The 72,089-nt window shown below is 37.4% G+C and overlaps 3 protein-coding genes and 1 pseudogene across 4 annotated transcripts; 3 read left to right on the forward strand and 1 right to left on the reverse strand.

Moving 5' to 3' along the window:
- Positions 1-7,617: 7,617 nt before the first annotated feature.
- On the forward strand, positions 7,618-10,917 carry LOC149163330 (WAT1-related protein At4g30420-like). 2 transcript variants are annotated; one of them, XM_089431676.1, is made up of 6 exons: positions 7,618-7,999; positions 8,867-9,111; positions 9,290-9,494; positions 9,602-9,760; positions 9,965-10,116; positions 10,203-10,917. In XM_089431676.1, the coding sequence occupies exons 2-6, from the start codon at positions 8,915-8,917 to the stop codon at positions 10,372-10,374; spliced, it is 885 nt and encodes a 294-aa protein (XP_089287802.1). In that variant the 5' UTR covers positions 7,618-7,999; positions 8,867-8,914; the 3' UTR covers positions 10,375-10,917. The 2 variants fall into 2 exon arrangements, with proteins under 2 accessions (XP_089287802.1, XP_089287803.1); XM_089431677.1 differs by having other exon boundaries at positions 7,620-7,999; positions 8,995-9,111.
- On the forward strand, positions 10,721-12,483 carry LOC149163331 (WAT1-related protein At1g21890-like). The gene is made up of 5 exons (XM_089431678.1): positions 10,721-10,917; positions 11,094-11,298; positions 11,406-11,564; positions 11,769-11,920; positions 12,007-12,483. The coding sequence occupies exons 1-5, from the start codon at positions 10,721-10,723 to the stop codon at positions 12,176-12,178; spliced, it is 885 nt and encodes a 294-aa protein (XP_089287804.1). The 3' UTR covers positions 12,179-12,483.
- A 260-nt stretch (positions 12,484-12,743) lies between these two features.
- On the reverse strand, positions 12,744-24,061 carry LOC149163332 (uncharacterized; annotated as a pseudogene).
- A 1,626-nt stretch (positions 24,062-25,687) lies between these two features.
- Positions 25,688-26,347, forward strand: LOC149163333 (uncharacterized). The gene has a single exon (XM_089429087.1). It carries the CDS (start codon positions 25,688-25,690, stop codon positions 26,345-26,347), a length of 660 nt encoding a protein of 219 aa, XP_089285213.1.
- The last annotated feature ends 45,742 nt before the right edge of the window (positions 26,348-72,089 follow it).

Here is a 72,089-nt window from a genome sequence, read left to right on the forward strand (position 1 = left end):
TTGTTGTTGCACATCATGATTCCACTGCCATTCTTCTTTCTCATCATGACTAATCATTAGTTTTTTAGTTTTTGTATTGTACAATCTATAGCCTTTGGTTTCTTCACAATATCCAATAAAAAGGCATTTCACACTTTTATCATCAAGCTTTCTTCTCTTTTCAGTAGGAACATCAGCATAGGCAATGCAACCAAAGACTCTTAAATGAGAAATATTGGGTTTTCTTCCACACCATGCTTCATAACGGGTAATATTTTTCACACTTCTTGTTGGGCATCTATTGAGAAAATAAACAGATGTAGCTACAGCTTCAGCCCAAAAAAAGTTTGGAAGGTTTTTACCTTTCATCATGCTCCTAGCCATCTCAACAATTGTTCTATTCTTACATTCAACAATGCCATTATGTTGGGGAGTATAACTAGCTATCAATTTCCTTTCAATGCCATTCATTTTACAATAAGAATCAAACTTATTAGAAGTGAATTATCCCCCTCTATCTGTGCGTAATGTTTTCATACAATAACCACTTTCCTTTTCCACAAGAGCTTTAAATTGTTGAAATATGACAAATGCATCAAATTTGTATTTAGTGAAATATACCCATGTTCTTCTACTAAAATCATCCACAAAAATAACGAAATAATTATTTTTGTTGAGAGACAAGGTTTGCATAGGACCGCATATATCTGCATGCACTATTTCCAATGGTTTACTTTCTCTCCATGATTTTCCTACTGGAAATGAATCTCTATGTTGCTTACCAAGAATAAACCCTTCACAGACTTTATTAGTAGAACCAATAAGTGGTAACCCTTTGACCATTTGTTTGTTATATAACAATTTCAAGCCTTTCATATTTAAATGTCCATACCTTATGTTCCATAGCTAGGAACTCTCATCATAAGAAACATTTAATGTTGTACTTGCTTCACAAGGGAGATTGAAAGCAACAATTCTGTTTTGCAGCCTATTAGTCTTAGCAATAAATTTACTGTGATCATCTTTATCATAGATTATGCATTGTTTGTCCTTGAAAATAATTAAATATCCCTTTTCCAAGAGCTTCCCCACACTCAACAAATTATGTGCTAGACCAGGAACATATAAAACATCATTAATGTGCTTTGGTTTTCCTTGTCTTGTCTTCACAGCAATTGTTCCCTTACCTTTAGCTTCAACTGGCTTCTCATCTCCCAATAGTACAACAGATTTTGTAGATTCATCTATCTCTACAAATCCATCATTCTTTTCTGTCATGTGATTACTGCAACCACTCTCCATAAGCCACACCTCCTTGGAAACATTATTAGTTGAATCAGAAGCCAAGAATAACATGCCAACCTATTCTTTTTCTTCAGAAATATTAACTTGTTGTTTTTGTTTTTTCCAACAATTTCTTTCATAATGGCCAAATATTTTACAATAAAAACACTGAACTTGGGATTTATTAAATATTTTACCTCCATCACTATCATCATTACCTCTTCCTTTGTTGTATGCATAAAAAAATCTTCCTCGACCTCTACCTCCTCTGTATGTTTTTCCTCTTCCTCTTCCTCTTTCAAAAGTGTTCTGGCTTTCCTCATGAGAGGAACCACTTTTGTCTTTGAAAATATTCCTCTTGCTTTTTAAGCTTGCTCAATAGATTTTTTAGAAGATCATTTGATTCTTTGCTCATGAGATTGAAGAGACCCCATTTACTCATTCACAAACAAGTTAGATCCTTAGACTCCCTAATAGCAACAACAACCCCATCAAATTTTGCAAGCAAACTTCTTGAAATCTTCTCAACATTTTTTTGATCTTTTAAATCTTCTCCATAAGACCTAATTTCATTCATTGTACCCATAACTCTAGTGAGAAAATCTTGAATAGATTCATAGTTTTGCATGCACAAGGTTTCAATTCTCTTCTTAATGACTGCAACTTAACAATTTTTACCTTATCACTTCCTTGATATGCTTGCTGCAAAGCATCCCATGCCTCCTTTGATTTTGTTGCTCCAACTAGTCTTGGAAAAATAGAATCATGCACTCCTTGTTGGATTAGGAAGAGAGCCTTTGAATATTTCTTGCGATTTTCCTTTACCTGCATTCTTTGGTCTTGAGTCCTGCAGGAAAGTGTTTGAGCATATGGTTCTGTATAGCCATTATCTATGAAATCCCACAAATCTTGTGAGAGAAATAATGTTTTCATCTTAATGCTCCAAAAACCAAAGTTCTCTGCTATTTGTGGCTGAGAAATATTCATATTGTTGGCCATTGCTACTAACCTCTAAGCACTCCCACCAATAACTTGAATCTGCACAAGCTTCAAAAAATTATGAAAACTCTTGCTAATGGATTTCAAAAACTTTTGAAACCTTCTGCCAACAACACACACATTATATATAAATCATTTTTCTTAACCTAGCTCTAATACCATGTTAAATCTAGTAAGAGCATACATATGAAAACATAAACAAAACTAATGAACAAAAATAAGAGAATTCTAATTCTCAATCCATGAGCTAAACTCTCATTGGAATCTCATATCAATATAGGAGCAATGAATACATTATTATATAGCTGACATATTTCTAATTTGGTTATCCATTATCTCACTAATCTATTGTCCATAATAATTTGTTGAATGATCACTGACTACATATATCAATTTGCTGTCCTAATTTTGATAGTTGAGAACACAAAATTTGCTGGCTAATTTGTCAGCAATTACATAACTCAATTTAAGTATTATCCTCAACACACCAAATTCTCCCTGCTATCTTCCGGTTGTTTTTTGGTTTTTCTTGTGTTTTAGGCGATATGGCTTTTTGTTTGTGGAGTTCATGTAAAAAATGACAATATCTTCTTAGCTTCAATACTACTCTCCTGGCTAACAAATCCGATCAGAGTAAAACTTGAGAATAGAGAACTTCCCCAATATAAAATGTAATTTTTTAATGAATTAATGAAAATCCTTTGATTGACAAACAAATTTGAAGATCTTCATCATCACAAGGAACCTTTGAAAAATGGAAATTAATTCACTATTTTGAGATGTCATTATGTTGACTAGATTACTTATCTTGTTTAAATGAAGCTTCAATAAATCTGAACCGTGACTAATGTTGGACAACTAATCCTCTAAGGGTGGTGTGGAAGTTGAATAGTCTAAGGAAGTCCAGGAGACCTTAGAATATGAAACCAAAGGTCATATGCACGTACTATAAATGTACACCATTTGTTAATAATACACACAAAATCATGCTTATCATTCATCTTTTGTTGCTGCCATGTATGTGTCTAACATGGTATCAGAGCTGCAGGCATATTCCCGCCCTGCTTAAATTTGAGCCACTGGTTTTTGTAGTCTTTCTTTACCTATCAATTTTGCTGCATTTCTAGTCATCTTTCTACCCCGCCTATTTTATTGCTACGTGACTCTGACATTATATCCATCAATTTTATGCTACTAGTGCTACACTTGTGAATGTCATCTCAACTAAACTCAAGTTGAGTTCTCTGCGCCACTCTGATTGATAACATAGCTGAATAGTTTTGGGGAGTTGCAGAGCGATTTGGTGGTTGCTACAAAAGAAGCTTTCATAATGCCTATACTCTGCCATACCATATAATGCCTCTGTTGTAACGTATTGCTTGATCATTGGATTTCTTGGGATGCGCACCAACATTCAGGCAACATCTCTGAAATAAATATTTTCCAAAAAAAGCCACACCGCCATTCATTAACATGTAGATGATCCGTGTGTATTGGCTCCATTTGCATCGCTCCTCCTCCTGGAAAGGAGCTTTGTAACTTCGCCCCTCATCTCTAATTTTATTGCCATTACAACTGCAATCTTTACACTCCAGGAATAGCCAGCGCATGAGGCATGAGGCTGTTCAATTGAAATCATAACATAAAAGTTTATGAAAAAGCAATGTGTGCACTCGTTGTATAGATATATGCTTCCCTCACTTCAATCTGTCTGCATATTGTTTCGGGTGTGAGACTACCATTTCAATACACCAGTTTTCTCGCTTGCACAAATGCTGCCCCAATTGCCATTGATTGGGTAAAAAATACAGAGTTCCCCAGAGACCTATTTCATGAAACTGGTTATGCCGAAGGTGTTATTTTAATGGGAGGTTCCTCTAGAGCCCTTTGTCATCTTTACAGAACCTATGAGTGAGTGAGTGCACATATCTGTGTTTCTTGGACTCCCTGTGGTTGTTATGATTGATGGATCCACCTGTTGCAACAACCACTGTATGGTCTCCCCATCGGATTTATGCTTGAGTTCTTTACTTAGCTGAAATATTCTAGCTGCATAAGCCGCTGGCATTCTAGGATTAGAACCTGGATTTCTAGGATTCAAACCGGCTAAAGGTGCAAAAGGCGACTCTGCAGGAGGAATGCCCATGCTTGTTGTCAGTGGATTTACTGTTGGATAAGGACCGAGAGATGGAAGAGCACCCGCAGGACTCGAATCTAGAGGAGCAGCGACGGGAGGGTTAACAGGAACATCCATGCTAGTTGGAGCTCCAACCCGTATCCCTCCAGCTGCACACTGGGTGAGTCTGTCAGTCTTTTAAGAAAGTCGGAGCACAGAGAAAGGTTGTTAATTGAATTCGTACAACCTGTGGAGTCGGTGGTGTCTGCGCCAACACATTGAGGCCCATTATGAGCTCCAAGACCAGGAAGAAAACAGAAATTAAAGGCCTTCCCACCATTGTAAAAGAACAAGTTACTCTATTACGATGAAGAAGATAAAGATAACTGTACTGCAATGTGGGTTTTCAGAAGGAGATTAAATAGATTTCAGAGGTAAGGATTTCTGAAACTCTTAAAATGATCTTTGAAAATGAAATTCTGAACAAAATTTCTCTAAATTGACGTTCACCAACCATGGATGTTTGTACACGTCTGTGACGTTTGTTAAAAGTGTGAAGTGGCTATGGAGATGATATCATTTTGGCAAAATCCATAACGATCAATCAGTGTGCCTCGCATCCTCAGTGCGCCTTGAATGCATTGACTTAACTTATATATTACTGGTAAAATAATCCTGTTGTTCAAGATTGATTAGGGATAGTTGAAGATCCTCTACGTAGTTTCCATAGTGTCTATTGTCATTGAAGAGGGAGATCCAATGGGATTGGAGACTGAAAGGCTCTTATTCACAACAAGGAAAACTATTTTAAGAACATTCAAATGAATTGAAGCTAGCTTATGACACATGCTTTAGCATGCACAGTAAGGGGTTGATTTCTCTCATAGGAATTGGTTAAAGGCATATGTTGTTTGGTATAATACAACCATCATGCAGAGATAGCTGATTTAAGGATTATATGGTAGATTTTTTGATAATTTAGTACTTGTATATTTGTAGAGGAGTCCAAAGATTATAGCATGAGAGTTATGTAATGCTGCTATAATGACCACAAGCATGGATGTGTGAATCAGTATAAAACGTTAAATCGTTCTTCGCCAGTTCCTATCGTTGTAATGTTGTGGGGACATGTCAATAAAAATGTAAAACTGGTGTCATGCTACAAGACACCTCTTTCCTAGTTCTTGTTGTCTGACACATTGATGTGCATAGATCCATCTTAATCCGAGGACAAACCTCTCACAGTTCCTATAGCAACTTGTTTGGAGTGCCAAGTTGGGTTCAAACAGCCCCAAATTAGCCCATTCAATCTTTGTCCATTGGGATAAATTACCAGGTGTATTCTCTGCATTAGTATTGTAAAAGTTTGGCATTGCTCTTTGTGCTGGTTTGAAACACTGAAGGTTGTGAACTGAGTTTTATTTATTTTAGATTATTGTTGATGAATTGATTTGACCTATTGAAGTTTAAAAATGACAAAAATTGGAAATTTATTAGAGCTAGTAAGAACACTAATTATGTCCACTACTGAAAGCACAATTAACATTAGCAAGGAAACTATTTTTGACATTCAAACTTGCTTGCAACATACACAAGAGAAGATTGATTTTTTGTAGCTTGAATCTTAGCTTCAGTAAGATGAGTTACAATAGCATAAGCATCATAACATCCATCAACAGTCAGCAAGTGGTCAAATCAGTAACATTGAGACAAACTCCCATTAGCAACAAATCAATAATGTTGATCTAGTACCATATGAAGCAGTCGTTGTACATTCAGATGCAGAAATTCATTTTGCACTTCCCAAGTCGGTCATCAGACCTTGGGAAAAGCTTGTCCACAACAAGCACAGAACAATTCTTGGATATGATAAGGAGGTTTCCTTTTATATTCCAGATTACTCAAAGCCCATTCAATTTCAGAGTGCTGGATTCCTTCATGATAGTTCACCTTTAGTTGTTCCAGATTCTGCTCCTCTTCCACAACAACAATAACAAATTGTGAAATTCCAACACTGTGACCGAGTTGGCCATTTGAAAGATCACTATTTTGATCTTCATCCATGTAAGCATTATTATAAAACTAGTCATTTTTCAAACAAATGATTCAGAAACAAACCTCCTACAAGCACAAAGGGTATCAACAGCCAAGAAAATATTTCAGTCATATGTCTGAACTTGTTCTAGAGTATTGAATAGTCTTGCAGTTGAGTTTTCTCCATCATCTCACCTTGTATCTGATAGGGGGGGAAATGATGGTCATATACAAGCTTCAAAGCCACATCAAGCTAGCCTAAGCCACAACCTACCATACCAGATTCAGACTTGTAGCCAGAGACAGATTCTCTTGAACATGCCTTCAATCAGTGATGCCTCTTCAAAGAATTGGGGACACTTCCTCTAGCAGAAGACTTCAGCTTCTTGCGAGTTTTGGAAGAGTTACAGGAATTGCATTAAGCATTCTAGAGTTGTTGGTCATCCTTAAACCATCACAGGTTGAGACCTCCCTTTTCAAGTTGAGGTTCTCCCTTTTATGCGAGGTGAGACCTCCCTTTCAAGGTTGAAGGTTTCCCTCTTCAAAACATTAGGAAAACTTCCTCTAGCAAAAGACCTCAGCTTCATGCCATGATTGGAAGATTTCTAGGAACTGCACTCAATATTGGTGGTCATCCTTAAACCACCACCCTTTATGCCAACGTTTCAGAGAGCACATTCAGCTTAGTTCTACCATGCATTTTTGCACATTTTATATTAAAGCTCTCTTCTTGGACTCATACATAACCCTTCGGATTAAGGGGGGAATGTTGGACACATAATCCTTTAAGGGTTGGTGTGGAAACTGAATAGTCTAAAAGAGTCAAAAGACTTTAGAATACGAAACCAAAAGTCATATGCATGTACTATAGATATACATCATTTTTTAATAATACACAAGCTCATGCTTATCATTCAACTTTTGCTACCATGTATGTGTCTAACAACTAAACCTGTGAAGCCATGTATGTGTCTAACAACTAAAACTATGAAGCCGTGCGATTACGATCAAAATACTCTCAACAAACATATTTTTACACCGTAAGGCGTTTCCATTTGAAATCAACTCTCCTCTTAACTTACGTGTACATTTATGAGCCCTTTGATTTAAGTGTTAGACGGTCAAAACAATCTTAGCCATCCAATTGATTCGAGCGGTATACGATGCGACCCCGCAGATAGCACATAGACGGTTGCCCTCGCTAGATGCTACTCGCTCGGCGATACTATATTCCACGACCCGATCTGTGAATATCGACTTCAGTAGGTAGAAGGAAAAGAATCAAGATGCCGAGGGGAACTCTGGAGGTGCTGCTCGTCAACGCCTAGGGGCTGCAAAACACTGCCGAGGGGCTGCAAAACACTGATTTCCTCTATCATCCGAGCCAATCTCTTGCGTTTTAGGTGATCTGATAAATCTTTGGATTCGGATATTGTTAAAGAGACCGCTGAATTATGTGTGCTGGTGTATGTTCAGTTGGATCTTTGATTTAATTTTTCTCTAATGTGGCTGTGGTTGCAGGTAACATGGATCCCTATGTCATTATCCAGTGCCGAACTCAGCAAGAGAAGAGCAGCGTTGCGTCCGGTGAGTATGCATATTGATTTGACATTTCAATTCATGGCTGATCGTCCGTCAACAACATGTCTCTCAAATCAGCCTCCACGGACAGCAATCTGGGCACAACCAAGGAGCTTAGGGATTTAACACTTGAAACATAATTCAGGTTAAAATTGGGGATTTAGTTTCAATAGTAAACAATACTGCAACCAGATCAGACCCAATTAGAACTGAATAATACAGCTAAACTGAATTATTCACAAATTTTCAAAATTTTTGGCCTGTATTGCAACCAGATCAGATCCAATTAGAACTGAATAATACAGCACTGAATTATTCACAAATTTTCAAATTTTTTGGCCTGTCTCAGCCAAAAATGTTAGCTATGCTTTAAAGTTTAACCCAAGCAGGATAACTATACCAGCAAACCTTGTTAAGCAATTACCCTTTTGATAAGCCTTCTCCATGGATACCTTTGACCACCCAGGCTTGTAGGGCACCTACCTTACCCGAGAAGAAACAATTAGGATGAGTAGGTTAATGATAACAGAAACCCTCATTAAGTGATCACCCTTTCAACTAGTTGATACAAATCTAATCGGGCCAAGCCTTATAGAAAGAGCAACATAACCGTTTATCTTCTGTGCTATTACACATGATCAGTTAATGATGTGGAAGTAAGTCATTGTAAAACATTTGGTTAACTGCAACTCCCATTCTGTACAGACTGTGTTTTTGATGGTTGATATAATAATATTTCTCTAGATTGTGTTGGTTGTTGATTTCAGACAGGAGTTGTTTATTTCCAGGGATGCAGTCTAGTCTTCCTTTCTTATTTCGTCATTAGGTTCTGTGAGTTGCATCTTTTATAGTTGGGGACTTTAATTAGTACAGGAAGGATAATGCTGCTCAGATGACAAGAAAATAAGCAAACAGCAAAATATGCTTACCAGGATGACCTGTGTAAAATGGCCACAATACAGATTCCATAGTGAATCCACATTGTCAAAATACTATTGCAGGACCACTCTATTTCAGAATTTGTACTTTGCAGGCCTGGAATACACTTCCGCCACATTTGCTACTGCAACGACAAATCTCATTCCTGTTGTCACATTTGTGATGGCCACAACATTTAGGTACTCATCTGTTTTTATATATCCCAATTCCATACAGAGAAACAAAATTGCAATTTGTCTCTCCAAGATTAGTTTTCTCAGATTCATGAAAGCAATCCAGACAATCAAAGTATAAAGATAATGATTCTTGGTAGTTACAGTGCAATGCTGTCTGGTTTGATTAACATGGGTTGTGCAGAATAGAGAAAGTTGATATTAGGAACAAATATGGCCAAGCAAAAGTTGTAGGCACCATTGTGTGTGTGGGTGGTGCAATGCTGATGACCTTCTACAAAGGCCCTGTTCTCGTGGGGCTTAGTGGGGTTCTTCATAACACATGGATACTGGGGGCCTTAATGCTGTTTGCCAGCTGTTTGTTTTGGTCTGGGTGGCTTACATTTCAGGTACTTATAATTTTCTTCATGCTTGCACACCGTAAGAGGCAATCATCTTTTCAGTATTGGAAACATCACATATGTGTATTTTTGTGTTGTTCTTGTTTTGAATATAGGCTCCAGTTGTTCAGAAATATCCAGCTGAATTTTCATTAACAGCTATAATGATGGTGCAAGGAACTGTACAATGTGCTTTGGTGGCTTTATGTTTTGAACCAAAGGCATCTGCTTGGAAGCTAAAGTGGGACTTACAGCTTTTTAGCATCGTCTACTCTGTTAGCATCTGATATATCTTTGTTTTGTTAAAATGTTTTCTTTCATGAATTAGTTTATGGATTTCTAGTTTGTTGAGCTTAACTAGATTGCAGATTGTAATTTTTATAAATATATTTAGTCTTATTCATTTAAATTTGAGATATTCTCAGAATTTACCATTCAAATAAAAATAACCCAGCTTTATGTTTCTAAACATGGTGCAGGGAATACTCTGTTTTGCATTTGCATTCTTTGTACAAACTTATTGTATCCGTCTAAAGGGACCTATCTTTGCTGCAATGTTCAATCCAACGTCAACAATATTGGTTGCAATATTAGAACCCCTGATCCTTCATGTCAAATATCGTCTGGGAAGGTCAGATCTCTCATATTACTGCAGCCATGTCTTTTCCAAGTTCTTGGGTTGAGCCGCTTTACTAATAACTTCTGCATATTTTGCAGTTTGTTGGGAACCATTTTTATCATCGCAGGATTGTATAGTGTACTATGGGGTAAGGCAAATGATGGTGACAACTTCGTGGGAAACACAGAAACGCGGAAGGCTGCAGATGGATCCAATAACAACATCAGTGATTGCAACATTGGCATTAAGGAACCACTATTAGAAAAATGAGGCGACAGAAATTTCTGATTAGTCTATTTTACAGAATCTGGTCACAAATCTCCAGGGTAACCTGACAAAGTTTCAAGACCGCCTACATGGGAATCCCAGTAGTGTAAACATGTTACCATTTGGATTCTTGTTGGTGATATTTTTATGATTTTTTCCGGTGAAGCATAGCCACTAATTGTTCATCAGTCACATTGTAGAATTGATGTGTAAAGTGGTTGTTTATTGTTCACATTGTAGAATCGAAGTGTAAAGGGTTGTTCACTGTTTGCATGGGAGAGTTTAAGTGTAAAATGGCTTTTAAGGATAATGCTGCTCAGATGACAAGAAAATAAGCAAACAGCAAAATATGCTTACCAGGATGACCTGTGTAAAATGGCCACAATACAGATTCCATAGTGAATCCACATTGTCAAAATACTATTGCAGGACCACTCTATTTCAGAATTTGTACTTTGCAGGCCTGGAATACACTTCCGCCACATTTGCTACTGCAACGACAAATCTCATTCCTGTTGTCACATTTGTGATGGCCACAACATTTAGGTACTCATCTGTTTTTATATATCCCAATTCCATACAGAAGCAAAATTGCAATTTGTCTCTCCAAGATTAGTTTTCTCAGATTCATGAAAGCAATCCAGACAATCAAAGTATAAAGATAATGATTCTTGGTAGTTACAGTGCAATGAAGTCTGGTTTGATTAACATGGGTTGTGCAGAATAGAGAAAGTTGATATTAGGAACAAATATGGCCAAGCAAAAGTTGTAGGCACCATTGTGTGTGTGGGTGGTGCAATGCTGATGACCTTCTACAAAGGCCCTGTTCTCGTGGGGCTTAGTGGGGTTCTTCATAACACATGGATACTGGGGGCCTTAATGCTGTTTGCCAACTGTTTGTTTTGGTCTGGGTGGCTTACATTTCAGGTACTTATAATTTTCTTCATGCTTGCACACCGTAAGAGGCAATCATCTTTTCAGTATTGGAAACATCACATATGTGTATTTTTGTGTTGTTCTTGTTTTGAATACAGGCTCCAGTTGTTCAGAAATATCCAGCTGAATTTTCATTAACAGCTATAATGATGGTGCAAGGAACTGTACAATGTGCTTTGGTGGCTTTATGTTTTGAACCAAAGGCATCTGCTTGGAAGCTAAAGTGGGACATACAACTTTTTAGCATCGTCTACTCTGTTAGCATCTGATCTATCTTTGTTTTGTTAAAATGTTTTCTTTCATGAATTAGTTTATGGATTTCTAGTTTGTTGAGCTTAACTAGATTGCAGATTGTAATTTTTATAAATATATTTAGTCTTATTCATTTAAATTTGAGATATTCTCAGAATTTACCATTCAAATAAAAATAACCCAGCTTTATGTTTCTAAACATGGTGCAGGGAATACTCTGTTTTGCATTTGCATTCTTTGTACAAACTTATTGTATCCGTCTAAAGGGACCTATCTTTGCTGCAATGTTCAATCCAACGTCAACAATATTGGTTGCAATATTAGAACCCCTGATCCTTCATGTCAAATATCGTCTGGGAAGGTCAGATCTCTCATATTACTGCAGCCATGTCTTTTCCAAGTTCTTGGGTTGAGCCGCTTTACTAATAACTTCTGCATATTTTGCAGTTTGTTGGGAACCATTTTTATCATCGCAGGATTGTATAGTGTACTATGGGGTAAGGCAAATGATGGTGACAACTTCATGGGAAACACAAAAACGCGGAAGGCTGCAGATGGATCCAATAACAACATCAGTGATTGCAACATTGGCATTAAGGAACCACTATTAGAAAAATGAGGCGACAGAAATTTCTGATTAGTCTATTTTACAGAATCTGGTCACAAATCTCCAGGGTAACCTAACAAAGTTTCAAGACCGCCTACATGGGAATCCCAGTAGTGTAAACATGTTACCATTTGGATTCTTGTTGGTGATATTTTTATGATTTTTTCCGGTGAAGCATAGCCACTAATTGTTCATCAGTCACATTGTAGAATTGATGTGTAAAGTGGTTGTTTATTGTTCACATTGTAGAATCGAAGTGTAAAGGGTTGTTCACTGTTTGCATGGGAGAGTTTAAGTGTAAAATGGCTTTTAAGGTATATATATTTTTTTTTTAATTGTGGTTAAAGTTTGTTGATTTTTAATTACTTTGGGACTTATGGTATTTTTAACTAATGTTTTAGGGAAAGTTTAAGTGTAAAGGTTGTTTAGTGTTTATGGTAGAGTTTAACTGTAAAGTGGGTTTTAACGCATCTTTTTTAATTGTGGTCAAACTTTGTTGACTCAAGTATTTGTGAGTCTTTGCAATTTTAATTAAAGTTTTCTAGAAACTGTTGAATATTCTAAGTTTTTTGTAAATTCAAAAATAATTTCCTAATTTTCTGGAAATTTTATTTCTAATTTTTTTTGGATGAGTGGGCTTTGATGTAACATAATTCCTTTGGTAGAGGGCATTTTAATTTCGATATTTGTGAGTGTTTGACAAATGATTTAAAAAAAAAGACAAATTTTGTGAGTGGTCTTGCGTCTCATAAGGCTTAATAAGTTCGTCAAGAATGTGACAGAGTTCTAATGAAGGCAAAACCTCCCAAGCCCAGTTTATCCAAAAATGAATTCCAAGCCATTATGTGTTTTAATGATAACCCTGACGTCCTTGTCCTTAAGGCTGATAAAGGTAATGCGACCTTCATCATGAACTCTTCTGACTATAAATCTAAGTTATTTGATCTTCTTCATTCTACTTCCTATAAAATCCTGCCCAAAAACCCCATCAATTCCATTACCCATCTTGTCACTAAAGTCCTTAAATTTTCTTCTATAGATCCCTCCATCCAACAACGCTTTTTCCTCATACACGCAAACTCAGAGAAATCTATGGGCTACCAAAGATCCACAAACAGGGGGTTCCCTTTAGGCCCATTTTTAGTGCCTTCAGAGCTCCTACCCATGATCTTGGCTAGTTCCTAGCCTCTAAGCTTCAACAATTCATTGGATTCTTGCATTTTTTTAAGCCATGAATGAGCTTCATCAACCATGGCTGCTCTTACCAGGCCAGACATTAATGCATTGTAGGAATACACATCATGGATACATCCCTGACTTTGCATTTCTTCAAACAGTATAATGGCTGCATCAATACGCCCTGCTTTACCAAGGTGTTTAATCATCACTGCATAGAGCCTTGAGCTGGAAGGAGTGCTGTTTTCTTTCATTTCCTTAAATAATTCCACTGCCGCATCATAACGGCGTGCCTTACCAAGTGCATAAATCAAACTACAATAGGCAGCAGGGCAAGGCAGAAAGCCCTTCTCGTCCATCTCTTCAAGAAGCATCAATGCCTTTTCCAATCTGTTCGCCTTGCATAAACCAGCAATTAGAATGGAATATGTAAATGAACTTGGAGCAATGCCTTTTCCTTTCATTCTCTCAAACCAATGCAACGCCTCCGATGGATTGTTAGATTTTAAAAGAGCTTCCATGACGCTGTTATATGTTGTTGGGATCACGATTGCCATTACACCAAAACCCGCAGGTGTTAGTAAACGGACGCATTGCCAGAGATAACGGATCCTCGAGAGGCGGTTAGTCCATGTCACGAAACACACGGGGAGTGCTGGATTATCCAATGCCCAACAATCTCCCCCCCAAGCGCGAGCCGGGCGTGATTCGAACTCGAGACCTTTGGCTCTGATACCATGTCAGGCCAGGGAAAACGCTTCTATGCGTTCAATACCAAAAAAAACGACTCCTCACCAAAAAAACGCAATCAATTATTCATGATCTGAGGGCGCAGTCTCAGAGGCGCTCAGAACAGAGTGCGCAGTCTCCAGAGGCGCTCAGGACAGAGGTTTCATGAGGCAGCAGAAACCTGGCAGAGGAGTTACAACTATTTTAGGGACTGGGACCTGGGCTCTGATACCATGTCAGGCCAGGGTAACTCCAGCAATTAATGAGCGCAAGACAGAACTAGTGATTTTATTCATTAGACAAATATTATTTATACATATACAAAACGGATCAGTTCATCTTCTAGATGACTGTCCAGCTTCACCTCATCCGTTTCGGATTAGGTGTCAAAACTGACGCATCGCCAGAGTTAACGGATCCTCGAGAGGCGATTAGTCCATGTCACAAAACACACTGGGAGTGCTGGATTATCCAATGCCCAACAATCTCCCCCCCAAGCGCGAGCCGGGCGTGATTCGAACTCGAGACCTTTGGCTCTGATACCACTTGTTGGGATCACGATTGCCATTAAACCAAAACCCGCAGGTGTTAGTAAACGGACGCATCGCCAGAGTTAACGGATCCTCGAGAGGTGGTTAGTCCATGTCACGAAACACACGGGGAGTGCTGGATTATCCAATGCCCAACATATGTTACCACAATAGGATTGCATCCTACAGTTTCCATCTGTCCAAATAGCTTCAGAGCATCATCAAGTAGGCCTGCATCACCCATGATATCGATCAGTTTGTTGAACATGACCACATCGGGAGAGCAACCATCTTTCTGCATATCTTGAAATATTCTGTATGCCTCTTGGACTCTCCCTGCTTTGCCTAGCCCATTTATTACTTCAGTGTATGTAAACACATTCGGTGTACAACGTGTATCCTTCATTTCCTGGAACAACTTCAAGGCCTCTATGCATCTGTTTGATTTAAACAAACTTCCAACCAGGATCGTATAGATCTTCGCACTAGGTTGCAGACCATTCTCCTTCATTTTTTCAAAAGGCTTAATCGCAGAGTCCACATCTCCAAGTTTCCCAAAGTTGGAGATGAGCATAGTATAAGTTACCGTATCGGGAAAACATTTCCCTTCATTGAACATTTCACTGTAAAGCTCTTGCACCTTATCATGACAATTTGCCTTCATCAGCACACTAAACATGCAATTATAAGCATAAACATTGGGTTTGCACTTCTCTGTCTTGATGAGATAAAATATGGAAAGGGCCTTTTCCACCATCTTTATCTTGCCTAGTATCCTAATAATTTCAGACAATATGCTAGGATTCATGCTACAGTCACTTTTCACCATCTTTTGCACTGTCTGCCACATTTCCCCCACTAGTCCCGCCTGCGCTAAGCAACGGATAAGGGGCATATATGTGGTGGAATCATGCTTGAAATTCTTTTTCTTGGCAGCCCACTTGAAAAACTGTAACTTTACACCAATTTCTACATCAAGCTCAAAACCTCCCTAACCAATCTGTGATCCACCTTCAGCAGTAGGACTTCTATGGCCTTTTCAGCATCAGGTCCCCACTTGAAAATCTTCAGGATTTTCAAAAACCTCTCATCTAGGTCCCTGGCTGAAGGGTTTTTTCTGTTCATTCTGGCCATTGCTGATTGGCGATCCCCAGACCTAGTTTTAAGAGATGGATCTCTAAACATCTCCACTATCTCATCTTGGCTAGGGGCATCATTGCTATTGTTGGATGCCCCATCTAAGTTTAAACTTTAAAGTTAAATACTTTTCTAGAATTTCATGGATCCATGAATATGGTAGGTTTTGAGTAGATTCAAGATCCATGAATATTGTAGAATATGAGAATCTTAGAAAGATTACAAATAAGATTAAGGTGAAACAGGTCAAACAAATTGACCAGGTAGATTTTATCATATTCTCAAATTCTAAAATATTCCCAGAATTTATTATCAAATTAATTTCGATTCCATAAGCCTAACATGTAATTGTGTTGTTTCATATAAATTCCCATCAAATTACTTCAATTCTATGAACTTAAATATGTTTTTTCATATTATGGTCATTGGAAATTGCAGGAAGAAGAAGATTGCTGTGAGGAAATGGAGGAGGTCGGAGGGTGGAAAGAAAGCTCCTACTGACCATTCCTTTCAATTGTTATGTTCAGTACGTCACATAACATAGAAAACCTTCAAAGAAATCGAATGTACTATCGCATCGAACACAAGAAATTTTGAAATAGTGTTTATTGGGAGTATATCATTCTGAAATAATGTTTATTGTGAATATATCTGCATCTTTCCTCGACTATGACTCTCTTTTAGTGTCGCATCTAACACATAAATTCTGAAATATGTTTATCTGGAGTGTATCCACATCGTTCCTGGACTATGACTCTTTTCGTGTGGTTTGATGTTTATATTTTCTAGCAATCATTGAAACTCTTCATGGAAACATTGTGATTTCTCTAGAGACTATACATAATGGATTTCTGCACTTTATGCCTTACGGCGTTTTCTTTGCAACATCTGGTGCAAATGCTAGTAAGTTTATAATAAAAAAGGATGCCAATAACGTGTTCAAACTAGTGATATGAGCATTGGAAAGTCACGTATTACAATAAGAAAATGGTTAATTTGTTTGGTGTTATTATCAAACTAGTGACATGAGCTTTGGTTGCCTCACGTATTACAATAAGAACTTGCTGAGTATGTTGGGTATTATTATCCAATGATGAGAGAATCCAAGTCACAAGCTAGTTTATTGTAATGGCAAAGCGGACTCTACTAAAATATTCATTGTCACATTCAATACAAAGTTGATAGTGATGCGTGGCATTCCTTAGGGTTCGTTAACGCACGTGAGATTGGTCACGGGTATGGAAGGAGAGAGTCCAAGAAGAATAACCATTCAAACGGGCAGTCAACTATGGTATGCGAGTTTTATTTGAACATAGATGTCACCGAATTAATTTAATAGATAATCTTGTATCCTTAACTCTAGTATGCGAGGTTAATTTGAAATTAGATGTCTCTGAATTAATTTAAAAGATAATCTTGTATCGCTCCTACGTGGAGTAGCTTTTGTTTTCCCAAAAAAATCTTCATTTTTAGTCCCACAGTCAAAATGGGTAACAACTATGGTATTTGATATATGCTCCACACAAATATAATGCTCCCTATTATTTACTTGCTCCTATTCAAATCCGATAACCACTGGAAAGTCGTTAGGGCGACTAATATCAGGTGCATGGACCCGCCTTCAACCTGTTCATTTTCTTGGCAGGTTTCTAAAAGCTGCCATGTTGGGGGCTGCGGGCACGTTAGTTGATTCTAGTTTTAGCCTATTAAGGCCATAATTCTCTTTAATGGCTTGTATCAGTCAAATTAAAAAAGAATGCCGATTGCCCGTCGAATTGGACTCCAAAATTAGAGGACTCCACTTCAAACACGGCTCCACATAAAATATAGCGCTCTCGTGATATTTGCCACCTATTCGATCGGATTTAAGACGATGCTCCCCCGAAATTCCAAACCTAAGTTGATGAGAAAGGTATGAATATCCGGATCTACTTTGTTGGTATTTTCATGAAAGAGATATCAGTACTATTTTTCTTTTAGAAATCATTTGCAAATAATGACTTTTGAGTTGACATGACCCATCCTGTATCCTTGGAATACTCTGCCTTTTCTAACTGCGACGAAACATGGTTGGTGCCGCACAGCGCCTACGATTGACCGTGTGGCCGTGACAGTCTAGTTCAATTTTAACAATAATAACTATCCAAATGGGAGGTTCATGTTAACGCACGTGACTTACTCATGGTTATTGAGTGAGAGAGTCCAACAAGCATAATCATCCAAATGCTAAATGGGTAGTCAACTATAGCATGCGAATCTTATTTGAAAATAGGTTTAAGAAATATTTTAATAAAAAATCTTCTATCACTCCTATGTGTGGCAGCTTTCGTTTCCCCAAAAATATTAAATTTTTAGAGGCACGATCAAAACATTTTGAATTTTATATGGTTTTAAGGTAACCTTTTGACTTTTATGTGTTTTCTTCCCTTGAAAAATGAATAATTTAACGTAGCGTTTTGATTCCAAACAATAATTTAACACAGCGTTTCCATTTGAAATTAGCTATTTATTTATTTTTGACTATTTCATAATAAGCGGAGAGAAAGAGTCAGCGAGAAAATAGGTAATTTAATTAATTAATTTATTTTTATTTTTAAGTTGAAAGCTAATAAAAAAATTAACAAATTTAAATTACATATTTTTATATAATTTAAATAATCTCTAATTAAAACATATAATATATATTTTTAAAATACAAAGGAGATTAAAACAAGGCTTGATAGTTAGCGTAAACTTTAAAAGGTATGAAACTATATATAGTAGTCAGGTTGGGCGAAGGATTCTGCCTACTTGCAAATGAAAATAACCGCAGCAACATTACCTGGTTTCTTCAAGTTGGAATTGGTGGCAGACTATCGAATTGAGTACATTGTTGCTTTAACTTTATTCAATGCCCCCTCGCAAGGTTTGCCAATGGTCGTCCGTCAACGCTATTGGATCAGCAATCTCACAACAAATTCTTGAGGAAACGTGCAGTCTATACGTTCCCACGTTTTTTTTTGGCATCCTAATGTTTGGATACACGGTAGTTTTACAAGCATGACCAGAGGTTGCATTGTGTGCAAACCTAAAAATCAAAAGGAGAGTAGGTCCAGACTCCATGCTATACCATCATGTCTCTGAAGAAGAATGTGATTGGTGTACCATGTGGCCCTGTGGTAGTTACCACGACCAGCGCGGTGCACAGCACCCACAGACGGATTCGGACGCCAGTCGCTTTTTATAGTTCTCTTGACTATACCAGAGGAGACAAAAGAGGCACTACCACTGCCTCAAAATTGCATTCGGAATTGAATTATTTTTTGCTCTATTGTCTTGAATCAGGAACAGTTAATGGCATAATTTAATAATATACTTGCTCTCTCTTCGTGTTGAATTAATCTATATATAATGGATTTAAATTGTAATAAATCCATATATTAACGGATTTCTGCCAATGACTTTATTTAGAGTCTCTCCCTGTTCGTAGTACATACGAACATAGCTTGGCAGTAGAAGTTAACTGTGTAGCAGCAACGCTTAGTCTTGTTCAACGAGTTCGAGTTAGATATGTGCATATTATTTTGATTATTTCTATCTATTCAATTTTTTTTCAAACTTTATCAGTCAGCCATAAGTCATAAAAAATGCCGAAACGTTTTTTTTCAAAAGGGTGCGATCTTCATATATTAAATGAATTACATAATAGTTGCGTCATCTGACGGTAACTTATCGTGTCTCATCTGAGATTGGAACCCACGTTGGGAGGTTATTATTAAACCCTCCCAACCACGTAGCATAATATCCATTGACAAAAAAATGCCAAGAGTTTATTCAAATTTTTTTCAAACTTTATCAGTCAGCCATAGGTCATAAAAATTGCCAAGACGTTAACTGGGTAGTACAACGGTTAGGCTTGTTCTGCGATTTATAGTTATGTATCTGTATAGTATTTTGAAAAATGTTTATTTAGAATTTACATTTTTCTAAACATATTTTTCATATTATAAATTTTGGTAAAAGTGTTGATATAAATAAATAAATAAGAGAAAAAATTAGTAATTTTTAACATAGTTATCAAGTTCGGCCGTATCACCCTGGAAAATTCGGAAATACGGCTCGGTTCAAGTGAAAATTCGTTAATTCGTATTTGGTCCGGGGTCATGTGAATAATAAATTTAATATTGTTATTTTTGTAAAAAATTATAATAACTGGTTAATTGTATATGGAAAATTATGGAATTTGATAAAAAAAATAATTGTAAATATAAAATTTCATATTTAAGAAAAAAGTTTTATATTAAAAAATTATAATTGTGGTTTAATTATGTGAAGTTTTTTGTTGATAAAAAATTTAATATTTAAAAAATTGAAATTTTTACATTAAAATGTATATAGAGAGTAAATTGTATATTACAAAATTTGTATTTATAAAAAATAATTAGTTTCATATTAAAATATGGGAGAAAATAGTAAGTTTATAGTTATTAAAATAATAAATTCATGTAACAAATATTATTATTATTAAATTCCTATATATAAATATTTGTAAGATATATAATTTCTATATAAAATGGAAATTTCTATATTAAAAATACATAAACAGTAAATTGCATAATATAAAATTTGTATTTGTGAAAAACCATTAATGTCGTCTTCAAATATGGTAGAAAATAGTAAGTTTATAGTTACTAAAATAATAAATTCATGTAACAAAGGTCATTAAATTCTTATTTACAAATATTTGTAAGATATATACTTTCTATATAAAATGGAAATTTTTATATTAAAAGGTATATAAACAGTGAATTGTATGTTAGAAAATTTGCATTTTTGAAAAACAATCAGTGTCATATTGAAATATGGTAGAAAATAGTAAGTTTATAGTTACTAAAATAATAAATTACAACAAAGATTACTAATCTTTAATTTGGAATTTTTTCCATATTAAATTTTATACATGTTTTTTTTCAAATTTGGTAACTATGTTTTGTACACTCCAAAATGAAAAACCATGAAGTAATGTGTCACATACCCCGGTAACCTCGCATGTAAAAGCAGGGAGTTAGAATTTTTTTATACAAATTACCCACAAGTAATTATCCAATTCACAACTCCACAATTCATCATTAACCATTAGATAAAATGTTCATTAGTACATCAAGTAAATTGCAATAGAAGACAGTAAGTTGCATAACCATTTGCATAACCATTAACCACCACTGTGGTAGTGTGATAACATAAACTGTTTCATGAATGCTTGCATCCATTGCATGATTTCCTTCACCATATTAATTAATCTCATACTTGGACATTATGGTTATGCCATCAAACAAAGAACCATCAACATCAAAGATTTATCATCATCAAACTGACACAAAAGGCAATCACACCATTGGACACTAATATACCCTGGAAACCCCGTAGGGTGAAAAACAGCAAACGTTTAATCTTATTATTAAATGCTCGTGAGGGATTTCACCCTTACTCAATGGCTTATAAGGGATTCCATCCCTTAGCCGTTGTTATAAAATCATTACAATGAATTATCATTAAGTTGTCACATAACTAGCTAAAAGCTAATACAGTTTTCATGTAATCTTTTACTTACATACCGCCACATACAACACTCCTTGTGGCAAGATTCTTCTAGCAATGTACGATCCCACAACTTATACTCATCTGCATGGACCATTGATCCTCTCCCTGCCACAACATTAAACATCACTTTTTTTTGGCTCCAACCGTCATTGCTTCCTGTCAATGTTATCATCAAGCAGCTTTGGCAACAAGATTAGATACCATATTAATCAATCAATAATCAACCTCTAAAAGAGATCTTTTAACATCTACTCTTATGCATGCAAGCATGACATACTATTTAACTAGTACATACACCCAAGTAAATATTGTTTGACCTCCACAATGCTTATTTACACTAATGTGTAATTCCCTTTAGGAGTTCTAACTCATTAGTTCTACTACATGTATAACACATTTGTTATATCTTCATACATGCAATAAACTCTTATTTCTATGCTTAACACATGTTCTTTTCACATAGTTATTTTTCGAGAACTCAACATAGTCTCTCTATCAAACAAAGAACATAACTCCATATCACAATGACTATTCCTTGCTCATACGATTGCTTATCATATTAGCCCTTGTTTAATGCAAGCAACACGTATTCCCTTCACTAGAATACTACCATCATTTCATACAACAACCCACATACCTCTTTCTTAAAGGAAGTCATTATAATTTCATTTCTCTATCTTCCTATATGAAGGAGTCTCAAGCTTCCCTTTCGAGAAATTATTAAAGATATCCATCTTTATGCATAAAAATCAAAATACAAAAACAAGGTTAACTTACCCTTTTTGCATCAAAATCAAGAAGTCAACACAACTCATCTAGCACGACAATCTTCCAAGAAATTATATTTTTCAAGAAAGTTAACATGACCACTTTCTCTATATACACACAAAATCATATTTCCAAAATTACAATAGCTACCCTTATGAGCATGCAACATGTGTTCTTCCTAACACATTTATTTTCACTTCAATACACATAGTCTTTTCATGAAATAGGTATGGATTCTTGTTCTTGCATGAACACTATTCATGAAACAAGTATGGATTCTTGCTCTTCCATGAACACTATTCATGTGTGTCTTTTAAGGAAAGAATCTCTATTTTTGTTTTCCAAAAAGTGGCTTATAAAGTTACTATTTCCGTACATGAAAAATGCTTTCTTTTTCTAAAAAAACACTATATTTATGTTTATAAAACATACGTTTTTCTTCAAGAAGATTAAAATGATTATCGAACTGCCAAGAAACACATCATATCGCAATTTCCATCATATCGCAATTGGTGGAGGTTCATGTTAACGCACGTGAGTTACTCATGGGTATGGACGGAGAGAGTCCAACAGAATAATCATCCAAATGCTAAATGGGTAGTCAACTATAGTATGCGAATCATATTTGAAAATATGTTTAACAAATATTTTAATTTCGTTTCGCCAAAAAAAAAAATTTCAGAAGCACGGTCAAAACATTTTGAATTTTATATGGTTTTAAGGTAGCTTTTTGACTTTTATGTATTTTATTCCTTTAAAAAATGAATAATATTAATTTTCAGAAGCACGGTCAAAACATTTTGAATTTTATATCGTTTTAAGGTAGCTTTTTGACTTTTATGTGTTTTATTCCTTTAAAAAATGAATAATTTAACGTAGCTTTTTGATTCCAAACAATAATTTAACACAACGTTTCGATTTGAAATAGCTATTTATTTATTTTTTATTTTTTTAAGATAAGTGGTGAGAAAGAGTCATGCAGAAAATTTGTAATTTATTTAATTAATTAATTTTTATTCGAAAGTAAATAAAAAGTTATTAAATTTATAAAATTAAATTATATATTTTTTATAATTTAAATAATCTTTAATTAAAACCTATAATATAATTTTAAAAGAATAAAAAAAAATTACTAAATTAAAACAAGGTTTAATCGCTAACATCCTCTCGCTTTGAGATAGCTATTTATTTGTTTTTGACTATTTTATTATGAGTAGCGAGAAAGAGTCATGGAAAAAAATTGTAATTTAATTGATTTATTAATTTATTTTTATTTAAAGGTAAATAAAAAATTATTAAATTTAAATTATATATTTTTATATAATAATCTATAATTAAAACATATAATATAATTTCAATAAATACAAAGAAAATTACTAAATTGAAACCAGGCTTAATAACTAACATGAACTTTGAAGGGTAGGAACTATATATAATATTTAGGTTGGGCCAAGGATTTGCATGGCAAGGATTCTGCCTACTTGCAAATGAAAATAAGCGCAGCAACATTACTTCGTATCTTCAAGTTTGAATGGTGGCAGATTAGGCGATGCCTATTTCTAACACTATAGAATATTTATTACGCCTGATATGCGCCGGAGATAGTTCTTTATAACACGTCGTTTTATTTTCCTCTAATCATCCGTGCCGGGCAGGTATTATAAAGAGCTATCTCCAGCATGTCAGGGCGTAATAAATATTCTATAGTGTTGGAAATAAGATTCCCCATCGAATTGGGTCCATTCTATACTATACTGTCTTTGAACAAGAATGTGATTGGTGTACCATGTGGCCCTGTGGCAGTTAACACGAACAGCTCGGTGCACAGTACCCACTGTTTCGGACACCAGTCGCTTTTTGTACTTCTCTTGATTAGACCAGACGAGACACAAGAGGCACTGATTACATTCAGAATTGAATTATTTTTTGCTCTATTGTCAAGAATAGGCGCGGTGAATTGAACAGTTAATGGCATAATTTAATAATATACTTGCTCTCTCTTCGTGTTGAATTAATCCATACATTATGGATTTAAATGGTAATAAATCTATATATTAATGGATTTTTGCTAATGACTTTATTTAGAGTGTCTCCTGGTTCATAGTACATAGCTTGGTAGTAGAAGTTAACGGTGTAGCAGCAACGTTTAGGCTGGTTCAACAACTTATAATTATATATGAGCATTTTATTTTGATTATTTCTATCTATTTATCAGTCAGCCCTATTGAATTTTATCAGTCAGCCCTATTGAATTTTATTGGTTAGTACAAAGCTGAGCCTTGTTCAGTGATTTATAGTTTCTGCATATTATTTTAACATAGAATGCAATGAAGTGAGAATAATTGTACCAAGTTCTTATTTTTGTTCAGGTAGAATAAAATCATTTTATTTTGAAAAGTGTTGATTTAAAATATAAATATTTTTTAAACATATTTTTGACATTTTAAAGTTTCTTATGAAGTACGAATATTTTTTTCCTTTTATTAAATGTAGATAATTCGATTTTCTTCTTCCTTTAGATATTTAGTTTCAGGTTTATGTTTTTCAGTTTTTCTTTTCAATTTAAAAATATAAAATATTAATTCACATAAAAAACAAACTTAAAATGAGATAGTAAAAATATTAAACATATAACAAGTATATATATAATGCTCTCAAAAAAATATAAAATATAAAATAAAATAAGTAAAAAATGAAAAAATTGAGTAGTTTTTAAGTGTGATTTTTTGGAAAGCTTTTGAGTTTATTTTCCCATGTAATTTGTTTACAATTTTGCAGGGATTCATTGAAATCACAAGTTTGACACGTAAACCATTCACAAAACCATTCACAAAGATTTTTGAGGTGATTAATCCATATATACAATTAAAAAAATAATTTAAACATACAAATGAAGATTTAGCACACATGAAGATTTAGCACAATATTTTTTTTAAGTGAAATTCAGACTAGAAATCAACCTGAATTTCAAAACTTCGCACTTAAAAACTACTCAAAAAAAAGACAATTAAACATTTATTTCAATAAACAAATACAAATTTTATTTTAAATCATAAAAACATTAGAGTTAAAAACGTTAATGTCCTCTAAACGATTTATAAATACCCCACTCGAATGAAAAAAAATTAAATCACCGTAATATATTAATATACTATATTAGTACTTGTCTTCCTATATTATTATTATGATAAAAGATTCGCGTCTTTAGCTAAACCAGCGTAAATAAAATGGAGATCCGAGTCAACAATCAACCCTCACGTGGATAGATTGGAAAAGTCCAACAAGACCGTCCAAATCGATCAATAAGGTAGCTTTATTTTAAAAGTCTGGACGTTGAATTAGTCATAAACCCACGTGTCATCCTTAGTTGCCGTATTCGTTGTAGCTGCCTTTTAGGTAACGGAGTCAAATTAACCTACTAATGTCCTCTTCTACTCCCTCTATAAATACATAAAGCTCTTTGTCTCTGTGAAATTATATATAATCATACGAGGAATGGGATACATAGAATATAGAATAGAGAATACAGCTCTTTGTCTGTGTGTAAAAATTATATAGAAGCACAACAGCAATAGATACACAGAATCTAGAAAAGTAGAGGATGGGTAACGTACTGCTGCGAGGAGGGATCGATCGCCGTCGTCGGGTAAAGATAATGAAAGCCGACGGTTCGGTGATGAAGCTACGGAGTCCTCTCTCTGTGAAGGAAATACTCATCGATTACCCAAATCATGAGATGTTTGAGGCACCCGCTGGTCCTCCACTTGGGATGGGCAGTTTCACTCGACCTCTTCCAGAAAGGGCTGGGCTTGTATGTGGTCATCTCTATTATCTCATCCCCTCCCCGCAGGATGAACTCATCAATTACAACAACAATGTCAATGGAGGGCAGTTTGCAAGAGCTTCTGCTTATGATAGCATTCGGAGCTGTAGTTCCAGTTTGCAGCCAAAGTGTTGTGCAGACAGCGGCAGAGATTCAATAAAACAAGGAGTTGATGATGTGGTTAATAAGATTAACAGAGGCGGCGTCAGGATCGTTTCTTCTTCCAAATCCACCGACGGATCGACGGTGCGTGTGAAGGTTCGAGTTAGAAAAGAAGAGCTCGCTTCTCTTCTTTCAGCCAATACTGTGAACATGGTAATAGAAAATATAATGGTGCGTCCCTTAATCCAACATGTTACCTCGCAATCGGCCTTGTCGCGATGGAAGCCCAGTCTGGATACCATTGCCGAACCCCAGAGTCCGCTTGGAGGTTTATAAACATCTTGAGAGGAGCCGGAGCGCTGAGATAGTGTGCAAAATCACTTGTATATACGTACTGAGCATACTGTTGCTGCAATGCTTACACGATTTGCTTGTATTTAGCGTCGGATGAATTTCGATGCTGTTAATAGTATTTCCATAGGGCACACATCTAAAAGACAACCAGTGTCGGTTGTGACAGATAATTGGAAACAGTAGCTCTTTGGCACAAGTCAAAGTTACGTCTGCTGTAGAAGTAGTTTATGAAGGAATGAATGAAACTTTTGTTTGGTAACTTGTTTGGGAGTATTTTACACGTTTGTTTTTGTTAAACTTCATGCTACTTTCCTTTCATTGTTTATGAGTATTAAATTTTATATTATTTTGAGTGTTTTGATTTGTTAAGTTAAATGTAAAACATTTACTAAAAATGTAATTTTAATGATTAAAAATATAGTTTAATTAAAAATAAATTTAATGATTTAAATTACTATCGTTGTTGCCTAGTGAGGCCTGATTCGATAAGTTGGAAAGCATATTCCGAAAATCCATGATGAAGCCAAAGCAGGTTGGTCTATATTCCCACGTCCCCAAAAGTGGGTTATGAGAGTACTCACGCAAAAGGGAACCTGGGCAGTTTTCTAGCCCTTTGTACTTGCTATCCACATTGTTCAACATGGTGAAAGTTATCTCATAAATATTTTTTCAAGTCTTACGTATAAAAATGGGAGTTGAAATATATAATTTGAAATTAGTAGCTCACCGGTTAGCAAGTTGTATTTGGAGACTCTCTAAGTAGCGAACGCTCGATCCAATTAATCATAAAATCAGAAATATATAAGTTTACATTTGTATTTGGAGACTCTCCAAGCAGCGAACATTGTATCTAATTAATCATAAAATCAGAAATATATAAGTTTACATCAATTTAGGGAGATTAGAACTGACCCCTAGAAAATATGAATTAATCCTAATCTAGGACATATGTACAACTAGAAAACAAACTCTCTCCATTAATACAATATTCTCCATTATTTTCAACTCTCCCCCTTAATGGAGAAAGGGTTCACCTGTACTCCTAACATCTCCCTAAACATTTCAAATTTAATCCTCCCAAGGGGCTTGGTAAAAATATTTGCTGCATTATCACAAGTATTACAATATTTAATAAAAAATTCTTTAGCCTGAACTTTCTCTCTAACAAAGTGAAACTGAGTATCAATATGTTTTGTGTTTTTGTGAAACACAGGGTTGTTTGCGAGCTTGATTGAGCTTTGGTTGTCACATCTGATTACTCTAGTGTCTTTTTGTTCTTCTTGAGCATCATGGAGAAGTCTTCTCAACCAAATTGCCTCACACGTGGTTGCACACACTGCTTGATACTTTGCTTCTGCAAAAGATAAGGATACAACACTTTACTACTTGCTGCTCCAAGCAATTACCCCGGACTAGATATTGAAAGCATAACCTGTTATGGACCTGTTATGGAGTTTCCTGCCCAACATGAATATGAAAAACATGTGAAATTAACATTAGAAGAATCAGTGTACTTAATACCAAAATCAATGGTTCCTTGAAGGTGTCTTAAGGCACCTTTCGTTGCCACCTAGTGGCTCTCAAGAGGTTTTACATGAATTAACTTAACACACTAACTGAAAATGCTAAGTCAAGTCTAGTTGTAGTCAAATAAATCATACTCCCAACTAGTTCTCTATACAATGTGGCATCCACCTGTTTAGAATCACCATCAATCCAAAGTTTAAGATTCTGCTATAAAGGCATAGAGGTAGCTTTGCACTGTTTCATTTTGAACTTTTTCATTAATCCTCTGACATACTTTCCTTGAGTGAGAAAAGTATCGCCAGAGTCCCTCCAAACTTCTAGCCCCAAACAATAATGTAATTCTCCGAGGTCTTTTATTTCAAAAACTTGTGACATCTGCACTTTGATTTCTTTAATCAATTCATCAAAATTTCAAGTGATAATTAGATCATCTACATATAAAGAAATCAAACAATTTTCCCCTTTTCATCAAACAAGTATACAAATTTGGGTCGTTTTTGTTGAAAATGCATCAGATAATGCAGCAGATATCTACCAGACTTCCCAAAGGTAAACTTGAGCAAGTGGACACATGAAAAGGTTGTACCTTGGGAAAGTACACCAAGTCTTCCTTTCATGATCGAGATAGTCGAGCTGAAGCAATCATGGAGCGAGTTCATACTAATGTGAGTGGACCATTCTCGACAGCATCCAACGTGAAACAAAGGTATTATATGATTTTCATTAATGACTTTTCTTGTAAATGCTGGATCTATTTCATGCAGAAGAAGGATCAAACCTTCTCAAAGTTTTGTGAGTTCAAATATTTGGTTGAGAAATAATCAGGAAAGAATATCAGGGCCTTAAGAAGCGACAATGGTGGAGAGTATGTCTCTCAAGTTTAAGGACTTCTGTGCAGCAGAAGGAATTAAAAGAGAGTTGATGGCACCCCATAACCCACAACAGAATGGGGTGGCCGAAAGGAAGAACAGAACAATTGTGGGGGCAGCTCGGGTGACGCTGCATGACCAAGGCCTACCACTTCATTTGTTGGCTGAGGCATGCAACACAGCGGTCTATTTGCATAATATAAGCCCGCATCACATACTTGGGATGTAGACACCAGAGGAAGCTTTCTCCGGGAAGAGACCAGATGTGAGTCACTTCAGGATCTTTGGCTCATCGGTTTATTACCATGTGACCAAAGATGCCCGGAAGAAACTTGAGCCAACAGTTGAGTTGGGGATACTTGTTGGGTACACTGATACACCCAACAAATACCGAGTGTATTTGCCTACCAGTCAGATGACAGTGGTTTGCAGATATCTTAAGTTTGATGAGTAGAAGGCCATGTGAGTTTCCCTTGAGAGGGAGCTCCAACTACAGACTGTGGAGGAACTTTTGGTTCGTAAGGAGGAGGAGCCTTAGACTAATGTGGAGCAGTCGCATACAGAGGTTCTGGGAGTGGAGACATCCACTCAAGCAGAGTCTTCCATAGATGAGAGAAAGCATATGAGAGAAGCTGACAGATTGTTGTCAGATGAGAGAGAATGTGGGAGAACCATCTTCTCAATGCAGACAACGGAGGTCACCTGATAGGTACACTAGATACATGGCCCTTGTTGGGGAATGTGTTGAGACCGAGCCATCTTCCTTTGAGGAAGCAACGCAACAGCTGATTTGGGTTGATGCTATGGTGGAGGAGTATGACTCCATAGTTCGGAACAATGTTTGGGATGTAGTTTCAAGACCAGAGAATAAGTGAGTTGTGAGTTCCCCTTGGCTTTACAAGGTATAACAAGCTGCTAATGGTAGTGTGGAGAAACATAAGGCAAGATTTGTTGCCCGTGGTTTCTCACAGGTCGAGGGGATCGACTATGATGAGACTTTTGCTCCTGTAGCAAGGTACTCATCTGTCAGATCGATGTTGGCATTATGAGCACAGATGGGTTGGAAGATCCATCAGATGGATGTGAAGACTGCATTCCTCAATGGAAAGATTGAGGAAGAGGTGTACATAGAGTAGCCAGAAGGCTTTGAGACCTTCGATCGTGAGTCGCATGTGTGCCGACTCAAGAGAGCTTTGTATGGGCTCAAGAAAACACTTCGTACTTGGTACACCAGGATTGACAACTACTTCATCAGGTTGGGTTTCACAAAGAGTGAAGCGGATGCAAACTTGTTCCACATCATGGTGAAAGGTAAGCAATTGATCATTGTTCTGTATGTTGATGATCTGATATTGACAGGTGATGATCAGTTGATCATGTCTTGCAAGGAGGACCTTACAAGAGAATTTGAGATGAAAGACATGGGTTTCATGCACTACTTTCTAAGCATGGAAGTGTGGCAGAAGGATGGGGAGTTGTTTGTGTCTTAAGGCAAGTATGCCAATGAGATACTTAGGAGATTCCACATGGAGAAGTGCAAGCCCATGAAGACTCCTCTAGCTGGTAACTGGAGGAAGGAGGTTGCTACTTCAAGAGAAGTAGTAGAAGCTACTGTGTATCGGCGGCTTGTGGGTTCACTGATGTATTTAGTGAACACACGACCAGATTTGTGCTATGCGATGAACCAACTGAGTAAAGCTATGGTTCAACCTACCAAGCTATTTTGGAAGGCAACGAAGCATGTTTTGAGATACCTCAAAGGCACATCTCAGTATGGTCAGAGGGAGTGAAGCTACAGGGCTTCACAGATGCGGATTGGGCAGGGATTCCATTAGATCGAAAGAGCACATCAGGAGGAATTTTCAACCTTGGTTCAGCTTCAGTTTCTTGGTACAATAGGAAATAGAGGTCAGTTGCACTCAACTTAGCAGAGGCTGAATACATGGTTGCAAGTTAAGTAGAATGTAAGGCCATTTGGATGCGGAAAATTATAGTTGGTTTGTTTGATTAGAGGATGGATCCAACTGTGATCTATTGTGATAATCAGAGTTGTATCAAACTCTCTGAGAATCCAGTATTTCATGACAGGTCCAAGCATATCGACATTCGATATCATCATCTCAGAGACTGTGTGGTGAGGAGGATCATGTTGTTGCAGTATATTTCAACCGAGGAGCAAGATGCTGACATTTTGACTAAGGCATTGTGAAAGTGTAAATTCGAGTTCCATAGAGACAGGATCGGGGTGGCAGATAATCCCTTTCTTGTTGAGAGGGAGTGTTGAAAATAGCAACAAGAAATGCTAAAAATAGAAATGTTAAAATTAGCATTGCTATATATAGCATTTCAGGATATATTCCAATTTTAATTTGTCCTTGAATTAAAATTGAGAATTAAAATTCGAATTTAGTCTCACTGGCTGTTTGAAAAATAATTAATTAATTCATACTCAGTCAATTAGTTGGAGAAATTCAAACATGAAGTCTTTGTGAAGACATGAAACAATTATCCCTTTGATTGAGGAAGTTAGCCCTTAATTAAGGAGACAAGGATGAGTTGTATTTGAGTTGTAATTAGTTAGCTTTGTTAACTGAGTTAAGTCCAGTTAGATTAGTTCCAGATAGTTTGTGGAACTAATTGTGAGTTCAGTCAGTTAATGCATGCATGCATGAAACTAGCATACTCTAGATAACTGAATGTTCTCTCATGAATAACTCATGCATGTCAGTTCAGACAAAGACCCAGTTGAGATTAAAAGCAGGGACAACGTACTATTAGTTGCAAGAATTTTCCTATAAGAAAATATCTTGCATGCAAAAGGAATTCATTCCTTGAGATTTGTGTAGTTTTACAGTGTGTTGGAGCAGTGTGTGAGATCAGTGTCACACAAGGTTACAACAGGAGCACCCAGGGAAAAAACCACAAGGAAATAGGAGGCTTGGAGGATAGAGGGAAAGGCATATGAGTTGTCTGGTCTGTCTATCAGCAGTGACATGGATTGTACTGAGAGCTGGATAGTTGTGAGAGCTAAAGCTTTGTGTAATCCTGAGATATTTCGACTTGTATGATAATACAGATAGCGGGGTTTTTAGCTGAGGCTTTCCCCAGAGTATTCTTCTGTGTTTCATGTGTGATTGATTCTTCTTCTATGTTATATGTGTTTTGTTTGATCTTGCTCAGAATTGATTAAGCTTCCGCAAGTTTGATAATAGAAGTAGATCAAGTATTTTGCTTTAGTACATTGCATTATCAGGTGATCTACAATGAAAATTTCTACAATTTTTGCTCCTCTTATAGCTATGCTGCAAGAAAAAGGAGTCAATTTTTTCATACCATGACCTGGGTGCCCAATTCAATCCATATAATGCCTTCTTTAATTTGAATACTAAATGTTCATGCCCCTATTTGATAAACCCTTCAATTTGTTTTAAATATACCTCTTCTTTCAATTCTCCATTTAGAAAAGCATATGTCACATCTAGCAGGTGTAGACTCCAATGATGCTTTGTAGCTAAAGCTATTAACATTCTAATAATGTTTAACTTAGTTACAGGAGAAAAGGTCTCCTCATAATCAGTTCCTTCTTTCCGTGAGTAACCTTTAGCTACCGACCTAGCTTTATATTTGTCTGCACTACCATCTACTTTGAACTTAAGTTTATATAACCGTTTACAACCTATAGGTTCTTTCCCTTATGGAAATTCAACTAAATCAGAGGTTTTTTTTAATTATTGACTCATATTCTTCTGTCCTGACTTCCCTTCATTTATCATACTGTCTTGCTTCATTATAATTTGAGGGTTCAAAAACATTTAAAATAATGGTTATAAGGGCATGATCTCTATACCTTCTTGGTAATTGAGTCTACCTACCTGATCTCCTCGGTAGCAGACTTGCCTCAAATTTGTCTTGCTCACTCCTTAGTGGACTTGGATTTCTGAATGTACCCGCATCACTTGATTCTTCTTTGTGCTACACATGGCTGTCTTTAATTTCCTCATTGTTATTTTCAATCAGCAAAGGCATGTGCCACTCCTCATAGCATTTGTCTTTGTTCCCTTCATCAACATACTCATGGAATATAACATCTCTACTCATAAACACCTTGTGAGTAGATGGATTAAACAATTTTTATGCTTTAAACTCATAACAATACCCTACAAATATGCATTTTATGGCCTTAGCATCCAATTTCTTCCTATCCTCCATAGGAATACACGCAAAAGATTTCGAACCAAATACTCTTAAATGAATAACTACATTCTTAAAACCATATAAAGCCTCGAATGGAGTCTTAAGATCAAGGCTCTTTGTTGGACTCCTATTCTTTAAATAGACTGCAATATTAATAGCTTCTGCCCAAAATCCATTAGATAGGTTCTTACCTTTCAACATGCTGCGTGCACACTCCACTAGAGTTTTGTTCTTCCTCTTTGCAACCCTGTTTTTTTGTGGAGTGTGGGGTACTGTAAACTGTTGAATTATTCCATGATCCCTGCAATATTTGATGAAGTTTCCAAGCTTGTATTCTCCCCCTTGATCTGAGCGGAGAATTTTGATGACCTTCCCTGTCTGTTTTTCAACCATACTTCTAAATTCTTTAAAATATTCAAAAGTATGACTTTTCTTTTTGATAAAATATACCCAGGTATATCTTGTGCAATCATCAACAAATAATAAAAAATAATATGCTCCTCCTAATGACCTTGTCTGCATTGGTCCACATATATCAGTGTGCACAAGTTCAAGGATATATCTCTTTATTTTATTTAAACTTGAGAGAAATTCATCCCTGTGCATATTTCCAACTGAACATCCTTCACAATCAACATGTGCATTTTTAAAAACAGGAAATCCATTAACCATACCTTGTTTTTGTAGCAACAATAAGTCATGAAGATTGATGTGTCTGAATATTTGATGCCAAAGATTCTTTGTTGTCATCATTGTTGAAGTCAAAGCTTGGTGTGGCACGCTTGTAACATTTAACTTGTACAGGCCTCCAACTTGTATTACAAATGCAACCTATTTCTGTTTATCTAGCAAATTGTTTATGACACAATAGGTTTTAAAAAAATCTACCTTCAAGTTCTGATATGAAATCATAGAGACAGAGATAAAATTATTTTTAATGCCTGGTACATACATCACATTCTGGATGTGCCTGATATTGCCATCAGGTAATATCACAGGAATGTCTCCATACACTTTAATCTAGTAGGCCCTGTGTTTCCGGGAAAACCAGTGTCCTTTCGATCTGCTAGTCCCACTAAGATTGGTAGTTATCTTAGAAACAAACAATCAAAGAAATTTGTGATTTCGTTTATGTATGATAGATAAGAGAGAAGCAAAGGGGACCAACCTGGATCTTCCACTTCACTCCTTGCTTGATTTCTCTCTCCCTTTATAGAGCTTGCAACTTCTCTCCTACTTGTCCCGCTTCAGAGAATACCTGTAGAGACAAAGTAACAAAACACCGTCAAAGCATCTTGATCTATAATATAATAAACAATGCAGAATCAGAAATACATTGAACATACAATTGCATTCACAAATAATAAGATTCACAAATACATGATTGTATGGAGGAAAACTCAAAGAACTTTATTAAAATAGAAGGGAGAATTACAACCCAGCAGTATGATCCAGCATCATCCTCCCAGCATCAAAGCCCTCTTCACCTCATGAAAAGCAATATCACCCAAAAATACAATGTCTCTTCTCAAAGATAAACCAACAACACTTCCTTACAAATTACAAAATTCCAGCCTCTAGATCTCTCAGATGAGGGATCCATTTATAGATGTCTGCAAGGGTGTGAGTCAGCTCTGGGTTTTTGATTAGTGTCATTCCACTCATAGTTCTTGGTTCCACTAGGAGATTTCATTGAGCTCTTACTCATCCCTGGGAAAATTCTGAGAGGCAAGTGTCATAGGAGAAGTTTCTAGAAGATTCCATGAGCATCCACTTAGAAAACTGTCTCATCCATTTGCCCATTCTCGCTCATCACACCCCACAGAAGGCCTCTTTAGTATGCATCACACCTGGCTAGTGTAGTAGTCAGTATGCATCGCACCTTGACAGTGGAGCAGTCAGTATGGTCCAGTTTTGGCCAGTCCTGAGTGGTTTTTCAGGTGGAACTTCTGGGGAATGATGTAATCAATTGACCATGATCCTTTAGGGTATGAAACAACACTTTTAGGGGTTAAAAAGCCCTTGATTTATCGACATATAAGATTGGGGTTGTAGTGCCCAAATATGTCTATAACAGTTGCCCCATAAAGGATGAAGTCGTAAATATTTTGATGTCGGGTGAAATGCTTTATCATGAGGATCCGAGGTATTCGAATTGGAAGGTGACCTGTATAAGATACAACACAATACATTGTCATCATATTTTTTTTCATGATCTAGCTGAGGCGGGCATTCCCATGCTCAGATTTATAAATTCATTTTCATGTAAATAGGATATATAATCGTCTATAATTGCAGACTGGTGATTCTTTATATGTAGAGTCATCATCCCTTAGCTTGGATGATCATCTGTGCAGCTTCTATGTACATTTGATGTCTTTATATTCCTAAATATATCGCAGCCCGAGTGGATGAAACTAGATCCGGGGTCTTGAAACTCGTTCAATATTCGCCCGATGTACAAGTCGATCCATGTGAAAAGATGTTCTAAAGTCAAACATGGAAAGACATCACCTGATTACTAGCCAATGATGTAAGCTATTAACAGGCGCGAGAGGAATCACCGATAATGATAATGACCCTCAAGGTACTATAGTACAATTCACGTGGTGTGAATATATGATCCGATGTCGAACACCACGCAAAATCTTTCGGTCGAAGGTCATTGATGCAAACCTGTCGCCGGAAGTGAGAAACTTGCCACTGAGGCATGCAAGCTTCAAAGTACTGAAAGGGTTGTTTCTAAGTCAAATTCTTGGATACTGAGCTGATGTCGACAAGAAGTGACCCGTCGTAGGAGGGCCTTGATGTATCCCACATTTACGACACGAAATGAAGCAAATGATTTTCTGAAGGTTAAAACGATTTGATGATACAAGGTTCAGGAATGGTCGTCATGAAAAATGGAGCGTGAAGGTATTGCAGTGGATGAGGCATTGGCTAGATGGTGAATTCTCTGAATGAAATCTCTTGAACATATCGGCGACACTGATATGGATTGGTAGCATTAACCCCAAAAGATGGATGGTATGGATGACCAATGGTAATATGACCAGTGACTGGAATAACCCAACCCGACTCAATCATGGTGATGGAGTGAAAGTGTCATGTTCAAGAGCGACCTGCTACCAATAAAGTACTTCAAGTTTTCTTCCCTTTTTCCCCAGTCATTGTTGACTAGTACCTCTTTATTTTTGTCAAGCTTGAGGAAAATATCATATGCTTGTTCTATAATTTGCCCTTCGGGGAAAATTGTCGCTATGTTTTAGCGAGTCTAGCGACAGTGAAACTCATTCTTGTCTAGATGGACAAGTTTGTCGCTATTGTTTTAACGAGCTTAACGACAAAGACAACTTGGTCCTTTTCATGTTTAGAGAGTTTGAAAAGGGATGAAAAGGAAACTCCAGTAGTTCTTTTTCGTATCATAATCCCTTGAGTCTGAAAAAGATTAAAATAATACAAAAGGGATGACTTTTCCGATCACTTTAGCGAGCCGAAAAAGACAAGCACTCGATCTTTTTGTGGGATAATCCCTCAGGTCCAAAAAGATTAAAATACAAGAGGGATGGCACTTCCAATCACTTTAGCGAGCTGGAGAGGCCAATTGCTCGACAATCTTTTCATATTTAGCGAGTCCACAAAGAGTTTAAAGTAGACTCATTTTTTGAGGAAAGAGTGGCGTTTATGGTGGTGACTGGTTCGGGTAATCTTGGAACTTCTCAAAACATGGTGGTGTGAAGAGGGTAGCTAACAAGACCACTCATCGCAACTATTCCTCAAAATGGTAAACAATCAAGTGGAAGCGTATGATCGGCCAAACGGATGGAGGTGATGGAAGGAACACAACCAAGGCTCAAAAGGATGATATAATGGCAATCAAAAAGGTTAACTACCAAAGGTGGGTTCATTTTTTAATGAGATTGAACTCTGGGGGAACATATGCTCATTGGCGGGTTTATTTTTTAACGAGCTTGAACCTTGCGGAAACATTTCACATTGGCAGGTTTATTTTTTAATGAGCTTGAACCTTGCGGAAACATTGCTCATGATAGTGGTCAAAGATGTCTCTCATTGGTAGGTTCATTTTGTAGTGAGCTTGAACTCTACGAGAACATATGCTCATTGCCTTTTTATGTAAGCTAGAGATGACCAAACTACAAAGCTAAGAACACTAGAAAGCTAAGGAACTACTAAGGTTAGGTAGGATGGTTTTGTCTTTCATCTAGATAAAACCCTTCCTTTGGTCCGTCTGGTGTGCAGACATTTCCGGACCAACTGCCTAACCTAAGAAGTTAAAACTAAAAAGCTAAAAAATCTAAAAAGCTAAGAAATGAAATTGGTCGATTTTTGCTTGCATAAAAAGGTTTGCATGCCCCCAGGCATCGAGAAAAGGAGAGTCTCTAGGTCACCATATGGAAGTCACTGCGGTTAAGCAGGATTGTTTCATCTGCGGTTAGACAAAAACACTTCCTTGGCTTTGTCCACATAGTGGACAAAAGTGAATGGTGTTTCAGACCAATCACATAACCTACGAGGAAATGGTGTTTCAGACCAATCACATAACCTACAAGGAAAAGGTTGTTTCAGACCGATCGCATAACCTAGAAGGAAATGGTGTTTCAGACCAATCACATAACCTACAAGGAAACGGCTGTTTCAGACTGATCACATAACCTACAAGGAAATCTAACTTTTCAGCTGGGTTCATCTGCCGGAGAGGACCAGGGTGCATGCCCCCTAAGCTTCATTACATTCATTGGACTACTTGCAGCAATCAGGTGGATGGAATGAAGGTTGAAGAGATATTCTCGACGCAAAGAGACCATTTAGGGATGATGCTTGACTTGGAGTTGTGTTTGAACTAGGAAATTAAAATTGGTCGATGAGCTGTAGCATTTTTCCCTCATGCGAAAAACACATCACTCGAAAGAGTGTGGAAACAATAGCTTCCATGCTATATATATAGTCACGTCCAAGAATTAGATTGTAATCTAATGGTCCTTGGACTACCATCATGTTCAAGTGAACAGTTTTCCTTTTCAAAGTTATGAGCAACTTTAGAAGGATCCCTAACGGTTGACTGGTTCCTTTGTTAAAGCCTAACAAATGTTGTGTAACAGGTGCAAGCAATGGTGAACCAAGCGCTTTCCAAGCAGTTGAAGAAAGGATACTCACTGAAGCCCCTTCATCTATGATTGTGCCAGACACGATAATTTTGTAAACTTGTACTATGATTCGGAATGGTACATTAGATGGAAGGTGGGGTCATGCTAGTTGATTCCAATCAAAGGAAACGACTAGACTGCTTGGAGGGGGTACCAGATAAACGGCTGGATGAAACCCTTGAACTGGGGAATTTTCCTCCTGTAGGAAAGGAACGTGCGGATTGCCCACAAGTTCATCAGACTCCGTATTAACAAAAAGAATTTGAATGGTATCGTTCTCATTCTGTTTGGAAATTGTATCATCTGAAGGTGGACCTTCTGAAGGCAAGACTGGGTCCACTGCCATCTCAACTTGTTGACTTTGGTCCGATATGGACTCTAAAGATTCACTTTCAATGATAGGTGTTTCGACCGTCAGTTGAGTCATGTCAATCAGATTTTCAACTAGTAAAGGACTTGGGGAGAGCTTCCTGTATCCTGGCAGAAGTCGCTACGGCGAAGCAGGATGGTTATCCAAGACTCTTTTGGCTTCGTCCAGAAAAGGACAACGGTGAACAGCATGATCACCTTCACATAACCTACATGGAAATCTGACCTTTCCTTTTTTTCCATTGACTTCACTATTACTAGTTGATGGTGCGCTGTCAACATGATCACCAGAGGTTGGTGACACCTGACGGTGCGAATGGGGAGACCATTCTCTCAAGATCCGAGGGATGCATGGACATTCTCGATGAAGGTGGTCTCCCTTGCAAATTATGCATGGAGATTTGTGTTTGGAGAGTTCAATGTGCGGATTTTCACCAGTTTCTACATGGTTGCCCCCTTGCTTAACTGACTTCTTCTTCTTCTCCTTCCCTTTCTTCTTCTTCTCAGCCACTTGGTCACTAGCATCGCTATTTTCACTAAGCAAATAGGAAGAAGGGGAGGGAGACACAAATGAAGTAGAAGGAAAAGGGTCAACTTCCGTATCAACTGGTTTGTGATTCGATTGATGAGGAATCATGGTATTTTGAACGATAGAGGTTGAGAAAAGCCATACTGGCAGACCAATTGTGATTCCTAGAAGGGACAATGTGGTGATATACGAAACACCGATATTTCCCCAAGAAGAAAATGGACTAGGATTCCCCTCAAGAGGGATTCCTTGATTGGTGGACTCCATTATTTCAACCTAAGATCAACGAAGGAACAGGGATGTTATTTCAGATTAAATAAATTTTAATGATGCTTTGACACAACTTTGATTTTTCAATTTTTAAGAGTCGAGAAAAAGTTAAAGATGACTCTACTCCCCTTCGATTTTTAATGAGCTTGAAGTGACAAGTGCTAAGATGGACCTTTTCTTTTAAGGAGTAAAAAAGGAACGAAAGTGACTACTCTGGAAATCTAGACAAAGGGATTACCAAACCAATCACAAAACTGCAATATACACCTTGGTGGTAAATTAAAGAGAAATTACCAAGGACTTATGTACGACAGTCAATCTTCCCGAATGCTATGTTCAGTGCATTGCGATCGATAGGGCGGCAGACATGGCTTCCTATGGATAAAGGATGTCAGCCTATTTTGGTCTCCCAATATATACTCGACGGTACAGGGAGCACAAGTCTGTGCTAGCACTTGTTGTATCAAAGAGGAGGAATCACCCAACCTTCGATGAAAACGATCGTTACTAGATTTTATGAGGCCGGAACACGTCTCTAGCCTAGACCTCTAGATGTGTTGCGTTAGGTTCCAAAGCATTGCTAAGTTCATTGAAATTTATTTTAGAGTTGATATTGTTTAGAAGTTTGTCTTTCAAGGTTCACCGCGTGATGTAGATGTAAAATTCCTAAATATGCAATCTAAAATGATAAACAATCATTGTTTTTTTTTAGCAATGAAAATCATAGCTACTAAGGAAAGAAGATTACGATTCTTTCAAACAAAGAGCAGAGAGCACACACTAAATGAACTTTTCCTAAATCATTTTTCACACACAGTCTAAATTCAAATGCAAATGCATGTATTTTTTTTTCGTTCCCTTTAATGTGAAGAATGCCAAAAAAGGAAAACTAAGTATAGATCTAAAATATTTTCCTCAAAGCGACGTTTTGACAATTTATTTTCAAAATGAAAGAAAGACTAAACGACACTTTTCGATTTCGAATAGAAAACTGCTTTTGACACTTCAAATATTAACAATTCAAATCAAATACAATGACAAAAGTACAATCAACTATCTAGAGGAGGAAGACTTTACGACACTCTTCTTTTTGACTCAAAATGACAGTTACGACACTTTTTGCATCAAAACGACAGTTCGATTAAGCTACTTTTGACAAAGGATCGTAAATGATGGACAAATACATAAAAACATTTACTAATCCTAATCAATGGAGGCTGAACTATGTAAAGGAAGGAGGCTTCAGCAATGAGATACTGATCATAAGCAGCAAAACAACTGAATAGAGCTGAAAACAAGGAGAAAAAACCCAAATTTCAAAGAGAGAAATAGTATTACTCAGTCATCGCACCTGTGCTTCACAGAAACAGGGATGCATCTCACCTGCTACACATGGGAGGTGCGATGCATACTGGCTTCTAGTGATAGACAGTGTGATGGGCCAAGGAGTGAAACTGAGGTGGGTTTTTGCTCAAATTTGCAGCTGAGTTCAGTGATTTAGGCTGAGCTATTATGGACAGTAAAGAACAAAGTACAGGGGTATGATCTTAGGAGGTTATTGAGCTACCACAAGGGCGTTTAGAATGCTTGTAAGTCAGATGTTCAGTTCATAAACTAACCTAGAGATTGACTGAAGCAGCATTCATCTACTTTGTAATTGCATAGCAAGAGCAGTTCGAAGGCTATCTGGCTAACTTCAGGCTCCATCTATAGTTTATAAAGCAAACAACAATAACAAACAAACGAAATATTTGCTCCCCACTTGAGTCACCATTTTGTTTCTGGGAAAACTAGTGTCTTTTCGATCTTCTAGTCCCATTAAGATTGGTAGCTATCTTAGAAACAAACAATCAAAGCAATTTGTGTTTTCCTTTATGTATGATAGATAAGAGAGAAGCAAAGGGGACCAACTTGGATCTTCTGCTTGACTCCTTGCTTGATTTCTCTCTCCCTTGATAGAGCTTGCAACTTCTCTCCTACTTGTCCTGCTTCAGAGAATACGTGTAGAGACAAAGTAACAAAACACCATCAAAGCATCTCGATCCATAATATCATAAATAATGTAGAATAAAAAATACATTGAACATACAATTGCATTCACAAATAACAAGATTCACAAATACATGATTGTATGGAGGAAAACTCAAAGAAATTTATTAAAATAGAAGGGAGAATTACAACCCAGTAGTCTGATCCAGCATCATCCTCCCAACATCAAAGCCCTCTTCACCTTATGAAAAGAAAGATCACCCAACAATACAATGCCTCTTCTCAAAGATAAACCAACAACACTTCCTTACAAATTACAAAATTCCAGCCTCTAGATCTCTCAGATGAGGGATCCAATTATAGATGTCTGCAAGGGTGTGAGTCAGCTCTGGGTTTTTTATTAGTGTCATTCCGCTCATAGTTCTCGGTTCCACTTGGAGTTTTCATCTCTTACTCATCCCTGGGCGAATTCTGAGAGGCAAGTGTCATAGGAGAAGTTTCTAGAAGATTCCATGAGCATCCACTTAGCAAACTGTCTCAACCATTTGTCCATTCTCGCTCATCACACCCCACAGAAGGCCTCTTCAGTATGCATTGCACATGGCTAGTGTAGCAGTCAGTATGCACCTTGACAGTGGAGCAGTTAGTATGGTCTAGTTTTGGCCAGTTCTGAGTGGTTTTTCAGGTGGAACTTCTGTGGAATGATGTAATCAGTTCACCATGATCCTTTAGGGTATGAAACAACACTTTTAGGGGTTAAAAAGCCCTTGGTTTATCAACATATAAGATTGGGGTTGCAGTGCCCAAATATGTCTATAACACCCTGTCATCACCAAGGTAGATATTAGCACCACTATTGGTTTCTTTAAAACTTTCAAACCAGTGCTTATTACCGGTCATGCGATTGGATGCTCCAGAATCCACAACCCAAGTTTCGACCTCGTCAAGACATGATGATATCCATAACTAATATCTGTCATAAAACCATGCTTATAACCACCATATAAGCAACATAATAACAATGATAGAATAGCCATATCATCACATAATAAAAAACATATTTACACATAATACACAAGAGGAAAAGAGCTCTTATTAACATATGCAAAATACAACCATGCCAGGGACTTCCATGTACCACCCGGTCATAGATTGGGCTAAAGAAAATATTTATTCCAGCCAATCACCACCATGCCATATTCCAAGCATGAATGTGGGACTCACAACAAAACAAATCAAGGCTTCCTCAGGCTTTACCATGTATCTCGCGAAGGAATTCTTAGGCCCAAGAAATAAACATACACTACAATCATGGATTCCTTTAGATCTCTCCACTTAAATTGTGAAGAATTTGTCCATCTCCAACCTCTAGGATTTACTGTGTATCCCCCCATTACCGGTCAAGTGATTACTAGGCCCAACGAGGGTCCACTGTCTATGCTTTACTATGTATATCACCATTATCGGTCAAGGGATTCCTAGGCCCAACGAGAGTATTCACAACTAGCCTTTATCGTGTACACTGCCATTACCAGTCAAAGGATTCCTAGGCATTATGAATTTTTTTTTAGACCACCCCACTCAGTTTCGAAACCATCAAAAAATCCATCTCAACCGAGTAGGAGAATCCCCATCACACTATGGCTATTCAGAAATGCCAAGGCAAGGTTGAAAACCATTGTCACACCTAGAAAAACCCATGCCAAAGGAAATAAGAAAACCAAATAGACACATGCATGTACCATGCACGCCAAACATAGCAAGGAAATCGTACATGCAACTCGATACCTACAAGTAATCCCACTATAGTCGCTTGATCCCAATGTTCCTTGCTTGATGTTGTCTTCCCTTTTCTTTATTGTCCTTCCTTTTCCTTGCTTCCTCCAATGATAGAGTTCTCCAAGAATTCTCTGTGTATGAGAGTATGAGAAAGAGAGAATAGAGAGAGAGCTCCAAAACTGAACTGGAAAAAGATTGTAAATTGATCCTCATAAGTCTTTTCATTAGTGAGGCCTCTATTTCTTCAATTTCCATTATTTTTACTTCATTTTCCTCCTCACATGAAACCTTTGAAGTTTCACCTTCCTTTTATCCTAATTTCCTTTATTTTCATAAATAAATTCCACATAATTCTTCTTTGTCTTTTCAAAGCCTTTTCCATTGCCTTTTGTAATTTCCTTAGCCATAACATGCCAATTGAACACCCACGCTAGGATTTTTTGCCCAATATTTAGTTTGGAATAAGTGTCCCATGACCTTGGTCTTATTTTCGCTTTATTAACTTTCTTACATGGATTTTTAACTTGGGGCTATTACATGGATCACAATCTTCCAACAAAAATATGCGCTCCATTTACTTTAATGCTTTGGCATGGTCAATATTAAGCCTACACCTTCTCCTTTTCAGTCTAGTGTTACTCTTACATCCAATTGCACCTCACCATAGGGGGATCATTCATTATAGTGCCAACTAGTTGGAATTCTACTCTATTTGATACATACCTAACGTGGCATTGATTATGCAATAAGGTTGGTTTATAGATTATCTCAAGATACTCATCAGAGTCACTAGAAAGTAATGAAGAATATTCTAAGATATATTCAAAGCACTTCCAATTTTGACATTCAGTATATAGTCGAACTCCTTAGTGTTAACACTCACTAAAATAAATATTGTAGAATTAAGATCAACGTGAGACTGAATTCTATTCACATGATGTAATATAAATACATGTCACCAACCCTTTGTTTTCATCTTCCAAGAGGTCTCTTGGAATTCTATGACTTTTGGAATTCCTCCACACTAACCCTAACATATTAGTTGTCCGACATCCCCCCCTTTAATTCGAAGGAGTGTATATGAATCCAAGAAGAGAGAAAATACAAAGATGTGTAACAACCAATGGTCGGATTTTATCTCTAAAATATTGGCTCAAGGAATACCAGAAACCAAATGAGTTATAGGAACCCAATGCTTCTATCGATTATGGTTTAAGGAATATCACCTGTTATCCACCTATATCAATAGGTTTCATATTTCATGATTGGTTTCAAAGGTCCAAATATGCTCTGCTTTGATAATGCAAAGATCCCATATTTTTCATAAGGAGACAAGGTATGTATATATCTTGATAAGGATTCAATTTTGATGGATGGTCCAACAGCCTAATCTGGACCATGTCATGTTTTAAATTTTCAGTTGTAGAATAGAGAAAGAAGTTTGTCCAAACAGTTTAATCTTGGCAGACAACTAGCTTAGGTAGAGAAGAAAAGGTTCCCAACAGCTTAATCTGGGACCTTGGAAGAAATAAGGGCAGAAGTAGATAGAGAAACAAAATAAAAAGCCAAGGAAAAGAAAAGGCAAGCAAGGGTCTGCAAGTCCAAGTACACCCTCCAAGAAGAAATAAAAAATGCTAGGCAAGTAGCTGGGTAAGTAGTTGGGGTTGCAGAAATGTTATCTTTACCATTGCAAATGTGTTAACTATGTTTACCAGAGCAAAGTCAATCAGTTGACAAGGTGTTCTTCTTCATCAAGTTGCAACAGAAAGCATGACTAACTTCCCTTTTCCCTTTTTCATGTCATTTACTAACATCCCCTCATCAGCTGAGATTCATGGAAAAATTATGGTTTCATGGTGGTTCTTAATCTTTTTAGAAGCCACATTTCTTGTCTAAAATCTTTTCATTTTGATCTACTCCCTAAACTAAGTGAGTTTCAAGTAAACTTAGTATTTTCTCCCTCCATTCACTCCCCCCATCCATATTAACTCTAACTCTACTATGTAAATCCCCTATATTGCCTTTCCCCTACTAGTATTAACACCATGGTGTATAAACCCCAAATTTTGTATAAATATCCCTCCCCTTGGCATTATAGCCATATGTTCTCTGAAAAGGGATCAAAATGACATCTGGTCACTTTGATGAACCTATGCCATCTCTCTCTCCCTTGCTACAGGTCAATCTACTCATTATACCCCTCATTTGCAGAAAAAATCATGTAAAAACCCATTTTACCCATAAAACCCTGTGAAAATGTGAAAAATGCCCAAAAACCCACTTTTTCCGCCTAAACCAAAGTCGGGCGCGTATATTTGATTTTTCAAAAATATGTTTAAAAAACATTACAAACGCCTAGACCGTGACATTTTCCGCCTGGCGCGTTTTTCAAAAAATATCATATTTTATTTAAACCCGCCCGTCCGTATCCACCGGTCAAATCACTCACCTGTCCGCCGTTGGATCGGGCCCATCAGATCCGACGGCCCACAGCGATATCGGGTCGGACCCGACGTCCCCCCGTTACCACCCGAGAAGATGACGAAGGGGTACGTCAGGCTTGTGCCACGCGTCCCCTTCTCGCTCTCTCGGGTCAGAGTCTGACACTAACCGTGCCGTATTTGAGCCGCCCCGAGAGACCGTGACGGTTACAGCACTTAACCGTAACCGCCACGGCTCTAGCCGCCTGATAGTTGGCCCACCTCAGCGCCACGTCAACTCCACGTCACCTCGCCTATGCCATTTCTTCCGTCCTTTGTCCACCCCTCCGCCAACGTGGCTGCCACCTCATCGTCCCCCATGGATCAATGAGAACCCGCCACGTCACCCGATGACGTCAGCTGACGTCATCCGACTCTGACCCACAAATGACGTCATGCTGACGTCATCACAAAAAGGCGCCAAATTTGGGAAAAAGTCTATATTATGGCCAAAATTTGCGCTTTTACGTTCTTTTCGCTCTATTTTTTCTTGCTCTGTTGCATGCCGTTCGCATCCGATTCCTCGCCAACCTGCTAAAATCAACCAGGCGACCTCAAGAGTACCATTCCTGCCTGCTCATACAACCTCTGTTCACTGTTCTACCAGGTATTTTTCGTCATTTTCCTCCGTACGCCTGCAGTTGTCTATAAAATCTCACAGGAAGCTTAAAAGGACGTTAAACTCATAATTCACCGGTGAATTCCTCTACAGAACCTCTGTTTTCAACCACCACCTCGAAAAACACTAGCTGAGCCTTAAAATTCCCAAGTTTTGTCAAAACAATTGAGAAATGCTCGCGCAATCGTGAGGCAGTAGTTATATCCTTTAAAAACTTGCTACAAGTGACAGAGGGAGGCCTGACAGTATTGCAGCCCCAATTCAAACAAAATTTCACTTGCTCTTGGATTAATTCCCCTCTGATACCCGTAACTCACCTGCATTGTGATAAATCACCCCTGAACTGGTTTGCCTACTTCAAATAGTTCAATTACAGCTTAGAAGACTTAAAAACACCATGGAGACACCAATTGCACTCAATATCAAACCACTGAATGCCCCTCAAAGAGAATTGGAGTGGAAAGCATTAGGAGATGTGGATTACCAGATGATGGAGTGGTTTAGAATGGGTTCTAAATATAACATTCATATGCTCAATGAACTAAAAGCCCAGCACCTCAGTGGAGCTGACATCCTGGGAATTTGGGACTCCAATCTACCCATATATAACCTTCCTCAGGCTATCCCTTTGCCTGAATTCATTTACAGATGTCAGGAGTGCTATGACCCCTGTCAAAGAGCTGTTTTGAGCCCCACTGGCTCAATCCTATTTCAAATTACCCCTGAGAGCATCAATGAGATGCTACACTTCCACACAACAAAGTCATTGGCTCCTCTCTCCATGGAGCACCTAATAAGGAAGGGAACTAAGCTGGCAGATGATCAGATCATCAAAATCAATCAGCTGTTTGTCACACCAACCTCTGAAGCCATCAGAACTCCTCCCATTGGATATGAATACTTAAATGATTTGGGCAAAATGATGGTGGATTTGATCAGTTATGTCCTGGGGTTCAGGGGAGTGGAGGATGTGGATGACAGTATAATGGCAATGCTGTCCATATTTTCACCTGGAAGGGCTCCTGCCATTCACTATGACTATGCCACATATATTGCAGACAGGATCCATGAGCAGCTAATAAATCTGCCAAGGGAAAGATTATTTAGGTATGCCTGATACATCTACCATTTGTTTCTGTTCTACCAATCAGATAGCTTCCCACTCCTCTTGAAGAAAGTGAATGCCCAGGGGAGTCCAAGATCAGTTGTCTTCTGGACATCAGTTTTCCACTGCAGCTCAGTGTCACCATATACATATAATGAGTTTGTAGATTTATTCATTCACCCAGCTTTGACACTATTGTATGGTGTCCCTCCTCCAAGATTGACTGATGATATGAGGAGAGTTCTCCATCTGTCTAAGAAATACAGCATTGGTGATTGGTACTTCTACCAACACCACACAGTGATCAGGATATATGGCTGTGTGTTAAAGCCATATAGATTGCCCAGGTATGTCCCAATGAGACTGTTTGCCTTGGAGTATTTCAGGCAATTCGGAAATGCTGACTGCCATCACTTTGAAAGCAAGAACAAGAAAGTACAGCTGAAGATAAGGAGCCAGCTGGGACCTTTCCTTTACAATAAGAGAGAGGAGAGATGGAAAGAGGCAGACAGAACCCTAGAGGGCCTCAGATTACAAACCAGTTTTTCTTGGGTACCCTATGACCCTAATCACTTCATTTCACTGAGAAGAATCAAATATAAACTAGGAACCTATGCACATGCGAGGCAGCCCGAGATTGAGCAGTATGCTAACACACTGAGATGGGCAGAGGGCACCTTAGAAGAGGAATTTAGTGAAGAAGAGTTGTTAGAAAAGGAAGCCATAAATATTCAAAAGAATGCTGATCTGGAAAATTGTGTACAGGTTCCCCTCACATACAGAAGGCAACTTGGGACAGCAACTTCCTCATCAACAACACAGCAGGCTGCCGAGGATACTACACACAGCAAGGGCAAAGGAAAGCAGGTGGAACAGCCACCTCATTTAACAGAAGAACAGGTAGAAACATTGCTGCAAGAACAACAAGAAGAGATGGAAAAGCAAGCAGAAGGGCTGCAGCAAGAACAGCCAGGGCAGCAAGAGTAGCAGCATCAAGAGCAACAAAGGCAGGAGCAACCTGCCCAGCAAGAAAGGATAGTGGAAAATCCTAAAACCACTGAGCAAATAGTGCCTCCAAGGCAAGATATTACAGCTGAGGCATCAATCCTCCAGACCCCTCAGAGGGAGGATACATTCATCTTTAGGAAAAGAGACAGGGAGACTCCCCCCACAGCATCAACAACTCATGGGGAGAAAAGGCAAAGAATAAACCCCTTCTCTGAAGAAGAAATGCCAATGGGGCATTCATTTGGCATAGTTCCACCTAGCAGGGAAACATCAGCTAGTTCCTTCCAACAGGAACAAGATAGGACATTGGGAGGAGAGGTCAGCTCCTCAAGGCAGCAAAAGGAAGGTGGACTTGGCATTAAGCAACAGTTCATCGAAATCAAAAGGAGAAATGAGCCTATCAGGATACAGCTGTACAATCATCTGCTAAACATGGCTCCTACAAATCAACAAAGGCTCATGTCTGCCTTTGATCTACAAGAAGGCAAAATGATCATGAGTCATTTTATGCCAACAACACTTCAGCCACAATCTGCTTCAGATTATCTCAGGACTAACCTGGAAGTCCTTGCTAAAGACATCCACCCGATGGACAAGATTGAACTACACAAACAAACGGGTGAGATGGTCTACGCTTCATTAGCAGACCAAACCTTAGACAATTACAGGCTACATAATAGCCTTAATAATACAGCTGCCCAGTTGGAATTGGAGAAGGCATCATCCCAGGCAAAAGACAACAGAATAAGGACCTTAGAGGACATTATTATAGAGATTGGGCATGATCCCAAAGATATCAAAGGCATACAAGAGATCCTGAAATTGAGGGATGCAGATTTGGCAGCTTTAAGAAGGAAAATCAAACTCCCAGCCACTATTCACCCTCAGACTGACGATGTAGCCCAACAAAGACATGATGAACGGGCAAACACTCTGCTGGTAACCCTGTACAAGCAGCTGATGCAAACACAGGAAAAGCTAGGAGAGGCAGAAGCAGCACGGGCAGCATTACAGGCCACCTTGGCACAAAGAGAAGAAGGGCAGACTTCCCAACCTCCTCCTGAAACTATCAATCTGGAAGAAGATGCCACTACTATTGCTCCTCCTTCTCAACAAACAAAAGCAACAGCACTGACTACATCAACAGCTTCACCAACAACAGAGCAGACTCATAGTCTGGATATGCAGAAGCTGCAAACTGAAATACAAGTCCTGGAAGCTCAAATGAAAGAGCTCAATGAAGTCAAAGAATCCCTAGCTAGTGTGAATGACAAGTATGATAAAAGCAAAAGAAATGTGGCTGAGAAAGAAAGGGATGTCAAAACTTTAAAGAGAAGAATAACAGAGCTGGAAAAGGAGCTCACACTGGACAAGGTAACTGCTGAATTAAAAACTGTGCTGTGGGCCAATATTGGCCAATCTATTACTGACCAATGGCAGTATATAGAGACCATCCACGAGCAATTAGAGCTCATTCCAAGAGAACGAGCAGAAATTCACAAAGCAAGGGCTACTCTAGGCAGCACGCCTGAAGTAGCAACAAGGATGATCAATGTGCTCAACCACAAAACAAGCAGTCAGTTGGCTGCCATAGGCATATCTAACAGAACTGAGCACATCCAGTCGATCAAAAGGGTTCTCACACTCAAGAATTTGGTACAGACATTAGACAGAAGAACCCAAGACATGCAGACCGAGATAAACAAATTTATGGAGAAGTTTCAGGTGTTGGAAAGCAGAGGGCTCCCTGGTTTACTGAACAACACAGGGAGATTATACACCCATGACCAATATGCCAAAAGGGTCAACACCTTTACCACCAGCCAGATCAATGAAAGGCCCAGCAGCTCAGAGGAAACAGGGCTAGCTACAGGACAGACTATCTACAACAAGGTAGAAAGTCTATTTTTCATAATGAATGAGATCAATCATCTTTTTGATGCAGCTCCCAACTTTTTCAAGTATACAGAAGCAAAAGAGACCATGGGTGCAATCCTAAGGCATCAGTTACCTACTCAAGAATGGTGGACCAATGCCATACAAACTATTTTGTGAACAGAGTGCCATTCAGCAACTTTTTGCTCATATAAAAGGTAAAAACTTCCATACACAGGACAGCTGCAAAGGGATCAGCATACAGTCAAGATTAAAAGCTGAGCCAACTCAGCAGAGATTTCGGCCAAAAGGCAAAATAAAAGCTACAGGTGTCCAGGCCGAGAATCTACAGCAACGCAGCTCCAAGAACGCATTATCACAGCAGTTATGCAGGTCAATCCAACCGACTTAGTAGCCTCCAAAGGCTAAAATATCTTCTGACAAAGCATAAAGACACATTTACTTTATATTCAATGCTGTAATAACTTTCTGATTTTAATATCTTAAGAGTTGGTGAGATTGTTAAATCTGAGATAACTTAGAACTCAGATATTTTTGTAAAGACCGAGAGTATATATTTGCCCCTCACATAAGTTTGAGGGGTTGTTGTTGATTTCTCCTGGAGAATTTACCAGACTGTAATTCTTTCAGAGCTTAATAAAAGTGATGGAATTTCTCGGACTTCTAAAGTGTTGAATGCGTTCTGATGGTAGTTGAATCTGCTGGATTCCTGTGTACTTCAAAATACAATAAGTCTTCTGTGCCTATCTTTGTTGTGTGTCTTCTATATATCACATTTCATGTATGTTTCTAATTCTAACTGTTTGGCAATTAAGAAAAAGAATAACCTTTAGGATTTACTCATGCAGTACCCTGAGTTCAATCTGTGTTGTCAATGAATGTTTTCTTCAGCTACCGTCTTGATAAGTGTAATTCTTAATTGCTGCACTATCAAGAATATTGCTTTCACAGTGATCTTTGCTTTCAGGAATTCGAGTATGCTCCTGTATAAACAAGTATCACCTTCACATCACCAGTTTAATAGAAATTTCTTAATTGCTTTCTGTTGGCTGACCATGCATCATTCACTAAGTTAAAATTGTTTGTTTGTATTACACAACAGGCCCTGCAAATCTGAAAAACATCACCTCTGCATTTCAAAGCTTTATAACCTCCAGACTCCATTGCCCAATGGTCTATTGTCCTTTAAACACTACATTCTGATCCTTGATAGAAATCCCTCAACCAAAATATAAACCAAACCTGAGCATTAATAGCTAGCCTGAAACACCAATAGAACAGTGACAAATTATACAGAGAGAGCCCTCTCTGATTACAGCTTGGCTAGAAGCTGCAATCCAAAGATTGGTTAGTGGTTACCCCGGCCGTATTCCCTTGGGAGTCATAGGGAACAACCTGGGTGTTAACATCACCAACTCTAGAACTATGCTCAAAGTAGTTCCTGAAAGAATTATGAATCTGGCTAGAAGCTAAGGGATTCTGCAAAGCATAAGTGCTCCATGATAATTGTTTAAAGATGAAAACAAACAGATGTAGTAGAAACGAAAGTATTCTATCGATGGTGGTTTAAGGTAGGCCACCAACCAAAATATGCTCATGGAGCATGAATCTATCTCTAGCTACAACTCTAAATATGGTTGTGGCTGACTTTGGCTTTAGGCTCTGGCAACTAGCTTTGGTTTAGGGTGTGGATTAGACTCGCTTGATTTGATTTTGAATATGGTAACAATCCCCCCCCTGTCAGATACAGGGTGAGAAGATGAGTAAATATCCATTGCAATGTGTTTCAATACCCGATAACAAACTATGAGGTATGATTGATATATCTTCTTAGCTATTGAAGACCATTGCCAAGAAGAAATCCATCCAAGGTGAATCTTTTCTCTTACAATTATTATGTCTAGAACATCGTTTTGAATGATGAGTGTGTTCTCCACAATACTTACAAGGGCGAAGAACACTAATCTTTCACATTGCCAACCCAATCACAATGTTGGCATCTAACAATATGAAATGGTTGTGGAAGAGTAGAAAGACGCAGAACAAGTGAAGATGACTTGTCATAAAGAAACCCGACACCTTGAAACTTGGTGGGTTTAAATTAGTCTAGAATGTGAAAGGATAAATCCTTTTCATATCCAAGACCGATTTTGTGCTTGTTGATGACAAACTATTCCTAAGGTCTAATGATGGGCTTGGGAAGTGCAAGATGAACTTCTACATGTTAATTTGAAACTACTCCTGAAGTGGTCTCCTTGATATGATTAGGTGATTGCTACTGATAAGAGTCTGTCTCAAACTCAATAAGTGAATTGTTCTAAATAGAATCAAGTCAAAATGACAACTCTTCTGATGTAGTTCATCTTGCTAAAGTTAAGATTCAAGCTACAAAAACTCAATCTTGTCTTGTGCATTTTGCAAACAAATGTGAATATGAGTGAGAGAGTCCTTATTGATTTTCATTGTGTCATCTATTGATTTTTTATAACATCGAATGTGATCTAGCCATAAAATTTGGTGGAGAGGCTAAGGCACATGAGATCTCAAAGACCCATAAATCATTTGGAGAAATTCCACCCGGATGAAGAGATATTAAAATAATTAATATTTTTAATGCATTCCTAAGTCTAAACTTAGGAAAATAAAAATATTAATTTGTATTAATATAATATGGGTGAGAAAGTTCTAAATAACAAGGATCAAGCCAGATCTAATCTTAGCTGTTGATTAGGGACTTAATCTCGGGCGTTGAATCGTTAATAATAAAAGTATAAGAGGAGGCTTGAGGGTGAGTTGGAGACACACCAAAACACTTGAGAGATCAATCAGTTTGTTTTTTCTGGGGCGAGGTTTTTTGAGAAAATTGACCAAGTGATCTGTTGCAGCGAGGGGCAGTTCAACAGGAGGCCGAAAATACATAGCAAAGAGGCAGTGAATGTGCCAGAGAGACATCACAGAGCTAAGAGGGATGACATAGAGGCAGCCAAGGCTAAAACAGAGGCTAAGGAGGCCAGCGCAGAAGACGTAGAAGCTTGTAAAGCTGACGCATGTAGCGCAGAGGGCTACAGGGATAACACTAGGCTAAAGAGTCCGCACTGAGGAACTTCTGTGGGGAAGTCTAGGATCTAATCAGCTGATACAAAGCTATAGGAGGGTGACGTAGTTCCAGAGAGAAGCTTGGAGCAGATTTCGCTGTCCAGCTGAGGAACAGGCGAAGTCACTATGGGAATCATCATCCGGTTGTTGATCAGTCGGAATATCTGTCTCCGGAGCAAGGTATTTCTGCCAAGGAAAATCTCTGAAAGGTGAGCTTTCTATCATCATAGTTGTATTCAAAAATCTACATAATAATAAAACCCTCATATCTACTACATCGGTTTTCCCACATTGGGTTTTTCCGGGAACAATTGTCCAAAAATAATGGTGTCCCTTGTGTTATTATCTAAGTTATTTTAGTTATTGATCTGTATACGTGTGAAGGCTAAATTTTTGTTTATTTCAATATCTATATTAATAAATAACTTATTAATGGGAAGAACAAGTAGGGGATAATAAACTAGATAATGCAGTAGGGATTTCTGATGTGTCAAACTTAGAAATTTCCACATGGTATCAGAGTTGAGAGGCAGATGCTGAGCCATAGAGGTATTGGAGATCAAAGGAGGACTGAAGACACCAGAAAAAATCTGAAAATTCGTAGTAGAAGCAGTTTTCTTGAGAGACAACATTGTTTTAGAGCAGAAGAAGTGAGAGAAGAGGTGATGCAGAGCCTGCGTCAGCAGTTCAAGCAAAGGGAAGAGCCAACACAGAGGTAGAGTGAGGCAAAAGAGGCTCATGGACAGCCACATAATCTTGCTCAGCTAGGTAGGATTGATGCAGTTGGTTGGAGAAGCAGCTTCAGACTTTGTCGGGATTGCACAGAGCCTAAAAGGCTCAGTTTCTTTAGTTGCCGAGGCTTAGGGAGCTGTGGGAAGATTATGATTTGAGGATCTGGTGGGACGTTGTTTCTGACGATACAAAAAAGTGTCGAAGGAGACAAAACAAAGGTAGAGAGAATCACTACCTCGACGGATTTCGAGCCAAGGAATCCATATCCAAGTTGTAGTTGCAAGGAGGATTGGAGAGGATAAGTTCAACAACTAGCTACAGGATTTCCAGGAGGGAAATCAAGAATCAGAGGGAGATTTAAAAGAGGGGAGTCGAGACTTAGAGGGAGTCCAGAAGAGGAGCTGAAATGGCAGTGAATGGATTGAGGGATCAGGACAGATTGGACGAGGCTTCTAATTTTGTCATATAGAAGGCCAGGATCATAGCAATCCTTGATATACATCACATCAAGGACTATTCCTTGAAAACATTTTTTGTCCCAGTTGATCCTAATGCAAATGAGAAGTATGAGGAGGTCATGGCAAAGGTAAAATGCATGATCCTAGATGGGGTCAATGATCATGTAATACCACATATTTCTAAGAAGTCAACATCAAGGGAGATGTGGGAGACCCAACCCACCTTATACCAGGGCTCTTCTGTGCAATGGAAGATGCTATTTGAGAATCAGCTGAGGTCATATTAGATGCATAAGGGAGAGCAGATAAATCCATTCCTTCTCAGGTTGCAAGGAATTCACGACCAACTTATTTCCGTGGGGTCTACACCGGATCGAAATTTTATGGTCAAGATTTCTCTGATTGCAGTCTCTGAGGACTGGGAGACATTTGTCCAAAGCATTTTGGGCATAGTGACTCTACCCAGTTGGGAGGAGATGTGGGGAGCTCTTCAACAAGAAGAGATCAGAAGAATGATCAAGGTGGGGAGTAGTGGTAAGGGAGTTCGAGTCAAGAAAGAGGAGGAGGAGGATGTGGCTCTAGCATCTGCAAGACAATAAGGGAAGAGGAAGAAGAAGGATATCTCCAAGGTCAAGTGCTTCAGTTGTGGGGAGGTGGGTCATTATGTGTCCTAGTGTCTAAGGAAGAAAGGCAAGGGAGAAGATTTCTATTGCTCTAGCTAAGGCGGAGAAAGAGGTCGATACTGATGATGATTGTGCCATGAATGTTCATGCACCTCTAGAAAAGAGGTGGGGTGACATCAAGTTGTAGTCTGGAAGACTACATGCTAGGGGCAGGATCCTTTAGGTGACCAAACTCTTGGATCACATCTGGCTATAGGAGCACTTAATGACAGTCGCATGATGACAGGTGTTGGGTGGAGCAAAGTGTGGTGGAGCAACAAGGCATGGCTAGAGTGCAGAAGTCTGTGGCAGCACAGTAGAGGTTGCAGTGGTGAGAAAGGCACATAGGTGTTTGCAACAGCGCAGTGGCAGTGGAGGAAGCACAGGATTGCAACAAAGGTAACATCAGCATCACGAGGCTTCCAAACTGACTAGGATGTTAGTGTTTAGGTGGATTTAGTTACTCACTGCTTGGTAATTGAGTTGCAGTGCAACAATTAGCAATGGCAGCATTTTGAGAGGGAATTGCAGTATAGATGTAGCAGTGTTAGTGGCAGTGTCATGGGTAGTAGTACAGGAAGAAGTAGTGTAGAGGGTGTGAGGCAATATGCCTAACATCAGCACAGAGGACCAATGCAAAAGATTAGTGTGATGTTTCTATGATGAAGCATTACTAGATCACATTCCTTTGCTAAGAGGGAGTGTTGATTTTTGGTAGCATCAAATGTGCTCTAGCCATAAAATTTGGTGGAGAGGCTAAGGCATATGAGATCTCCAAGACCCATAAATCCTTTGGATAAATTCCACCCAGATGAAGAGATATTAAAATAATTAATATTTTTAATGGATTCCTAAGTCTAAACTTAGGAAAATAAAAATATTAATGTGTATTAATATAATATGAGTGAGAAAGTTCTAAATAACGCGGATCTAGCTAGATCTAATATTACTCGTTGATTAGGGATTTAATCTCGGGTGTTGAATCTTCAACAAGAAAAGTATAAGACGAGACTTGAGGGTCAGTTAGAGACACTTAAGAGATCAATCAATTTGATTTTTCTGGGGTGAGGTTTGCTAAGAAAATCAAGCAAGTGATCTGTTGTAGTGAGGGGCAGTTTGGCAGGAGGTCGAGAATACATAGCAGAGAGGAAGTGAAAGTGTCAGAGAGATAATGCAGAGCCAAGGAGGGCTGTCACAGAGGCAGCCAAGACTGATGCAAAGGCTAAGGAGGCCAACGCAGAAGATGTAGCAAGCCATAAATCTGATGCAGAGGTTGACACAGGCAGTGCAGAGGGCTGCAAGGTTGATGCTAGGCTGAAGAGGCTGCGCCGAGGAACTTCTGCGGGGAAGATTGGGAGCTAATTAGCTGACGCAGAGCCATAGGAGGGTGACACAGTTCCAGAGAGAAGCTTGGAGTAACTTTCGCTATCCAGTTGACGAATAGGCGAAGTCACTGTGGGAATCATCATCTGGTTTCTTATCAGCTGAAATATCTCTCTCTGAAGCAAGGTATTTCTGCCAAGGAAAATATCTGAAGGGTGAGGCATTTATGGCACCCTAGTTTTATTTAGAAATCTGCATAATAATAAAACCCTCATATCTGCTGCATCGATTTTCCTGCATTGGGTTTTTCCAAATAACAATGTCCCTTGTGTTATTGTCTCAGTTATTTCAGTTGTTGATCTGTATATGTGTGAAGGCTACATTTGTGTTTATTTCAGTATTTATATTAATAAATAACTTGTTAATGGGAAGAATAAGTAGGACATAATAAACCAAATAATGCAGTAGGGATTTCTGATGTGTCAGACTTAGAAATCTCCACACAACAACAAAGAGTATTAGAGTGTTTAGTAACTCTAGTAACTCATCAATTTGAGCCATTTTGTCAACAAATTAAAGCTGTCAGCTTCAACGACCAAAATAAGTAAGGCCAATAGAAAATGAGAGTGCAGACAAAGAGGTGTCATGAATATTTGACACATATGAGATAATACATTCACCAACATCTAGTTTTCTATTCAACCCTCTCGAAGATAGTGCATGAATACAAATTATTCAAATAATACCAATACAAAGTCTAGCATGATAATGTTATTCCTTTGTTTCTTCAGGCTTCGCCTAGTAGAAGTTTCCTTTGGGAAAAACCTCGAATTCAATGACATTGATACTTGAAGTTGATAAGAAGCGTATATCTACATTTTGTTTTGATGGAACCTAAATGAGCACATATACAGTTTCCAAGCGCATTGACTACACTATCAGCATGGAATACGATGACCAACCCATTTCTGGTATTCTTTAGAAACCACGAAAAAGGTGTTGGAAAGTGGTTTGTCATAAGTGCACCAAGTATTCACATGCACAATGAATGCAGTCAAATCGATATCATATTTTATATTCGGAATAGTGTTCCCTTTGTCAACACTCCAAAGAAATAATCATGTATTGAACTATGTAGGAATAATTGAGACGCGTAATTGTTGGAGGGAGAATAATTTTGAAATTGGATCTTCTCCTTAATTTCAACTACACTGAGTACTATTTCCAATGAAGAAGTTTGTGCAATCAACTGAAAATTTGGTTCCCACAAATGGACATTGGTTGCATATGTACATGCATATAACATTAAAATACAAAGATAAGAATCACACTGATATCATGTTCAACAATCCATACCTTAGTGGCATTGTAACTCGACAACATAACCAAAATGTCGACACAATAGTGAACGCACCAAAATAGCTACCAGATAGGGCCAACTTCCTCTGGCCACCACTTTGAACCCCTCAATCATCAAATAAAAACATCCCAAATATTTCACATCAAACATAGGCTACATGCCATCTATCAAGCCGCAAGGAAGTTTCTTTATGCTAAAATATCTCTTGAGGTGGCCTATAGAATAGTTGGAATAAGACGATTAACATTGAGGGGTGAGGGGTTGTTGCAGTTGTAAAATTACTCAAGGTCATAGTATAAGTATGGTCCTGCTAGTGGGAACTCTCTTCAAATTGACATTCTTTTAGGTTATCGTAGTTATACAACAACTCTATCGGAGTATAATGTAAGTCCTACTATGACTGCAGGTAATTCATCACACTGTAATGATATTTGGGATCTTAGTATAAAGAAATTAATGTATAAATTGTTGGTTAATAGGGTGAAGAATATATAGTATGGTTTCAAGGACCTACAAATATTTCTAGAATGCAAATAAATACATACTATAACTCGAGTCTATGTGCAACAACACACATTACATGCATATGAGAGAATGCCTAAGTTAAGGCTGACCACAAAACAATGGTACTTGTGGGATTCAGAGATTGTAACTGGGCTCAATCAGTGGATGATTGAAAGTACACCTTTGGGTTTATTTTCTCATTAATTTGAGGGTCAAGAGCTCTGAGCTCTGATACTACCCACTTGAGGTCAAAGGTCGACCTGTCCTTCTTGAGTCTCCACCTTACACACTTAGACCGATAGTTACCCGAATTCACCAACAACCGAGAGGCCAAATTTTGAAGTAGTTTATTAATTTCAGAAAGGTCATCCATTGTGCAGATGTAATATATTTATTTGTTAATCTCATCTTCCCAAGTTGAGACACTGAATCCACTCACATTTTTAACTCAACTCACCCAACATGAAATTAATGAAGAAAAAAAAACAGATGTTGATAGTGGGGGAACATTGATGACGATGTTAGCTTAAGAGTCTTTGTAAACATGCTCAAGCATACACATCTATTTTTTATTTGTGGCCCCCATTTGAAACAAATCAAAGGTTGGTTCTGACTATAAAGTCAGATCTCAACCTTGCCCTCTTTTGTCTTCCACTTCACACACTTCGATTACATATGACACTCGACTACACCAACCATCGAAACTCGACACCGCAAATGGAAACTAAATACAAACTCAACCAGCCTCATATATAAAGTATTCTTCATATATATATATATATATATATGAAAATTATATATTTTTTTATGGTTAAGTAATTATTCCATACATGAAACGAAGGTAACAGAAAAAAGTCCTACGTTGGTACTGATCACCGAGCATCTATTTTTGGTGACGAAATTTTATTAACATACACATAATGATATGGTATCTAGAAATTTGAAATTTCATTGATGTTATGAGGAGACCATAACTTTATCATATTTTTCCACAAAGAAAATACCAAAAACAAGTACCATTCTTAAGATTCTTATTAGGAATAGGAATAGATAACAAACCAAGAGTTAATCTACACTTCCAAGAATTGTCCTCTTTGTTGAAATTCATCATTGTAGGTTTCGATTGTTTTTAATTAATAGAAGGATGTTGTTTTTTTCTTTTGAGAAAAAAGGTTTCGATTTTTAAAACCCCATGTTGTCTCCACACTCTATCCATCTGGGCACATTGGTCAAATCCTTCCCACAAAATTTTTTTTTACACGATTCTCGTTCATTTTCACAGATCTATCTGTCCATACTATTAGGTCCCTATAATACTAGTGATTACCCCATTACTATTGTAGTTGTATCCCTTATTAATTTTTTTGTGCCCCATAGAATCCCTCTATTGTTATTTTTGTGCCTTTATATTACTATTGTTAGGTCGGCTGGGTTATATTGTGACTCCTTAGACTCCTATATATAGAAAGGAGGTTTTTTCATTTGAATCATCAAAGAATCATTCATTTGTGTAATGTAAAGGAGGTTGCCCCCTCGAAGAGGCTGAATTATAAGGCGTTGATCTATATTTTCTATCTTTTTGTGAGTTGGTTTCATAACATTTGGTATCAGAGCTTTGGATTCTAGGGTTTTGCTGCTCCAAATAGGTTATCGTGAAATTTTTGCGATAACTTTTTTTCTGCGACGTTTCAGAAGCGAAAAAAAAACCCATTTGAGACGAAATCACACTAAACCTTAGGTCAAAATTTCAGAGCTTTTCGCGCTATATTTATGGAGATATGATTTGAGGAAGTTGGTCTTTTTGTAGACTCCTGAATTACATGCCAAACAGGTGACCTGGGAAAATCGTCATAACTTTCTCTCTGAGCATCAAATTGAAATTTCGTAAGAAGGTATAGAAATAGGACAGACTGTAGTTTCTTGTATATATTTTTCATAGCCAAAGGTCGAAATAGTGACACATGGTATGTCGTACAAGTTTGCTCTACTGAAATAGTCTATAATCAGGTCACTGTGGGAGATTTGGCATAACTCTTCCCTGGAGAATCCAATTTGGATTAGACTAATGGCATTGGAAAGAGGACACAGAGGGGTACTGTAGGTCGCAATTTCAGAACTGGATGATCTGAAATTACAGAGATACATCAGATTCAATATCAAGCTCCTACAAAGTGAAAAAAGGTGTGTAGTTTTTTTAAAATTTTTGCATAAGCTTGGTTTGAAAAATTAGTTTGAAGGAATTCAAAGGGCATAGTAAAGAATTATTATCGGTAATTGATGCCCCGAGGAAAGAAAATGAAAACACCTAGTAAGCAACCTGAAATCTCTAGCATGACTCATGAAGAAGAGGAAGAAATGCAACATGATATATCAAAATTACGAGACCAAGTGCAACAAGTGTCACTGGCACAAAAAGTAACAGAATCTAAGATGGATGGTTTAAAGAAAGATGTAGAAGCTAAAATGGATGGTTTAAAGAAAGGCGTAGAAGCTAAGATGGATTGTTTAAAGAAAGGCGTAGAAGCTAATATGAATTACGTGGAAGCTAAGATGGATGATTTGAAGATAGATTTGAAGACAAATTTGAAGACAAGCATGGAAGATTTGAAGACAGGCATAGAAGATTTGAAGACAGATTTGAAGACAAATTTGAGAAAGTTTCTACAAGAAATGCTTACTAATGGTGAAAGGGTAGTAAAGGAAACTCATGATGAGAACAAAAGAAATGTTAATCATGATTTCATAGACTCTAATGTTGGATCAAAGACCCACCATATTCCAAAAATCGATATAAGGAAGTTTGATGGCAAGGATCCCGCAACATTGATATTACAGATGGAGCAATTTTTTGATCTCAATAATGTGCAAAACACACAAAAGGTACGTATTGCAACTTTATATTTGGAACCAAATCAGTTTGTATGGTATCAATGGCTTTGCTCTCGTAAACAAATTATCACTTGGGCAATTTTTATGGAAGAATTGACAGCACATTATGAGGATACAAAAAGCAACACTTTTTTTACCCAATTGATAAGTCTCAAACAAAAGGGTTTAATAATGGAGCACATTGAGGAGTTCCAAAAATTGAACATAAGGGTAAAAAATATTCCATAGGAGCATAGGATTGATGTGTTCATAGGGACTTTAAAGGATAATATCCAACATGATGTTCGCCTTTGGGAACCTGATTCATTAGAGAAGGCATTTAGGTTAGCAAGAAAAATGGAAAGCAAAATTATGGCAACCAGGAAGCATACCAATCACAACTATAAAGATGGAAGTGTTGTTGCCCCTAGCCTGCCACAACCTATAAGGTTGACACCACAAGAATTGGAAGAAAAAAGAGCAAAAGGGCTTTGTTACAGTTGTGATAGCAAATACACTAAAGGTCATAAGTGTGCTGATAAGAAATTATTCTACATAGATTGTGAAGAGGAAGAAGAAAAGGAGCAAGAAAGGTCAAAAGAAGAGGATATACTCCAGGAACAAAGCCTAGATAAAGAATAAATGAATCCGGCCATATCTTGTAATGCATTGGCTGGAATTACCACTCCTCAAACCATCAAGATAGAAGGACAAATCAAGAAGAAAAAGGTAATAGTGTTGATTGATTCAGGAAGTACCCACAATTTTATTCATTGTAAGATAGAAAAAGAATTGAATTGCTTCCTATATGCAGCACCAGAGTGTCAAGTGATGGTTGCAAATGGAGGAACGATAAATTGCTCTAGAAAGTGCCATAATATCAAGCTATCCATGGGAGAATATGTATTGACTAGCCCAATGCTTTCCATTCCAATGGGAGGTGTTGATGTTGTACTAGGAGTCCAATGGCTACAATCCTTGGGTACAATAGCTTTTAATTTTCAAGAACTTTTCATGAAATTTTCTGCGGAAGGAAAGGAAGTTGAATTAAGGGGTATTGCAGGGAAACCAGGAAAGATAATCAACTCTAACAGTATGACAAAGCTTCTAAAAAAGGAACAAAGAGGTGAAATTGCACAATTATGTTCGATAGATGTTTCCACATCGAAATCATCTATTTCTCCAGATCTCCAAAAAGTCTTGGACAATCATTCTAAGGTATTTGAGACTCCCAAAGGTCTCCCACCTATTTGTGATCATGATCATGCTATTCATCTGATTCCAAGAAGTGTTCCTCCAAACATCAGACCGTACAGATATCCCTATGCCCAAAAGAGTGAAATTGAATGTATGGTTGCAGAAATGCTAGAGGTTGGTATAATTCAACCTAGTCAAAGTTTTTTCTCTGCTCTAGTAGTATTGGTGCACAAGAAGGATGGATCATGGCGCATGTGTCCGGATTATAGGGAGCTCAACAAGCTCACTATTAAAGATAAGTTTCCCATTCCTGTCATTGATGAATTACTGGATGAATTGCATGGATGAATTTACTTCACCAAGTTGGATCTTCGTTCAGGATATCATCAGATCAGAATGAAGACTGAAGACATTCCAAAAATAGCATTTAGAAATCATGAGGGTCATTATGAATTTTTGGTCATGCCTTTTGGCCTTACCAATGCACCTTCTACATTTCAAGGTTTGATGAATTCCATTTTCAAACCCTTCCTTAGAAATTTTGTGTTAGTATTTTTTGATGATATATTAATCTACAACAAGTCTTGGAAGGATCATGTTGAACATGTTGACAGGGTGCTACAACTATTGGAGGAGAAACAATTATATGCAAAAAGATCCAAATGTTTCTTTGGAGTACAAGAGGTGGAATATCTGGGTCATATTGTATCTCATGAAGGAGTTAAGGTAGACCCTAGAAGCAACAAAGGCCTTCAAACATCTTAAAGAGGCAATGTGCCAAGCACTAGTCTTAGTTACACCGAACTTCACAAAAGCCTTTATTGTGGAATGTGATGCTTCAGGAATTGGAATTGGTGTTGTTTTAATGCAACATGAAAGACCCATTGCTTTTGAAAGTCATCCAATCATGGGAAAGTTTTTACACAAAGCTATTTATGAGAAGGAAATGTTGGCAATACTACATGCACTTAAGAAATGGCGACCCTACCTAATGGGAAGACACTTCAAGGTAAAAACGGATCATGATAGCCTTAAATACTTTTTAGAACAAAGATTATCCTCTGAAGAGCAACAAAAGTGGGTAACAAAGATGTTGGGTTATGACTTTGAAATCATCTACAAAAAAGGGAAGCAAAATGTGGTGGCATATGCACTCTCAAGAAAGGATGAGGATGTGGAAGCATTGTTGTGCGCCATTTCTATTATCCAACTAGATTGGATAAACGAAGCAAGGGAGGAATGGAAGAATGATGAAGAAGTGTGGGCACTTATTCGAAAGTTACAACAAGATTCTAGTACATCTGATACATTTAGCTGGAAAAATGATTCGTTATGGTACAAAGATCGCTTATACCTCTGTAACAATTCCCAACTCTGACAACATTTTTATTAGAAGTTGTTTTGTTATTTTTTTCTCTTTTTTGAAATGAATGCCTAGAAAAGGTAAGGGTTCAAAGCCCACAATGAATACATGTATGTTGGTATTATTATGTCATTTTTGTGTAGTGATATTTAGGATTGGTTTTAATGTATTAGTTTGTTTGTAAGCAATAAAATTGTTAGAAATTGTAATTATTCTTGTTTGTGGAGTTGGCTAAACATAGAGAGAGTTAACCGAGTGATTGGGTGATTTGAGTGTTGAATCAAATCGAGGTAAGTGATAGACGGTTTTTAAGCTTGATTCCAGTACTATTAGAACCTTGTTCTTAAGAGGACTTACTGATAATGCTAGAAATAATTTAAAACAAAAATAGAAAAACCGAATCTAATGATGCTATGATTATTGAACTAGAAAATAAAATGGAAAACATGAAAATTGATATAATGAATATTGTTACCAAACAGTTGGACTCTTTAAAATTTCAGCAAAAACTCATGAAGGAATAAGAGTCATTAAGTATTTTTTGTCCTATATGTAGAGACAATCATCCTCCTAAAGTGTGTCCTCTTAATTTGAAAGAAACTAATCAGTGTGCTATTTGTGCTGAAGACCATGTCACAGAAAAATGTCCCTCTATACCAGGACTTAAAGTTGTATTTACAGGGGGACAACCTGAAGCTAAATACTTGTATGCTATGGGAGCAAAAAGAAGTTGGCCTCAGGTAAGTGCAGGTATGGCTCCTGAATTTTCTCCACACTATTATGGTTATAATTCACATGCATATTCTTATCCTAACACTAATTAGCAGTGGCAGTATGGGAATCAATATCAGCATGGGAAACCTTCTCAACCATGGCAACAAGGTTGGAGAGGGCCAACTCATTCTCCATATTCCTACCAGCCACCCATGCAATCATATCCATCTACACATACACCTTATTCAATGCCTCAACTTCCGAGTCAGTCTACTCCACCATTACCTTTACCTCCACCTTTTCGACCTCCTCAGTTGCCTGCTCAACCTATGCCCAATCCTAACAATAATAAAGCAGTGCAAATGATCTATGTAACAAACCCACCTTTATTCGAGTACCAGTCTATTCCAGTTGGGGTTCATGATATTCAATTAAGATCGGGAAGGACTGTAACATCAGAAAATCAGAAGCAACCTAGAGTGATTATTGAAGAGAAAGGAGAAGAGGAAACTCTTAATTATTCTATAAAAGCTGTCACTAAGCAACCCTTACCCTCTGAATCCTTGCCATCTTCTTCCAACCAGCCTCCCTTCCCAAAGAGGCTAGTAATGGAAAGAAGTGAGCCTATTTCTGAGACTAGCTCGGCATCAAAGCTTCGGAATCTTTTTATTAAGATACCTCTGCTCCAAGCCATCAATGAGATCCCTATTTGTACCAAGATTATTAAGGAACTCTGTCTCAAGAAACCCAAGAGGAAGAGATTTGAACCCCAAACCATTCAATTTGTTGGTAGGGTTGCAGAGTTGATGACGGGATGTGTGTCTATGGAAAAATATACTGATCCTGGAAACCCTGTTGTCTCAGTTCAGATTGGTAATGTCCTTGTCTCTAATGTTCTTATAGACCTAGGGGCAGCCATTAATGTCATGACTAAGAAAACGATGGATCAAGTTCGGTTATCTCGTCTTTTCCCTACTCCCACTATGCTTGAATTAGTAGATAGATCTAAAATTAAGCAAGAAGGAGTATTGGACGATGTGATCATCTCATTAGATTCTTGGGAATATCGTGTTGATTTCATTGTGCTTCAGCCAAAGAACCTAGTAGGAGGACATCTCTTGATCTTGGGTTGACCATGGCTTGCTACAGCCGATGCATATATTGAATGTCGCTCTGGTGATATGTATATTTCGCATGGAGATTCTAGGAAGAAAGTTACCTTATACCCCCATGCCAGATCCATTCAGGACCTTCGAGATACTTTATGGTTGGATCAGAGCAGTGATGAGGAGACTCAGCCCATTTCCCTTATCCATCAGTATACTGGGTCTTCACAAGAAGATGAGATTCAAGATTTCCTGAATAATCTAGACACTATGCCTAATTTTGAGCTATTGAGCTAGATTTTCAGCCTAGATTTTCAAGATAATCATGATTCTCATTCTTCTGTACCACTGCATTTGACCACCCCTTTGAGTACTCCTGAGCCTAATACTACTCTTGTTGAGATTAGCCCCGGTAAATCATTGTATATTAGTTCAGATTTGGACTCATCTCAGCAAGAGCAACTTGTGAATTTATTGCAAAACCATCTTAATGCCTTTGCATGGGGCTATGAAGATATGAATGGTATTCCTCCTGAAACTTGTACAAATCATATCTATATTCAGGAAAGAACCCGACCTGTCCGATAACCCCAAAGGCGAATGAATCCAGCTCTAAGAGATATTGTGAAGGAAGAAGTACAGAAACTCTTGGACGCTGGTTTTATCTATCCTATTTCCAACAATCAGTGGGTCTCTCCATTAGTGCTAGTACCTAAGAAAGATGGAAGATGGTGTATTTGTATTGATTATCGAGAATTAAACAAAGCCACTCTCAAAGATTATTTCCCTCTCCCTTTCATTGACCAGGTGCTTGATACCCTTGCAGGAAAGAAACATTTTTCCTTTTTGGATGGCATCAGTGGTTATAACCAGAAACAAATTGCACTCGAAGATCAGGATAAAACTACTTTTACATGTACATGGGGTACATTTGCTTATAGAGTGCTTCCCTTTGGTTTATGTAATGCCCTGGCTACCTTTCAAAGGGTAGTCCTGGCCATTTTTGCTGATCTAGAATTTGTAGAAATTTATATGTATGACTTTTCTGTGTTTGGTGATTCTTTTCAGGAAGCTCTCAGAAATCTGGAAAAAGTAATTCTTCGTTGTCAGGAAGCCCATCTCGCCTTGAGTGACAAGAAATGTAGATTAATGTGCAAAGCGGGAGTGGTACTTGGCCATTTGATTTCTGGTAAAGGTATCCAGGTTGATCCAGCAAAGATTGAAATCATTCTGCATCTTCCTGCACCAAAAACTCAAAGGGAAGTAAGAGGTTTTTTAGGACATGCTGGCTATTATAGGAGATTCATTGAAAATTTTTCTAAGATAGCTGCCCCTCTTTTCCGACTTCTAGCTAAGAATAGTGAATTTTCTTGGACCACAACTTGCCAACAGTCTTTTGAAACATTAAAGGAAAAGTTATTACATGCACCAGTTTTGAGAGGTCCTAACTAGCCTCTGGCTTTTCACATTTCCTCTAATGCTTCAGATTTGGCTATTGGCACAGCTTTAGGACAAGAGGAAAATAAACAATCCTATGCTATTTATTATATTAGTAAGAATTTGTCTTCCGCTAAATTAAATTATACAGTTACAGAGAAAGAGCTTTTAGCTGTAATTTTTGCAATTAATAAGTTTAGGCACTATATTATAGGATATGAAGTATTTGTACATACTGATCATTCCGTGATCAAATATTTGATGAACAAACCATTAACTAGCGGTAGAGTGACTAGGTGGTTACTATTGTTGCAGGAATTTAATATTACTATTGTTGATAGACCAGGAAAATCTAATGTTGTAGCAGATTTTATTTCTAGATTAGATAATCCTGGTGAAGCAACTCCTGTTAATGATGTTTTTCCGGATGAACATCTTTTTGCTATGTCAACAGAGTTCTCGTGGTTTGCTGAAATTGCTAATTACTTGGTTACTGGGAAAACACCACCCCACTTGTCCGCTCGTGAAAAGCGGAGTATTGTTCAGAAAAGTGTTGCATATTCTTGGATTCAAGGAGATCTCTTTTACACTGGTCCAGATATGATTATCCGTAGGTGTGTAAGAGAGGAGGAAGCGTTTAACATATTGAAATTTGTTCATGATGAACCTTGTGGAGGCCACTTCGCTGATAAGCAGACTACATATAAAGTATTGCGTGCTGGTTACTTTTGGCCTTCCTTGTTTAAGGATGCCAAATAGTATGTCAGGCATTGTGATAGCTGTCAGCGAATGGGCCAGCCTAATCAAACCAATGAAATGCCTTTATGCCCCCAAGTTATGATTGAGCCATTTGAAAAATGGGCTATTGATTTTATAGGGCCAATAAATCCAACATCATTAAGTAAAAAGCATATCTTGGTTTGTACAGATTTTGTTACGAAATGGGTAGAAGCTAAAGCTATTTCTTTTGCTATAGAAAAAGTTGTTGTTGATTTTCTTTTTACTGAAATCTTTACTAGATTTGGTGTGCCTAGAGAAATTGTTTCTGACAATGGTCTGCAGTTTATTTCTAATCTGGTACAGGGTGTGATGGAGCAATACAAGATCCAGCACAGGAAATCCACGTCGTATCACTCGCAAGCAAATGGCCAGGTGGAATCCATGAATAAAGTGATCGAGTCCATTCTAACAAAGACAATAAATATTCATCAGAAGCACTGGGCTGAAAGATTACCAGAGGCTTTGTGGGCATACAGAACCACTTGGAGAAATAGCACAGGACATACACCATATGAGCTGGTATATGGCAAATAGGTTCTGTTACCAATTGACCTCCAGATCAAAACTTTCAGAACTGCGGTTCAGTTAGGACTAGATCTCTCTGAGCCACAACAACAATGTCTTCTCCAATTAAATGAGTTAGATGAATTTCGTAGGGATGTTGTTCAATAGAACATACTAATTCAGCAACAACACAAAAGGTCGCATGACAAGTCTATTCAGAAAAAACAATTCCAACCAGGTGATTGGGTGCTCCTTTATGATTCTAGATTTATAATATTTAAAGGGAAATTCCATACACGTTGGATGGGACCTTATGAAGTGATATGAGTATTTGAGAATGGAGCAATAGAAGTTAAAACTATTGATGGAAAAAATTTAGTATTCTTGGTAAATGGACACAGGTTAAAGAAGTATTTTCAGCATGGAAAATTTTAGGGGCGAATGTTCGCCCTTTGGTGAAATTAAAGGGTTTTAAATTTTTAGTGGGTGAATATTTTGTATCATAGTACATTTTTACAAATCGCCTCAAATAGCCCACCTTATTTTAAGGGAGAGGGTAAAAAAGGTAAATTTAGCCCTTGAAATTAGGAGTTACAACCTTCCATTCGCCCTAATTTTCAAGAATAGGTTTTATTTAAGTGAATCCTATGGGCCAAATACCATATTTATAAAAGAGGTATGGTAAATTAATAAAAATATAAATAAATGAGAGTTATGGTAAATAAATAAAACATTTTTTATATTTACTCCATAAGTCACCTTATATACATGCAAAGGTGTAAACAAATAAAAATAAAAATAAAGTGGAGGTATGGTAAATAAATAAACCATTTTTTATACTTACTCAAAAGGTATAGTAAATAAATAAACTAGACGTATGGTAAATAAATAAATCCTCTTTTTATATTTAGTACATAACCCTCTTTCTATTTATGAAGGCTCAAAAAAGAGGTTTTATTTAAGTGAATCATATGGGCCAAATACTATATTTGTAAAAGAGGTATGGTAAATTATAAAAATATAAATAAACGAGAGGTATGGTAAACAAATAAAACAATTTTTTATATTTACTCCATAAGTCACCTTATATTTACGAACACTCAAAAAATGTGTTATATTTAGGTGAAACCTATGGGCAAAATACTATGGCCCAAATACCATGGGCTAGATTATTATTAATACCATGCAAAAAAGCATTATTAACCCTAATATTAGTATTAATAAAAATAAAAATGGCACATGGTATTGACCCATGGTATTCACGTGGAATGTAGCCTATTTAAATGGGGGAATTAAACCAGCATAGATCCATATTTACTCTGGATCTACTAAACCCCAAGGGGTATCAAATATCGTGATATGCAAACTAGCATAGAGTGAAAAAATATTTGATCCCTCTCGGGGCTTGGTGGATCAAGAGTAAAAATGGATATTGTAATTTAATGTATGTTAAACATTTTAACTTGGTTAAAATAAAAAATAAAATAAAAATCAATTATTAATTTTATTAATTTTTATAAATTACTAATAGTAATTTTTAAGCTCCAGGTTTATGATAACCCATGGTATTGACCCATGGTAATACCAGGGTATCCATGTGAGCATAGACTATTTAAAGGGGAAATTCTATCATCTTAGATCCATCTTAATTCTGGGTCTACCAAGTGCTCAGAGGGATAAATAGATTTCATCCCCCTAAGAGTGGTAGATGTGGAGTTAAGATGGATATAGGTTGGTTTTTATGATAATGAAGATATTAAATAGACTTAGGAAATTATATTGTAAAAACATCTTAAGGTGAATGGTTAAATCTACATTTAGTCACTTCACAAAATTTAGTAAAAAATACCAATATCTCCATTAATATTGGTTTTTAACTTTTTCTGATTTAACAAAAAAAATTAAAAACAATGAAACCTTATCACTCTTTCCGCATCACCCTCGCAGAAGATTTCTCACCATTTTTCAAACATTCTCAATATGATATCTTCATGAAAAAGTTTAGGTACTGATGTTGGATTAGTTGTTTGAAAAATAAGTTGGTTTGTACAACCTTTCATCTTCTGTGCTATTCTTAGTTTGTCCTAATGATCTGTAGGGGTTGGAGCCACTGCACCATATTTTCCTAAAAGGTGGAGATTGTTCACCAAAAAGGAAATTAATCTACATGTTACAACACTGTTAAAAAATGTGAGACCTATGAGGGTAGTGAATTATACTAATAAGCAATTTAGATTGGGAGAGACATAATTAAATTTTATTATTTAATTGAAGATTTCCAATTAAAATAATAATAAATCTACATTTATATATTCATATATTGATTGGAAGGATTCTCACAATGGTCACTTCTTTCAATTAGATCCCCTTCAAGCCCTTGGGATACCTAATACTTTCTTATCTAATATAGTTGGGGCTTGCTACTTGTTGGCGTGTTGGGATAAACAAATTTGATGTGTTTTTTTTTTTTATCTCGTAGTTGGAGTCTATGGAATAAGAAAGAAATTTGATAACTTGAAAAAAGTGGTAGCTTGACAAAAGTTGTAGAGAAAAGATTAATCTCTCCTACCTCGACAGAACTCGTTGTCAATATCAACATCTACAAGAACTTTGTTTTGGAATATTATCAAAACTAATAGAAGGAGATGAAAGAGTGTATTGTAAGAACCTTGACAAACACGACCACTGAAACTTGGAACATTGTTTGTAGGAAGAGAAAATTATGTTTCTTTTTCCAAACATGTATGTTAGTATATAACAATTTAATGAATATGTTTTCTTATTATCATATATGGTTTCATACTTTAACAAAACATTCGCCAAGACTTCACAATGTTTTATTGTTCAGTAAAATATTTGCCAAGATCTTACAAGATTTTATAATTCAATGAAAGATTCTCCATCACTGTACAAGATAATATAATCTGGTGAGAGATTCGCCAAAAAAATTATATATACATATTATATTATTGATAAAATCACCTCCCATTTTTCCTATGAATCATGGGGATTAGCCCATTTATTATACATATAAATTTAGGGTGGTTCTTAAAATTTTCCCTGATTTTCAGCCACCTACCAGGAAAGATTTTACACAACAAGTCCAACAGCAATTCGGAACGATAGTGGTGAATGGTAATACCAACCTTTTGAAAACATGAATTCTTCTTCTTCTTAAAAATAAAAAATAAAAATAAAAAGAAAAAAGAAAAAAAGTAAAGAAAAAAATATTTTCCTATAATTATGAAATTCAGTTCATTGACATGATTGCAGAAGGATCAACCTGAAAACCATCTTGCTGGCAGGAAGATAAAAAATTTCTAATAAAAAGAAAATGTTGCTTAATCTTTAGATATGCTAGCGACTACCAAGTAAAAGCAGGTTCAATAGAGCCAACCTTTATACAATTGGGGTAATTAGCATGGATATTTTTACTCAAGTAACGCTTCATTTTCGCTGCAGTTATTTTTTCTTGCACCAGTGGAGGCAGACCTTCTAGAAAAATTTCTTCCTTTCTTTATATTCCACTTTCATAATATTCCCTCAGTTTTCTTCTTCAATCCCAGAATGATCAACCTTCCCACATTCTTCTAAATTTACCCTGTCCGCTTCGAAAAAAATCCCACTTACCCTTGAAATTTTTTCCCTATCCCACTTCTGTTTATTCCCTCTTTTGGTACTATTCCTGGAATCCCTGTAACAGAATTCCTTCCCATTCTGAAATTTTCGTTTTCCCACTTCTTTATTCCCTCATGAATTCATTGCAGGATCTTGCGCACAAAGAGAAAAAGGATATGCTCTGAAGCTTCAAGAAAGGGCGA

The sequence above is a fragment of the Pinus tabuliformis genome, chromosome 5_1 (assembly GCF_031772625.1).
Source record: "Pinus tabuliformis cultivar Carrire ecotype Pingquan chromosome 5_1, CPIR1, whole genome shotgun sequence".
Classification (NCBI taxonomy): Eukaryota; Viridiplantae; Streptophyta; class Pinopsida; order Pinales; family Pinaceae; genus Pinus; species Pinus tabuliformis.

Excerpts from the sequence above, each read along its gene's own strand:
- LOC149163330 (XM_089431676.1), top strand. The coding sequence starts at position 8,915 with ATGCTTACCAGGATGACCTGTGTAAAATGGCCACAATACAGATTCCAT. Across the intron at positions 9,495-9,601 it reads CTGGGTGGCTTACATTTCAG|GCTCCAGTTGTTCAGAAATA; the intron begins GTACTTATAATT and ends TTTTGAATATAG. Across the intron at positions 9,761-9,964 it reads TTTTTAGCATCGTCTACTCT|GGAATACTCTGTTTTGCATT; the intron begins GTTAGCATCTGA and ends AACATGGTGCAG.
- LOC149163331 (XM_089431678.1), top strand. The coding sequence starts at position 10,721 with ATGCTTACCAGGATGACCTGTGTAAAATGGCCACAATACAGATTCCAT. Across the intron at positions 10,918-11,093 it reads GTGATGGCCACAACATTTAG|AATAGAGAAAGTTGATATTA; the intron begins GTACTCATCTGT and ends TGGGTTGTGCAG. Across the intron at positions 11,565-11,768 it reads TTTTTAGCATCGTCTACTCT|GGAATACTCTGTTTTGCATT; the intron begins GTTAGCATCTGA and ends AACATGGTGCAG.
- LOC149163333 (XM_089429087.1), top strand. The coding sequence starts at position 25,688 with ATGGGTAACGTACTGCTGCGAGGAGGGATCGATCGCCGTCGTCGGGTA.